Source organism: Pecten maximus, chromosome 12, assembly GCF_902652985.1.
Source record: "Pecten maximus chromosome 12, xPecMax1.1, whole genome shotgun sequence".
Lineage (NCBI taxonomy): Eukaryota > Metazoa > Mollusca > Bivalvia > Pectinida > Pectinidae > Pecten > Pecten maximus.
This window is the reverse complement of record NC_047026.1, coordinates 16,146,445-16,207,392: the sequence shown is the minus strand read 5'-3', so window position 1 is coordinate 16,207,392 and position 60,948 is coordinate 16,146,445. Positions and strand designations below refer to the sequence as shown.

The following is a 60,948-nucleotide window of genomic DNA, read 5'->3' as shown; positions in this document are numbered from 1 at the left end:
GTATAGCATTAGCTTCCCTGGACTTCGTCCGATGGGCCAAAATAGAGGGTGTGCTTATCCATCTTCAGGCTATATGCTAAATTTGGAAATGCACCAAAATTTGAGTGTGCCAAATTTAGTATGCTTCCAGTTCATGTATTTTCCAATGGTTATTAGGTGGTGCCATGGCAACAAGTACAACTTTCAACTAAGTGACAGCAGTTTGGTTGTCCAAAAGATATGGGGAGTCATCTGCCTGTCTGTGGTTTTCTCCCAGTACTCTGGTTTCCTCATACAGTAAAACCCCCTTGTATACTTCCACCTGGGCCAACAAAAGTGATTAGTGTAAGTAAAAATAAAGCTTATACTGTAGTTGTAACATCTGGCATTAAATAACCCAGAGACTTGTGCTTGTTCTGTACCTTTATTTACTTTCGTAAGCATGGTATTGGACAAGAGGGTGACATACCTTAAATTTGCTTCACAGGAATACATCTATATGTTATAATGAAAGCTTAGTACATATACTCCCCAAAATATCGGACAATAGGCAAGAAAAAAATAAACTCACCAAATAACCTCCGACACTCTCCCTCATCCTCCCGCCACTCGGACTCATACCACACATTACTGCATCTAAATGCAACAAGACTAACGGAAACTTCTTAATGTAAAGGAATTATTTTCTTGATTTGACAGAATCACAAAGCAGTTTTATGTATTAAAACAATCTTGAAAGTTGTGTAAAAAGCAATCGATCAGTGTGAGAAATACATTCACATTTAATTCATAAAGCAGGCCTGCTATTGCATTGCAATTTTTTTGGAGAACTTTAAGGAGAAAGCAAGTTCTTCTTGTACATAATTCTAATTACAGCTGCAGAAAAAAAGATGTATTGGGCGGCCAATGTGTCAAATTTCTTCCACACACCATGTTAAGGATAGAGATACCCAATACAATAGCTCTACACATGATCTTGCATTCTCCAGACTATAGAATGGCGTCATCTACAGGACAAATTAATCAAATAACAACCACAACTTGTACTCAATTTATTTATCTACTCAACCTCAAATTTCACCAACAGAGCTTTATACATTTTTCCGTGAATGTTTATTAGTATAAAATACATTTTGCATTTTACATATCATAAAAAATATCTCGTCATGATTATAATCATTATGATTATAGGAGTATTTATGACCGATATTAAAATTCAACTTCAAATTGACAAATATTTAAACAAATATACACACATCGTGTATTTAAAACTATTTTCTTTAACAGAACATATATTTTGAATTTCAAATTTTTCTGATTATTCTTGATTAAATGATGATCTTTGGAGATTTATCATAATTTATCACTTTAATTGTTCGGCTATAGGCATACCTTAGAAGTTCTCCAGTGTTAGTGCTAAGTATTGCAGATTAGACTAATTTACGCTCCATGTAATCTCTTGCATACTAACTCACATCCGTCAAAAACCATGGCAACGCACAGTAATTATGACATATGCAATACAGAGGTCCAGGTTGAGAGCTGAATTTCTCGATAATAAAAGGTTCAAGCTTAAAAAATTCAAAGAGTTTAATTCTACCTTAATTATAAGTTGATAGCATATCTTTTTTAGAGTTAATCAATGAAGCACTTTCAAAAAATTTCAAATGCAAAATCCAACTTTTCTCTCTCTTGTATACGGTAATGTAATATCACTTTAAGGTGTTAAATATTGTACTTATATCAATAATACTCGGTAAACGTATGATCAACAGTACTTCAGATCTTATTTCTGTACTTATTTATCAGGAGAGAAATTAAAAACCGTCCAATAAAAAGCAAACGAAAAGTTTACTGACAATATACAGGATTAGGATCTGAAGAAGTCTATAAATACTATAAATATTGAAGTGAAAGAGACGTTTTTAGAGGAAAAAATGAATTTGCTGTTTAATATTTTTTTTATCGAGAAATACGGACCCAGTCTGGGAAGTCTAGCCACAATGTCTACACAGAGAATATATTTATATGTTACATATATATACACATATATACAACTGTCATTATATAAATTTTGAAACAAAACGGCACAAATCAAAGCTTGACTGTTTCTGAAAGTTGCATGTATTGCCATTTCCATTTTAACCCGGCAGCCGAAAGTGTCACTCTACTGAAACACATAAAATAAGAATAATGAAGAAATGAATTCAACATTGTTTGAAAGTTACCCTTACCCCTGTGTGCATTATTACAGAAAAGCGGGTTATACAAAGATAATTGTTTCAGAATAAGTGATTGTCTTTTAATTTAATTTTTTCAAACTTCCTTTCATATCATTTGCATGCTAGTTCCAAAACATGTTTGAGCATTTCACAGATTTTGTGATAGTTTGTATATAAGAGATGGGATGACTGCAAGGGACAGATAAAAGAATTTTTAGAAATATTTAACAACATAATGGGGTTTGTTAAATGAATGAAAATCTAAGAGAATCTTCTGACAAGAGCGATGATACCCATCCATCTATTGTAAGAGTCTTATTCTACAGACTGATTTGTTGACATGGCAGCTTGAAGCAGATTGAAGTGTACAAATCAATTTGTTAGAGCTAACTGGAAAAATTTGTGCCCGTGTCAATTCTAATGTCAGACGATAATTGAAGAAATACTACACAGTAATCAAACATGCACCATATATACCAAGGGAAAACATTGTTATGCTTAAAACTAACAAATGATTCAGGCCGATGTTGCACAAGTATAATTCGTCACATGATGCATAATAAATAATGTTAAAGACATAGAAATGTAGAAGTTGTACTTTCTACATCATCCAAGGTTTCATCTCCAGTGAAAAAACACAAGATTTTCAAGTGTCAACATTGCAGCAATGGCCTCCATATTGTCACCATACCTTCTTTCAGGCCAAAATCTATCATCACCTTTGTTCCAATTTCGCACTTATCAGGGTATCGACCCATTCCGAGGAAACAAGATTAATTCAGACTAAAACAGCATTCCTCTGAAAAAGAAATTATGGGAAAAATATCCTGCAGCGTGTTTGTCAAACAACCATCTCGGAAAACAGTTTAGCATCAACATTAGTGTTTATGATCACAGACATGGATCGTGTCTGGTTACTGCGCACATTGCTGTTCCTCATCTTGATTATCCATGTGAGGCATTTTTGTGAGGTCCATTTCATTACCAGTCGCTCTTCTATAAATGTTGATGACATCTTCGCAAGTTGTTTGGAAATGTGAAGTAGAATCATACGATGTTGACACATATATCTGAAGAAAGAAATCAAAACCATCTGAAGCAACAATTAGCGTATAACAACAAGACATCTCAAACAATACAAATCGCCTTGCATACCAAAAAGCAAGAGTTGACGTATTCTCTAACTGGAGTTTTAACAAAATTTGTTCAGAAATTCTGTTGCTAGAACGAAAAAACAAAATTTTTCTACAAATGGTGACTTTGATTTGACTGTGGCACCCTGAAACACAAAACTCATTTGAGGTATTCTCATACTTGGCAAATATATAACTGAGAATACCTGGCAAATATATGACTGAGAATACCTGGCAAATATATGACTGAGAATACCTGGCAAACATATGACTGAGAATACCTGGCAAACATATGACTGAGAATACCTGGCAAACATATGACTGAGAATACCTGGCAAACATATGACTGAGAATACCTGGCAAACATATGACTGAGAATACCTGGCAAACATATGACTGAGAATACCTGGCAAACATATGACTGAGAATACCTGGCAAACATATGACTGAGAATACCTGGCAAATATATGACTGAGAATACCTGGCAAACATATGACTGAGAATACCTGGCAAATATATGACTGAGAATACCTGGAAAATATATGACTGAGAATACCTGGCAAGTATATGACTGAGAATACCTGGCAAATATATGACCGAATATCTGGCAAATATATGACTGAGAATACCTGGCAAATATATGAAATTCGACCAAGTCCCTATAGTAATGACAATTAGTCATGGAGACAAAAATTTGATAAAAGCTTGCAATTTGTTATTCCTGATATTAACAGAAGAACAATTTCTAAAACTGCTTATTTCCTCTCAGGCTCCAGGGGACATGAACCAAATTTTTTATTAGGAATAATTTTTGGAAGAAAATACCAACAATTTTGTGGTAATTCTTGACAGAATATACTGTATCACATCAGATCCCTACAAAGTTCTATACATTTTGCAAATCAAAACCAAAGATTTCCAAAATGACCAACTTACATTATCTGCTTTTCCATCATCCATTGGTTCTTGCATGTCAGCTACAGCAATAAATCTGAAATATTCAAAGGTGAATTTTATAGAACCAAAACAGACAAACAGACAAACCATGGAAAATAAACTATCCCAAATCTGTGAGCATTTAATTCAATGGTACCAATACATGCATAACAAATCCTCTTGCCTATAAATTGTCAATAAAACTTAAGTTTCTTGTCTCTCCAGCAATATCAAACATATAAATCTGACAAAACTTGTGTGCATTTTCAAGTAAACACATAATCTTTCGCAAAATATAGATCAAAAAGCTTTCGTAGGAAATACAATTTTTTCACGAAATAATAGCTGGCTGTTGTGAGCTTGTGACAGGATTCAATAAAATCCTTCTCTGTCTCATACTTGAAAGGCGTTATCACGATCAGAAAAGAAGTCATTCGGCAGGACGACAACGGTTGTTAAGAATAAGAAAATATTAGAAAGACATCAACATACTTGCTCCCATGCAAATAAGTCTAGTTGTTTCTATAAATTAGACATTTAAACATTCAAACTCTGAAAAGCAAAGTAACAGGAGGAATTGCCATACTTTAAAACTTTGATAAAAATTACATACTTGTCTTCAATATTGTTTCTGTCTTTGCCATTGAGAATATCAATGCCAATCTGTAACTCTGCCTCCGGATTACTGGTCTCCACGGTGGTACTGACGATTCCAAGGTAGTGAGTCTTACTAGTCACACACTGCTGATGGGACAGCACACAGATGTAGATATCTAAAACAGCAATTCAATTAAAGTCATTAACTCTTTGTCACCTAATGACTACATATGACGCCCCTGCTATTTCCCCAAAAGCTATACTTGGGGAAGCCCTAGAATGATTAATAGCTAACTGAAATTTAAATAAATTAATGATTTAAAACACCCGAGAAGAAAATAATTTATTGTTGAAGATATGATTGTCATACACCAAAGTAATCATGAGAGTCTCCAGAATTGAATTTTAGTTTGCAAATCCAAAAATAAAGTTTCACTTCAACTCATATTTACAGGTAAGTCTGCGAGCCAGGTAAAAATCACTAGGATGTTATTTACAGGCAAATTACCAGTACCTATGAGTGATTTTTCCTAAAGCACTGCTTGAAAAATCATGACCCAGTTCAAAACCACTAAACTCTCCATCATCAGAATTAAAAATGTCTGCAATAATCTCTTGAATTGAGTCAGAATTAGACACTTCTTCTAAATCTCTAAAATATTTCCCGTTCTCTGATTGGTCTACTATGGGATACCACTTGCTGAGAATAGATAATTTATTCAAAAAGACTAGGGCAAAATTTTTTGTGGCAAATTTGAAAAGTCGTCGTATGTCGTCATTAGGGATACAGGTAGGGGCGTCAGATGTCGTCATTAGGGATACAGGTAGGGGCGTCAGATGTCGTCATTAGGGATACAGGTAGGGCGTCATATGTCGTCATTAGGGATACAGGTAGGGGCGTCATATGTCGTCATTAGGGATACAGGTAGGGGCGTCATATGTCGTCATTAGGGATACAGGTAGGGGCGTCATATGTCGTCATTAGGTGGTAAAGTATAGGGAGTGCTAATTATAAGTGGTAAAGAGTTAAAGCAAAATAATCACAAAATTTCCTCCAGCTACCACAGGACATTGACACAAATGTACTGGGTTATCATTTGTATATATAACACACATACAATGTACCATATTTATCATGTAATACACCCAATGGCAAACACATACATTTTGATTCAAAGTATAGTGCTGGCATATATATCTAGACAATTAAACAGCATCTGTTATAATAACCATTATTTGCCAGGCATGTGTTCATTATTGGACAAACGTCATCATATAATTGATGAAAATAGACTTGCTTTTAGATTAATATTCAATTGGTTTGGTTTGTTTTTGTTTAATGTCCTATTAACAGCCAGGGTAATTTAAGGACGTGCCAGGTTTTGGAGGTGGAGGAAAGCTGGAGTACCCGGAGAAAAACCACCGGCCTACGGTCAGTACCTGGCAACTGCTCCACGTAGGTTTCGAACTCGCAACTCAGAGGTGAAGGCTAGTGATAAAGTGTCGGGACACCTTAACCACTCTGCCACTGAGGTCCCATTTTTAATATTCAAATTAGCGAACTAGAAACATGTCGGTAAAACATGAATGCCCCAGTGTTCGAAAGTTAAGGTGGTCTGATGGCCCGAAGCTATAGAAAACCTAGTCAGTCTACGTAAAATGTCTACCTGTTGGCCCGATTGGCTTTAAAAAGTTTGAGTCCTGAAATACATTACAACTCATGTAATATATATAAATATTTAAGCGAGTATGAACGGGATGATGCAAGCGTTTGCATGACACAGCTATGTTATTTTCAACAGTATGTGTTTACAAAATGTGTCTATGAAAAAATGACTTGTGCCATGGGGCATGGGATTTCAATTTTCTGTAGACCAATTGTCTAAGGAATTTTCATTCATACTTTCATACACTGATGCCACTGTTCCTCACTCTATTTGAACCCCCCACCCCCCAACTTGCTAAAACACTTTTAGACTATATACATATACAATGTATCTGTATATTGCGGCAGAAGATGGAATCTGGGTAAAACAGTATGCTCCTGACTAAGTTAAGATATATGGGGGCATGAAAGTTTTCTGGACTATTTATTAAATAATGTAAATATTACCAAATTTTTATTTATATGTGCTATATCACTCAGGAATTGTGTACATGAATTTGAGCCCAATGAAATGATTATTTTTATCCACTGACTAAATAAACATTGTCAGTCCCTTATCATGTATGTAATTATCATGTACCACGTACAATTAGTGAGATAAGGACTGATATTTAAACAATAGCTAGTCAGTATAGCGCAGATAAGTGTACACTACTAATACACACAATACATATACACAACACATTTACAATCTGTGTATAAAAATATTCTATCACATATAACATCGCAGCAAAATATTGTGTATAATGCATTATTCATAGGAAGTTCTCATTTCTACTTAACCATAAACATATATTCTTAGTCAAATATTTGCCTTTCTCGGGTAAAATTTACATAAGTCAAGCTCAATTTCACACCCACAGTTGAAGCACTGGAAGGTCAACGGGAAATCAATATTTGCCCATTTTGCTGACATTGATGAAGGCTTGTCATGGTGTCATTTAAATTGAAAGTTTGTTTAAAGTAATGTGCAATATCTTTCAACCATATACTTATAAATAACCCCATCTAGTGTTCTGTTTAAATAAATTTAATCAGTATGTCGTTTTACCTCTGACAATATGACTAATCCATCATAATTTTTTGTGATTGATCACCGTTTTGCTAAATAACATGGAATTGGAGTTATTGTGAATTACAACAGACTTCAAATGTTATTAAATGAACAAAGTCACAGATGAATTTACATCAAAACTCATTGAAGGAATATTTTAAAAACATAGCTAACTACGTATACGTATCCCTTAAAAACTTATCCACTATAGTTTCCCCAATTTTGCAACATCTTTTTGTAGATATTTCCCTTTCTGTTCGCGATTGATAATTGACCAGCAATTGTGTTGAATTTCAAAGTACTAATTCTAATGACATTATTGATTTTTGTAATTGGTACTACTTGTGGCAATATTAATCTATTTGGTTGTCCTACTAACCATTTCTCCTGTTGAGTTGGTTCTGGGGAATAATGATCTGGAGTGATTCGCTGTTGTTAACTCCGTCCAGCTTTCCATTCAGAATACAGATAGCTCTCACGACCTGTAGCATGTAAAAGATGATTGTTATTTTTGCTTTTCAATTTTCTTTTTTTACTCAAATATTTATAATGTAGCGATATATATATACACAGGATCTTAACTGAGTTTTCATTGTGATGTTATTTCTTGTAAATCTCTGAGACATTGATCATAACGTCATGTAAGAAATGAAAACAATTTAAGATATTTGGATCACATACTCCAGAAAACTTATATCTGACAGGTTTTAAAGAAATGTGGAGGACAAAATCAAATGGAGGATGCTTTTTTTCAATTGATGCTGCAACAACCTTGTCCATATTAAAACAATTTCTGACTGATGCAGTCAATGAAAAAAGCTTCAGGGTATATAATTCTATGACACATACAACAATATTACATGTAATTATTCACTGGATAATACATTCTCAAAAATCTAGACATTTACTGTAAATTCATGCCACTTAAGCAATTAACAAATTCTTAATCTAGCAAAATCTAGACACTTCCTCTGACAAAATCTGGATAACTGGATATCCTTTTTTTTCAAATGAAGGTTCTACTGTAGTAAATAAAGAATTCTGAGTGAAATAATAGGAAAATAATTCAGGCGAATGCAGTAAGATTGAAAGATATATAAGTTAGCATCAAATGTTTTGAAAGAAATTTATCAGTGACCTACAACATCTACCATCACCTTACCTTGCCAGTCTTCTGGACTTTGTGTGGTACATATGATGGATCACAGATGATCATCTTGGTCTTTGCCACCTCGTCACCGCTCCGAACTCCTACCACTTTCCCATCCTCCATTACTATCTCATCCACTGTCTTTGCAAGCATGTAAGTTCCCCCGTAAATAGCACTCAATCTGAAAAAGAGTGTCAGTTAGATGAAATCATCATATGACAAAATGATAATTAACTGAAACTTCACCCCAATTGATCTGGATGGCACCTGTATGTTCAGTGAGGTAGTCACCAACTACTACAAGGAGATCCTGCCTCAAAATGACCCTGGCTGTTCACGAGGTGATAAATCCAGAAAACAAACTGAAGGTACATCAGGGCTACATATTAACTGTTAGAACATCAGGGCTCCATTAGATATTATGTCATTAGCGATGATATTAATTACTTCTCAAGTTACTCAGTAAAACCACTCTTTATTTGAAGCAGGTTTGGTCGAGTATAGTTTAACATCCTATCAATATCTTAAGTCATTTAAGGACAGTGTGAGCCCCTGTGTCGAAGACGCATGTATGTGGTGAACGTGTATGTGTTTCGGTGGGCTGCAGTACATTTGTCTCCTTGTGATAGCACAGAACTAATGCCGACTTTATAGTGCTATCTCACTAAAGCATACTGCCGATGACAATCAGCAGGACACCCCACCCAATCACATCATACTGACAACCGTTAAACCACACAAATGCTGAGTACTAAGTAGAGTAGCAACAACTATCTTTATAGACTCTGGGATGTCTCTGCCAAGGTACAGACCCAAAGTCTTCAACTAAAGACCAAAAGTGAGGAAGTATCTAGGGAGTCTCTAGGAAAAAGATAGTTCTCTAGTAAGAGAAAGATAAAATAATCCCAAAATAAGTCGCCTCTAAACAATCGTGCGATGACAGCAGCAGGTGCAATTCTTACATTGTACCTGCAGGGCACTCTTTAGCAGGTAAAAAAACTTATAACCAAATACTGTCAGCAACATTTAAGTGATATCATCTACAACATTCATGTGAAAAATAAATGTCCAGTTCTCAGGGAATTATTCTGTAGGAGGAAAACTTATTAAGAAAATATCTTACATTGTTTCAATTTTACTATTATAATTGTAATTAATAAGGAGAAATTGAAAATTGCTTTTCCACAAACTTTTTATTATCGTACCAATGATAATTAACAATTAAACATACCATACAAAATTTGCATTTGTCATGTCAACATATTCAAGGTAAAACGTTTTTGTAAGGAAATATCATAGATACTATGATTTTAAATTACACAAAGATTCATTTGAATTTCATCTACTCCTCACCTGGCAAATCCTTGGGGAAGTTCTCCAAGTCCGTACAGTGGATATAGATAAGGAGATTTGCCATATCTGGTCAAAGACTGGGAGTACAGCTTTATGCGCTTGATCAGCTCCTTGCAGTTTTTCTCAAGATAACTAAAAATTAAAGTGCACAAAGACATTTTTATATACACAAAAGGTTAATAAATTCATATGCATGAAAAGTCCTCTTAAAAATACAGAATTTTTATTAATAAGTATATTTTGATATCAAAATTTGACAACGATGGTTGATTTCAAGAATACAGTCGAATCTGTCCGAACGACCATCTCTATAATGCGACTCTCTGTTCTAAACAACCATTTCAATTCCTCCCGACGCGCTATACAGTATATTTTAACATTAATATAAGCGACCCTAGGTTTACTGTGACCAGCGACTGCAATTTTTCATTCATGTGATAACAATAAATCTCAAATAAGTGACAAGAAGTCTCCAAAATGCCTTCCATTACCATTTTTGCCTTGATAACACCCAAGTAGTTTTACTTTTCATGAATAATGACGGAAGAGGAGGCGAAGAGACGGTCCAGAATTCTGACGACTTTCAGACTTTTTGACTCATAAACTAAATAATGCATGAGATACAGATATATAATTAAGGAATGCATAAACACTCAACTTACAGTTAAATCCTGATTTGTTATCTTTTTTGAGACATTAAAACAGATATTTGTCAGTGAAAAAGTCGCCATTTATCAAGTAGGAAATGCAGTAACATAACTAATAATGGGGGCAGATGTCTGCACCAAGATTTCAGGAATTGAAAAAAATATATATACAGGCATTGGAAAATAATCTATTAAACCAATAAAATATATTTCTAATGTTAAATTGATGTGTTTTGCTATGCAAAAGAATTTTAGAAAATATATATAATGAAAAAAATTAGTATAATGATAATAATAAAAAATGAAAAAAAAGTTTTTGTTTTGTTCAAATGGATGGTTTATTCTTCCTATGTACATTATTAATCATTATTGCCAATTAATAAAGTTAATAAAAAGCTTAGGAACATTTATTCAATCTAACATACAATCTCTATTAAGAGACCACTCTCCATTAAGAGATTGTTTTTCAACTTCCCTTGAGTGGTCGCTTAATACAAATTTGACTGCAATAATAACAAATAATTGATTTCTTCAAAATTGTCTTAAGGAATTTTATAGAGAGAAGCTGTATTTAATGAAATAGCTACTTGAAATCTGAAACCTATATACCAAAGTTACTTCTAAAGAACATATCTTTCTTTTCTTAAAAGTTCAACATTTTTTTCTGACCCAAATTTGAAATCAGGTGGATGTACCAAATCGGAATTTTCTGAATGATGTACCAAATCGGGATTAAGGGGAAATTTTTTATGATTTTCTAGGGCAATCCTGCATAATCTGGTGCGGTTGATTGCTATGCAACTATCTGCCAAATGCAATGAAAAATATAGTCTGTATAACTCTCGGATATCACAACTGAAGTAAGATCACAAAATATGAATTAAAACTGAATCAAAATCTGCAAAATATAAATCGAGATTTAAGCGTGATTAATTATTTCACTACTATGGTAAAAAGACTTACTCATCATTCAAGTAAAGAGCAATGGCATGTCCTGTAAAGTCCTGTGTGTTTTTGTCGACACCAAAATGACCATAAAATTGTGACGAAGTCCAATTGTCTAAGTCCACTTTTTTGTTTTTGTTAGCAGAAGGGTTGTCTACATCGGCTTCCTGAGCATACACAAGCATCTGCTTGAAACGACGTTTTTCAAACAATCCCATTAATGCTACAAAACAAAAAGAAAAGGTCAGTTACCTTTCTAATAATAAAAAAGTACAAAAGGCCCATGAGCCTTAATGTTCACCTGAGTCTTCAACGCATAACTATCTTCTACGTATTTCTAAACAGTTCCTGTATAAATACAGTGGAACATCATTAACTGAAACTCAAAAACTTGAATACCCTGCTTAACTCAAAGAACTTTGTCAGTCCCCACCAAATTATCTCTTTATCTTTGTAAAAAAAACTCAAATTTTTCTCATGGTCCCCTTGAGTTGAAGTTAATTAAGTTCCACTGTAATAGTAAAGTTTCTCCCCTCCCCATAATTCTAGTCAATTTTCTTAAGTAAAGTTTAGCCCCTCACCAGAAATGTGAAACCAAGGGGCCATGCAATTTCCAATTTTGATAAAACACCTTATAATTAATTAAAGACCCTTTCATCTACAAAAGAGTATTTGATTCTGCCAAATCTGGATCTTGAGTAGAGGTGCGCGATAATATCGAAATACCGGTATACCGCGAATTTGGCAGGTCGATACGATATACCGGTACACAAACCCTGGAAACCGGTATATCGCGATGGTTAACAAAAAGGCATATTAATCACTGATTTAACATTATGTGTTGGCACCAATAGAAAATGAACTGAGATACGTTCTCGATCTGACAATCAGTTTTATACCTTTTACCTATTCTTTCCCTTCCTTTTCTCTTTACTTCCATTTGATTAGTGTGAACTTGAACTATGAGAACTATATAGATTTCAGGAACCCGACCCCTACAAGGCTTATAATTACATAGACTTCAGGAACTCAACCCCTACAAGGCTAACACAGACTTCAGGAACCCAACCCCTACAAGGCTTACACAGACTTCAGGAACCCAACCCCTACAGGGCTAACACAGACTTCAGGAACCCAGCCCTTACAAGGCTTACATAGACTTCAGGAACCCAACCCTTACAAGGCTTACATAGACTTCAGAAACCCAACCCCTACAGGGCTTACATAGACTTCAGGAACCCAGCCCCTATAAGGCTAACACAGACTTCAGGAACCCAACCCCTACAGGGCTAACACAGACTTCAGGAACCCAGCCCTTACAAGGCTTACATAGACTTCAGGAACCCGACCCCTACAGGGCTTACATAGACTTCAGGAACCCAGCCCCTACAAGGCTTACATAGACTTCAGGAAACCGACCCCTACAAGGCTTACATAGACTTCAGGAACCCGGCCCCTACAAGGCTTACATAGACTTCAGGAACCCAGCCCTTACAAGGCTTACATAGACTTCAGGAACCCGACCCCTACAGGGCTTACATAGACTTCAGGAACCCAGCCCCTACAAGGCTTACATAGACTTCAGGAAACCGACCCCTACAAGGCTTACATAGACTTCAGGAACCCGGCCCCTACAAGGCTTACATAGACTTCAGGAAACCGACCCCTACAGGGCTAACACAGACTTCAGGAACCCAACCCCTACAAGGCTTTACATAGACTTCAGGAACCCAACCCTTACAAGGCTTACATAGACTTCAGGAACCCAGCCCCTACAAGGCTTACATAGACTTCAGGAACCAAGCCCCTACAAGGCTTACATAGACTTCAGGAACCCAGCCCCTACAAGGCTTACATAGACTTCAGGAGCCCAACCCCTACAAGGCTTACATAGACTTCAGGAACCCAACCCCTACAAGGCTTACATAGACTTCAGGAACCTGACCCCTACAAGGCTTACACAGACTTCAGGAACCCAACCCCTACAAGGCTTACACAGACTTCAGGAACCCAGCCCCTAAGGACTTACATAGACTTCAGGAACCCGGCCCCTACAAGGCTTACATAGACTTCAGGAACCCGACCCCTACAGGGCTTACATATATAGACTTCAGGAACCCAACCCCTACAAGGCTAACATAGACTTCAGGAACCCAACCCCTACAGGGCTTACATAGACTTCAGGAGCCCAACCCTACAAGGCTTACATATATAGACTTCAGGAGCCCAACCCTACAAGGCTTACATATATAGACTTCAGGAGCCCAACCCCTACAGGGCTAACACAGACTTCAGGAACCTGACCCCTACAAGGCTTACATAGACTTCAGGAACCCAACCCCTACAAGGCTTACATAGACTTCAGGAACCTGACCCCTACAAGGCTTACACAGACTTCAGGAACCCAGCCCTTACAAGGCTTACATAGACTTCAGGAACCCGACCCCTACAGGGCTTACATAGACTTCAGGAACCCAGCCCCTACAAGGCTTACATAGACTTCAGGAAACCGACCCCTACAAGGCTTACATAGACTTCAGGAACCCGGCCCCTACAAGGCTTACATAGACTTCAGGAAACCGACCCCTACAGGGCTAACACAGACTTCAGGAACCCAACCCCTACAAGGCTTTACATAGACTTCAGGAACCCAACCCTTACAAGGCTTACATAGACTTCAGGAACCCAGCCCCTACAAGGCTTACATAGACTTCAGGAACCCAGCCCCTACAAGGCTTACATAGACTTCAGGAACCCAGCCCCTACAAGGCTTACATAGACTTCAGGAGCCCAACCCCTACAAGGCTTACATAGACTTCAGGAACCCAACCCCTACAAGGCTTACATAGACTTCAGGAACCTGACCCCTACAAGGCTTACACAGACTTCAGGAACCCAACCCCTACAAGGCTTACACAGACTTCAGGAACCCAGCCCCTAAGGACTTACATAGACTTCAGGAACCCGGCCCCTACAAGGCTTACATAGACTTCAGGAACCCGACCCCTACAGGGCTTACATATATAGACTTCAGGAACCCAACCCCTACAAGGCTAACATAGACTTCAGGAACCCAACCCCTACAGGGCTTACATAGACTTCAGGAGCCCAACCCTACAAGGCTTACATATATAGACTTCAGGAGCCCAACCCTACAAGGCTTACATATATAGACTTCAGGAGCCCAACCCCTACAGGGCTAACACAGACTTCAGGAACCTGACCCCTAAAAGGCTTACATAGACTTCAGGAACCCAACCCCTACAAGGCTTACATAGACTTCAGGAACCTGACCCCTACAAGGCTTACACAGACTTCAGGAACCCAACCCCTACAGGACTTACACAGACTTCAGGAACCCGGCCCCTACAAGGCTTACATAGACTTCAGGAACCCAACCCCTACAGGGCTAACACAGACTTCAGGAACCCAGCCCCTACAGGGCTAACATAGACTTCAGGAACCCAACCCCTACAAGACTTACATAGACTTCAGGAACCCAACCCCTACAAGACTTACATAGACTTCAGGAACCCAGCCCCTACAAGGCTTACATAGACTTCAGGAAACCGACCCCTACAGGGCTAACACAGACTTCAGGAACCCAGCCCCTACAAGGCTTACATAGACTTCAGGAACCTGACCCCTACAAGGCTTACATAGAATTCAGGAACCTGACCCCTACAGGGCTAACACAGACTTCAGGAACCCAGCCCCTACAGGGCTTACATAGACTTCAGGAACCCAACCCCTACAGGGCTTACATAGACTTCAGGAACCCGACCCCTACAAGGCTTACATAGAATTCAGGAACCTGACCCCTACAGGGCTAACACAGACTTCAGGAACCCGACCCCTACAAGGCTTACATAGAATTCAGGAACCTGACCCCTACAAGGCTTACATAAGACTTCAGGAACCTGACCCCTACAAGGCTTACATAGAATTCAGGAACCTGACCCCTACAAGCTTAAGGCTTACATAGACTTCAGGAACCCGACCCCTACAAGGTTTACATATATATAGACTTCAGGAACTGACCCCTACAAGGCTTACATAGACTTCAGGAGCCCGACCCCTACAAGGCTTACATAGACTTTCGTAACCCGACCCCTACAAGGCTTACATTTACATAGACTTCAGGAACCCGACTCCTACAAGGCTTACATAGACTTCAGGAACCCGACCCCTACAAGGCTTACATAGACTTCAGGAACCCGACCCCTACAAGGCTTACATTTACATAGACTTTAGGAACCTGACCACAGGGTTTAAATGATTTCACTTACATGAAGCTAAAGCCTCTTTCTCATCAGCTGGTACTTTGGCAAGTTTGCCATCGCTCTTCCTCACGTAGCTTCCATCCAAGCTTTTGAACTCTAGGTATTTAGTCACACCAGTATACACCAGAAGCTGGACTAGCTTTCCTGTTGAACGAGCAATTTAATCATTAATGACTATACCTTTTGTAGTTAAAGTATTTAAGTCTGAAAACTATTGGTTCAAAACTGAGAGAGAGAATCTGAAAGATCAATAGGATTAAAATACTGAAATAAACAAAGGGCTATCATAATAAAATTTTGCAGCTGAATCAAATTCAGGAAACTACATATTATCATAAATTAAAGCCTTCCAAGTTTCAAAGAGATCAATTGAAAAATGTAGGAAAAAATCACCAGACAAAAATTAAACACTGAAATAATCAAAGGGCAATAATCTAAAAAAAAAAAAAAAGATTGTGAAATCAAAAGCTGTTCAAGGAATTTGAAACAACTATGCATCATGATAAAACCTATCAAGTTCTAAAGAGATTGGCTGACAAATGTAGGAAGAGATCTCTGACCAGACAAAAGTTTACGATGATACAGAGTCATTTATTAGTATAAATATTTATTTTGAGAAGACACTGGGCTCATATGTACAACTATTTCCATCCATGTAAATGGAAGTTTGTCATAAGATTAAGCTTGGTTCCTGGACACACAAGAACTCATATACAGACAATCTGGCAAAGTTGACCAATTTTGTTTGCCAATTTGACAGGCAAGCAAAATTGTTTGCCAATTTTGTTTAGATAAATGTGTTAAAATACTGAACACATATATATGGCACTTGTTGATGGAACTTATGTAAAAGTAGAAAACATCTTGGCTCTCGAACCAGTTTGTCTGCATTTATATCTAGAATATATATATAGTATAAAATAATAATACTGACCATTAGCCATTAGAAACTTTGGGATGAGGTCAACATTCCAGTCACGTTGTCGACCATACTTTTCAGCAGGTGGTACAGGTTTCTCGAAATGTTCAAACAGCTGAGAAAGAGGTGTTAGAGATGCACTTTCCCCTCCATAATATGAGTTCCTGTCCATGTGCAGCACCTTTTTCCCATCCCTGGACATCAAGCCACTGAGGATACATTCCTATAAGTGGAAATATATATATATACAGGCATATATCACTGCATGATTAATTAATATTCAGTTGAACTCTTGCTGTCTCGAAGTCAGTGGGGCCATGATCATGACCACTACATGTATATCCAAAGTATGGAGATAACCAAGTTTATTTTATAAAGAACTTTAGTGCTTTTACTTTGACCCAAGCAGAGTTTTTGACCAGACGAAGTATCAGAGTAAGAGATAACGAAGAGGATTGTAGCTAACAGTCACAAGAAGTTAACTGTAAATTGAAATATATATCTTGGGACACGTCACTGAAGCCAAAATAACCTTCTGAATGTCTTTTACATTTGATCTGAAAACAGAAATACTTGGTGTAAATATATGCTAAACTATACATGTATATGAGTTTGATTGCTTCTTTTACATTAGTATTAAGACACATAAAGAAACCAATTTGAATGTGACATAACAGCAGTCAGAGGTTTGGAATTACAGTTCTTATTAACATAACTACAGTAAACTCCACATTTCACGAAGTCGGATTTAACGATATACCGCATTTCACGAAGTCTTTAAAAATCCCCTACTGAGCCTCTATATAAACCTTTGTAAATTAATCCTGTATTCACGAAGTCGCTATGTACGAACTATCGCTTTGTGCGATATGGTCTGGGGGTCCCCACGGGATAATTTACCTGTATGTACGAACTGTGAAAACAACTCATTAACCCTACCCGATATAAATCGCTGTAAAAACAAGTCACTGTTCATTTGTTTGTCACTTTATACACGAAGGAAGGTGTCAAAATGGCTACTCCGAAAAAGAGAAAGATATTGGATCTTCAAACGAAACACCAAATTTTGATTGATGTCGACAAAGGAATTCAATCAAAAAAAAACATAGCGGAGGCTTATGGCATACCGCAAAACTCGTTGAGTACGTTGTTGAAAAATCGGGCACAAATAGAGAAAGCTTTTAATACTGGAACTTTCAGTCCAAAACGCAAGTATTTACGGACAGCAAACCACTCAGATATTGAGGAAGCGCTTTTTAAATGGTTCCACAATGTGCGTGATAAAAATATTCCCGTCAAAATTCATACTCTCGTAGAGTTCGTGGACAGTGTTGACAAAATAAAAATGTTCGTAGAGTCACGCGAGAATGTCAATGAAACAATGTTTGCGTGTATCACCAAACTTTCTGACTTTGATGACAAGTGTCATTATTCTTCAAAACAGAAACAAATGACTGACTATTTTACGAAAGTATGAAAAAAAAAGTTCGATGATCGCTCGCCGGTATATTTTCCTGTGTAACTGATACGTACACGTGTACTGTATATAAGCTAATGTACACATGATTCAATGCATGCATTTAGCTTACGTTGTGTTAATAACAATTTGTAAATAATAATTAAAATGTAACACAAGTTTAACAAAATGTCCAGTGATTGTTGTTTTTAAATACTGATCATACAGTTAGTGTTTACACATTTACGCTAGGCCTAGCTAGCCAGCTGGTGAACGGTATATATATCGAGACTAATTTTAGACAGGGAGGACTGGTCGTGTTTCACGAAGTCCGGTTTCTACGAAGTTGTTTTCATGGTCCGACTGACTTCTTGAAAACCGGAGTTTACTGTAGCTAAAATTAACCAGTGGTCCTGGTCTGGTCCCTCTGCAATTCTCATGATTGCTTGCATTGTTGCTACCATATAATGCACAGACTGCTTCTGGTTATTATTTATTGAAAAAAAATTAGCCCCTATGTATCCTATATCAACAAGGTGTAACACTCGAAAAGTCGGAAATGGGGGTGAACTTCGATTCACTTTGAATTTAAGTTAAATCAGACTCAAATATCAAACGCACACAATCTTTAGAATCCTGACATATCAATGCATGTTATTCTTTTGTCGAGTGACAATGATTTAAAGATTAGAAAATGGATCAAAAGCAACCATAATAGACGATGCTTCGACTGTGCAATGGAAGTAGTCTGTATGGACAATCTGATTGGTCGCCAGCTCTGTAAAGTGTAAACAATACTAACTATAATTGTCGACCAATCAACAGCCTACTTCCGTTCCTCAGTCAATGTATCATCTGATCTTCAAGTGTTACACCTTGTCGATATAGTAGGAGTAGGGGTTGATATTTTTTTTCTATGAATACTAACCAGAAGCCTAGGCCTGTGCATAATGATTAGCATCTGAGTGTCCTGAATGTCAACTAAACCAACATAGCCATATCCACTGCAGGCCATTCATGGCATTAAATGACATTCATGATTCAATACTTTTTTGGTAGTCGGGTGGCACAGCGTAATACATGTACACTTGCCTTTCACCTAGGCGGCCGGGATTCCCAGATCGAAAAGGCAAAGTCCCCAGCTCGACCCCGTGGGTTTTGCCCGGGTACTCTGGTTTCCTCCCACAGTAAAACCCCTTGCATACTTCCATCCGGGCAAACAAGCGTGGTTGATATAACTTGTCTCGCACTTGTTACCTACAAACTCTAGACGGACACCCTAACTATTAGAGCTACCTGACCACCAGCGTTCGGTCCGGTACAGCTCTGCTACATTCTGACTTCCCTCCTTGACAAAGTCCTCAACCAGTCATACACGAGACCCTATACCAGATCTGCAGGTACTTAGTTGGGTTGACCGTTCCAAATGTCACAGGAGAAGGGAAAATGCAGCGACCTGACCAGGAATCGAACCTGCGACCTCCAAACTCTAGACAGATGCTTCTAACAATTTGAGGTACCTCGTCACCAGTTCTGCTACATATATATATGTATGCCTGATACAGATGGTCCGTTAGAATTCTGGAGTTTACGATGGTCATTTGTAGTACAGGAGTTTGTTGGTTTTTAAAAATAATATACACAGTGTTTGAAAGTATATATGAAAATTCCTTAGACAATTGGTCTACAGAAAATTGAAATCCCATAGCCCAAGTCATTTTTCCATAGACTCATTTTGTAAACACATATTGTTTAAAGTAGCATAACTGCATCATGCAAAAGCTTGCATCATCAAGCCAATAACGTGCTATTCTCAGTAAAAACACCTCGATTGTAAGCTCTGATTTCATATAATCGTTTGTCCGAAAATATAGGAATGTTGTTTACATGAATTGAAATGTATGTCAGGACTCCAACTTTTCATAGCCAATTCGACCAACACTTAGAAATTTTACAGACCGACCAGGTTTTCTATAGCCTCTGGCTGGTGCCAGTCATACAAAAAATCTTCAGTTGACCATGTTTTCCCTAAGATTCTCTTATGTAATATAGTATCCTTTTTCAACTGTATCTTCGGATAAATTAAATAATCACACACTAATACCACTATATTATGTTCATATTCAATTTTGAGAAATAAAAGTATGCTGTCAGCTCCTTTATCAAAGGGTCGACTTTTGCACAATGACAATATACCCTACATGAAGTATCAATATCTAAATGCTTCTAGAGCATCGTTATACGGGTCAGCATTACGATACAGCTGTCGACATTGGACGTCGCAAGTAACTATATGCATCCTCATCAATCATTCTAAATTTCCGAAATTTATTGTCTAGTATCGTCATGACATACATCTATAAATAGTTCGTTTAGAGAATTGTCGATTGCAATTATTATGGGTGACTAAAAATTCAGAAATTATATCCACTGATAAAAATCGATTTTCTTCGGGAAGTTCATCATAATGAAATAAATGGTCTGTGCGGCGTATTTCAAATAAATATTATCTCTAAAACATACAGATATCATATACACAATTACCTTTAAACCTGTCCCTAAAACAATAACGTCGTATTCCTCATCCATTTTCGTAGGATTTTCTAGTAAATGCGCTTTTTGGATTCTTGAACCTCTCAGACACTGCCCCTAAACCGGCGACCGAATCACGCACAATTATGATTGCGGAGTAATATCTAATTCCAAAGACTACAGTCAGACAAATTGTAAATTAACGGTGTTGATTGCCACGTTGAAAATAATATAAATTGTTCACTTTAACACACTACTTTTATTTAAACTGTACAGATTATATCAGAAGAAAATGTATCAGACAACACGACCTAATTATTAATTCAGCGTAGTCACATCCGATGAGGTAATGAACCTGTTATGTCTCATTTCCGGTTAAATGAGTTGTCAGATTTAGTTTCGCATTCGAATGACAAATCGTTGTACACATCTTTTAGCTCACCTGCCAGGCAAGTTAACTTATGCTCTTGGGCGGCATCTGTCGTCAGTCAACCTTCCGTTAGAAATTTTCTTCTCGATAACCAAGAGGTCAAGAGACATCAATTATTAGGCCAATAGTGGCATGCTGGATGAAGAGCTATCGAATTTGTTAAAAAGAATGACCTTGACCTACTTTCAAGGCAAATGTGCTAAAACTTTAAACGAGATCTTCACAATAACCAAGAGACCTGGTAGATGGCCTGTAGCCTGCTGTCGTGAAGGGCTACTATAAGTTTGTTCAAGTCAATGACATTGACATACTTCCAATTAAAAAAGGTCACAGGGGTCAAATATGCTTTATTAGTTTACGCGACTTCTCAATAACCATGAGATCCAGATACCTAATATTGGGACTGTGGCATGCTGTGATAAAGGACTACACATTTTTCTTCAAACGAATGACCTTGATAATTTCTAAGAGAAAAGAGTTCGTCAATAAAAGTAGATTTCCTCAGGGATTGTATACAGTAAATTGAATTATAAGGATTAACTTGAATGTGCCTGTTTAGGTTATGGAGCGGAAAACCGCTTCCATTTTGTGTGTTATACGCCAAAATATACGAGGGCCGATTGATAAGTTGTGAGCCTCGTATTGAAGGAGGTACTTAACGATGTTCTTTTTAAGTTCTACTATTCTCTGACTATATAGGGCCGTGTACCCAAGGACTGGCCCCATTTAGTTTGTATACTGTCGACGAGGTGGCACTCTAACGTTAGCAAGACAAGCGGATTTTGCCAAATGGACAAAATCGGTTAATAGGGTTAGAGTCGGGGTGAAAGAGGGTTGCCATTGCCATGGCTGCCATTCACGATTGTGGCTTTAAATTGATTGAGCATCCGCCTTATTCACCTGACCTCGCTCCATCAGACTTTCATCTATTTCCAAAACTGAAAACAGCTATTTCAGGCAAACCTAATACTAACCCTAACTTGCAGTGGATGGCTTTCTGAACAGCCAAGAAAAGAAGTTCTGTAAAAGTGACATTGTGGCCCCTAAACACCGCTGGCGAAATTGCATGGATACTGAAGGGGAATATGTTGAAAAATAATACAATATGTCCGACATTCAAATCCTTCAATATGACGCCACACGATTTTCTTTTCAGATCAAAATCAACATATCGTCTGAGTCGAAATGCTCTTTTCTTATACATGTCTTACATTTCTTGTCGTCAGTCCCGTAAATGTTACGCTTTGCATATACGTAATTCTTATATATTAGAGGTTTTCAAGGTCGGACAAAGGGTTTTTAATGTTGCAATATACTAAACCATCAATACTTGTAGAGGGCGGCACGTGAGAGTTATGTGATAAACGGAATCTTACTATCGTGTCTATATGTTAGATTGAATTCACAAACTCGATCAAAAATTGATAAATCCTATATGACATAGCCATTAACTAGACTGGCCCCCTGTCTCTAGATTACAAAATTATAAATATAATTGAGCTTCATGATTTTGTGGTCCCTAGGATATGTCTGAATATAGAGAGTGGTCAAATCCGGATGAGGTTTGTTATTTGATACTCAGGTCTGGCTGCCTAAGTTTCAAACTAGGGGCAGCTAATCTAGTATCAGAATTCAGCTATAATAATAATAATAATAATAATAATAAAAAACAAAACCCTAGGGTCTGGTGGCCAGTCTAAGCCATTAATATATAAGATCCTCTATATACCATGTAAATATATTACGGAATGGACGTTAAAAATGTTCAGATGTCTGTTGAGATATCCAATCAAATATTATTTTGCTAATTACTGGATCAACATAATGTACAATGCTCCATGAATAAATGACAACTTGGCTTGTCATTATTATATGTAAGACATTTCATAAAGATATAAGATATCTTATGTAATATACAAGTATCATATAATATATATCTAATTTATTGTTTATTTCATGAGATTAATAATTGGTTGTATACTTGATTGCCTTCTTTTGGGACCATAAATTCTTCAGATTCCTATCATAACAGCCAGGGTCATTTAAGGACGTGTCTGGTTTTGGAGGTGGAGGAAAGTCGGAGTACCCGGAGAAAATCCACTCGGCCACCGCGGATTATAGGTCCAACCGTTATTTTTAGGTATTTTTCATCACATATAGTTTTGATATTTTTCATATATATGATTTTTACATTTTGATATAGGAAATTGTGAGACTTTTTACAAAGATTTGTAGCCGATAACAGAGACATATATAGAGAAAAGAAATAAGAAAGAAAGAAAGATCCATGGCGATTTCATGTTATCTCAAATCATGGAAACAAATGTAATTAGATTATGATAATCACATAGATGTACAATAAATGTACAATATACGTTTGCAATGAATTATATATATACATTACTGCCGAAACATAATGTGTACCGAAAAATATATCCAAGAAGACAAAAGGGCCGTTTTCGTTTTTAACAAACGGTTAGATCACTTCGATCGGTATTGTTCGTTTATGAAATAAAGCCGGACCTGGTGATTTTATGTTGTTTTCAGACGAGCCTTGACAAGGACTTCTAATGCCTGTATTAATATTTGCAGGTCCGTCAAGATATATGTTTGAAATATTACATTAAAAACTGACGAACCGGTTTGTCCGCATTATTAAACGAACAGGCCCCTACATGTATGTTTCCCTCTGTAAATTGTTATCACCTTAGTTGGGGAAACTATGGCGCACTGTTTTCCTATTGATTTCATTAATTAAGGTGATATAATCTATTTTCTACATATTGGCGTTACGTATGTCTCTGGTGATATATTATTTCTGTAGTGGTATTGCCAGTTTGTAATATTTAATGACATATATAGGCTAATATGTTTTGATATCTTCATTAATGTGATATCCCAAAAAAAAAAAAAAAGAAAGACAATCAAATCTGTAGTTTTATTCTTTATTAATTTAGATTGTCATTTTCACTAATAATGACTTCATCACTAGGCGGGTATCACATAAGACAAACAAACAAGAGTTGCCTCCCTTCTTCCAAAAAATGGCGCAGGCTTGTAGCCTCTTGTCCCGTTTCCGTGGTTGCCTTGCTGGTGCCGTTATAGGAGACTGTGTCGGATCTGTTTTTGAGGGACTGTGGGCCGATTCAATCGAACTCACGAAAATTCTCAAAGAAGATCAAAAGATTTTTGAAGGTATTGACCATAGATTCTACTAAACTTAAATATCATTGTACGAAGTTAACAGCAAGGAAAACGAAAGTAGAGATAAGTTTAGCCCTAGTTAGTAATTATTTTTAGTAATCCTACATTGTAGATATATCTGTATCGTCTTATTTAGCCATTTAGACTACTTTAAAAGAAAGATACCTGTATCAACACAGTCGGTATATCGATATATCTATATTATTAACCTTCCCAAGAATTTATTAATGGATACATTGTTAGATATACAATGTACAGGTAGGTAGTCTTGGCCTAACAGTTATAGGTCTGACGGTTGTATGATAAATAGAGGATATTAAATGGTTTCCCGTTTAATATAACATATATTTCACGAGTATGACAGAATATCAATATTTTCATGAGTGCGAAGCATGAGTTAAAAATATTAAAATATTCTGTCATATGTGTGAAGTATATATGTTATATTTAACAGGAAACCATGCAGTTTTCTTTTTATTGCATTTCATATAGAGCATCTACTTAAAAACAAAATTGAAAAATCTAAAAATTAAAAGTGACAAAAAGTGCGGGAATCAGTAATGACATCATCTAGCTCTTTGTGACGTTGCTCCACGTCAACTTGACGGCGCCATGACTGAGATGTACGAATGAATTGATATTAACTGTATTGTTTGTAGCGGCAGAAAAAAGAAAAGAAACCAATCAGAATGCTGAGAAGGAGGTTTCAGATGAGAAATTATGGACATATACAGATGATACAGCCATGGCACGAAGTGTTGCGAAGTCGCTGATTGAGAACAATGGATTTAATGCCAATGACATGGCATCCAGGTAAAAACACAGGGGTTTGACACCTTCCTATGACCCAGAATGAAAAATTAACCCCGGGGTCCCACCTCTTCCCCAAAGGATGTTTCTGACCAAATTGGGTTCAAATCCATTCATAACTTTATGACTAGTAGCAATTTAAAGAAATTACCTCTATTTACCCTATTTGACCCGCCCCTCTGGCCCCTTGGGGGTCAGAATCACCATTTATGCAAAATCTGTTCCCTTTCCCCCAAGGATGTTTCTGGCCAAATTAAGTTCAAATCCATTCATTAACTTTATGACTAGTAGGGATTTAAAGGAATTGCCTCAATTTCCCCTATTTGGCCCCGCTCCTCTGACCCCTTGGGACAGGGTCCCACCTCTAGATCACTTATCTTAAATATTAATTTACAGGGTTAATTTTACACATAAGTCGTTCGAACATGGGGGTTACATGACAGTACAATATTTGTAACACTTTTGTGTTTTGCCAGAAAAATGTTTCTGCTTTTATATTCGGGTGATTGATCTTAAAATAGATTTCTTTCATTAATTTAATGTGTTGGAGAAAAATATACATATTATGTGTTGGAGAAAAATATCCATATTAACCTGAAATATTTCATGAGTATGTAAAATTTTAGATTTTCACAGGAATATTTCGAGAATCCCTGGCGTGGATATGGTAGATCAGTAACAACAGTTTTCCAGAAACTACAAGAAACTGAATGTAAAGACCCATTTGGACCAGCGGAGGAACAGTTTGAGGGGAACGGTTCCTATGGAAACGGAGGAGCCATGAGAATAGCTCCTGCTGGTTTATTTGGATATAAAGACAACGACTATCATAAATTACGGGTAAATATATGTGGTTAGCTCTTTCTTATTAAAGTCATGTACACATATTGTGACAGTGTTGGAAATAGGAATTCAACATAAAATATAATCATATTAAGGGAAATGTGTTATGGAAGGGAATGTGATATAAAGGGAATGATGTAAAAGGTCTGTGTGTTAAAGAGAAAAAAAAAATGATATATCAAATGGAATGAAAAAAGGGAATGTGTTATAAGGGGGAATATTTATATTATATAAAATGAAATGGAATGAAAGCAATTGTGTTATAACGAGGGTAAAATATGAAATGGAATTATATAAAGGGAAATGAGTTAAGATGTGGAATGTGATACATAAGGGAATGATATAAAGGGAATGTTATACAGTCAAACTTCGATGTTTCGAAGTTCAAGGGACTAACAGAAAAACTTCGAAACAGCGGGACTTCGAATTATTCATAGTTGACAATAGATCGATGTTTTCTCGATAATGACCATATCTGTTAACGTTATATGTCCTCGGTGTCTTCGTGTTAATCGTCGCCTGTCCGGCTCACATCAAAATGTTTAGTTAATTTACCCCAAACCCAACAAAATAAAAATACTATTCATCAATTATACCTTAGCATTTTTTAATTAAACAAACTATGTATATGTTACAAAGCACTTATATCCCGGATTATAGATAAAACAAAAGTACATTGCACACTTACGTTGACGTTGATCTGCTAAAGGCACATGTGTTTACGTTATGTGCATATACAATACGGAATGCCGATCAGTTGGAGAATGCATGCTTGAATGACAAATAACCGATTTACATGGATATTTATGTATAAGTTTGAAACGTGACACTTTGAATATGAGTGAAGACATCGCTAATTGTTTGTGTTTAAAATTGGTCCACTTGTTTTACTGTTCCGTAAAATTTACTCACCGACCGCTGATTTCAATGGCGGCGGAGACGACTACCGGTATGGTTTACCGGAGTGATTAAATGCCATGGCTTCTAAATATACCATTTATCTATCAATTTAGTCTGATTATTAATTAACCCCATGATCGGGAGTGACAACGCACGCTATCGTTATCCCTATTGTCAGTCAGGGCATTTTTGGGAGGGGTGTGAACTCTTGCCGCGGGGGTCACGACAAACACCTGTCCAGTGGTCAGTACAGGTAAACTTTTTGTTGGAATAATGAGATATCAATTACCTATAATATCATAGCTAACGGGCCATGAAAAAAGTTTGATACATCGAAAACTTCGATTTATAAAAATTCGAATCATACGTAGGTTTGTTAGTAGCGTTATATAGTGAGGAAATTCGGGACCAAGCAAAAAGTTCAATACAGCGAGACATTCGAATCAACGAAGTTCAAATCATCGAGGTTTGACTGTACTTAAGGGGATGATATCAAGGGAAATGTGTAATAAGGGAAATATGATACACAAGGGAATGATATAAAGGAGAATGTGCTATAAAGGGAAATGTGTTATAAAGGGGAATGTGATACATAAGGGAATGATATAAAGTGAAATGTGTTATAAAAGGGAATGATATAAAGGGAAATGTGTTATAAAGGGGAATGATATACATAAGGGAATGATATAAAGGGAAATGTGTTATAAAAAGGAATGCTATACATAAGGGAATGCTATAAAGGGAATGTGTTATAAAGGGGAATGTGATACATAAGGGAATGATATAAAGTGAAATGTGTTATAAAAGGGAATGATATAAAGGGAAATGTGTTATAAAGGGGAATGTGATACATAAGGGAATGATATAAAGTGAAATGTGTTATAAAAGGGAATGATATAAAGGGGAATGTGTTATAAAAAGGAATGCTATACATAAGGGAATGATATTAAGGAAAATGTGTTATAAAAAGGGAATGTGTTATAAAGGGGAATAAAGGGAAATGTGTTATAAAGGGGAATGTGATACATAAGGGAATGATATAAAAGGAAATGTGTTATAAAAAGGAATATGATACAAAATGGAATGATATAAAGGGAAATATATTATAAAGGGGAATGTGTTACAAAGGGGAATGTTATACTTAAGGGGAGGATATTGGGGGAAATGTGTTATAAGGTAAATGTGATACATAAGTGAATGATATAAAGTGAAATGTGGTATAAAGGTAAATGTGTTATAAATGGGAATGCGATACATAAGGGAATGATATAAAGGGAGATGTGATACAAAAGGGAATGATATAAAGGGGAATGTGTAATAAAGGGAAATAAGTTTTGATGGGGAATGTTATACATAAGGGAATCATATAAAGGGAAATGTGTTATAAAAAGAAATGTGATACATAAGGGAATGATATCAAGGGAAACGTGTTAGTTATGGGAATATGATACATAAGGGAATGATATAAAGGGGAATGTGTTATAAAGGGGAATGTTATACATAAGGAAATGATATAAAGGGGAATGTGTTATAAAGGGGAATGTTATACATAAGGGAATGATGTACAGGGACATGTGTTATAAAGGGGAATGCTATACATAAGGGAATGATATACAGGGAAATGTGTTATAAAGGGGAATGCTATACATAAGGAAATGATATAAAAGGGAATGTGTTATAAAGGGGAATGTGTTATAAAGGGGAATGCTATACATAAGGGAATGATATATACAGGGACATGTTTTATAAAGGGGAATGCTATACATAAGGAAATGATATAAAGGGAAATGTGTTATAAAGGGGAATGTGATACATAGGAGAATGATATAAAGGATTATAATATAGAAGGGAATGGAATTTAAGGGGATTGTGAAATTAGCAGGAAAGATGTTTTTGTGAAAGTTAATGTTTGTACATTCATGCATGCTTATGTATATATGATAATTTTCAGATCAAATTGTATTTATCATTAATTTGTAATAGGTGATATGTCATGTACATATTGGAGTTGGAGAATGAATCATTCATATAATGCATGATATTGTATTATAAGTACTATTTATTGATCTATAAGTTGATGATTGTCATTTGTAATTTGAATACTGTATCATTTTTAATTTAATGATTTTATCATCAAGTAAATGCGAAACATTAGATATCGTTCATTTATGTTTTGTTTCTGTTGATGGGGTTAGGACCTTACAAAGAAAACTACCAGCATCACACATTCCCACTACCAGGCAATACAGGGTGCAATCCTTCAGGCTTACGCCGTCGACCTTGCACTTAGAGTTCAAGGTCATGTGGACAGTGATAAATTTCTAGACGATCTCATCAAACAAATGAAAATTATGGAAAAAGAAACAGAGACTTTGACTAGGAAAACCAACGAAACATTAGCTAAGGATCGAGGCGAAGAGAGGTAGTATTTCATTTGCCGAGTATTTACAATACATGGTTAAAAACATGTTTAATTAGGTGATTGGAAAATATATTTAAAATAGACTATTGAATTGAGTAGTGACAAAGTAGGTAATTGGGAAATGTTTCCTTTTCCCCCGTTTTGGGAAATCTCCACCTGGAAGAATTTGGATTTTTTTTTGCAGCAAAAGTATATAATTAGGGAAATGGTGAACATATATTCCTGGATGCTGTGTCCACACATTAAAAAAAAAACCAGCAGATTTAAAGATCTTGGAATTTTTGATGACTTGGAAAAAGTAAATAACATACACATTTGTTATTAAGGTATTCATTCAGACCCAAATATATACATATACATGCACTTATATAGGTAGAACAAACTGATACTTAAGCAGGAGATATGAAGTGAAATATCACTTTTAGGTGCCTATGCTATGCATGACCTACTTGTGGAACTTACACAGGAGGTTGTTGGGTGGCACAATGGTAACACACTTGCTTTTCATCTAGGCAGATAGGGTTCAATTCCCCTATTGGATATTGGACATGAAAAGACATGGGATCGTCTGCCTGACCACATAGGTTTTCCAGGTACACCAGTATCCTCCCACAATAAGAACCCTTGTAGAACCGATCCAGACAAACAAGCATGATTTATACAAGTTGATATAACTTGTTTTGCAATTGTTGTAAAATAACCATAGTTATATTTTTGTATAATGTACCTTTTACATCATTTATGAAGCCGCAATTCTAACTCCAAGTTGATGAAATGAGTGTAAAATATGAACAAGTGATATAGATTTGTATGGGAGACCCTTGAGAAAAATACAAGGTAAATAAGACCAGGTGTTCAGGAAGGTTAAGCATCTTCTGCTTCATCAACAATGTCTAGTGTCCATCACACAGATCTAGGTCAAATCCGGGTTAAGTCTCATTTTCATAATGAGAACTAGGGTGATGATAATGAAACCACAAGGCATGAGATAATATTTTGAGGGTTTATGGTGTTCACACATGTGCCTTGTATCAGCTTCTCTTTAATGTTCTCTCTCAAATCCCTGTTATTTCATATATTCCAGTAATTTAAAGTTTTTGTATTACCAGATCAAAAATGTAACTAAAGGAATTGTCAAACACCTCATATCACCAGTATCTAAATCTGTAAAAAGATTACTGTAACTTTTACAAGGTAACATATGTGTATATGCAAATTGCTTGTAACTTATGTTTTATCTGTTGTTGTTTTTTCAGCAAGAAATGCAACAGAGATTTTGTCCTTGTAAACAGTAAACAAAGTGTAATAATTTGGTGATGCCGCGTCTCACTGAATTGTCTATCAAAAGTAGACTTCATCTCCATGCTTGTATCTAATTAAAAAAGTATGCCAAATCTAGATAAGATGTAGATGTGTTTATGTTTATTGTTAATTTTATTTATGTTTTTGGTAATTTCATGCATGTACTGTCAGAACATGCAAGAATGGCCAGACAATTATCTAGCTATGTCTTGTACCACCATTTTAAAACACTATATTATGATCTTCTGCATATTTATTCAATGTCTGTTAAGAAATGGGAATATTCTTAATATTTCTTAAAATTGTATGGCATTTTTGTTTTGTATTTTATGAATGCATCATTGATTTTTACTTTCCTTTTCTACAGCAGCAATGCATCTGAACACCCATATTGTGATAAATTGGAAAAGATAAGGAAATTTTTAAAACAGGCTGTCCCTCCTACATCAGATGAAATAAATGAAGAATTAGGTAAATATAAATACATTAAACCTACATTTATATCAAAAATAATTCTTGGACTTCTTCCTTGGTATCATAAGATATCCTCCATACTTTGATAGAAGCCTTCTTAGATAGCATACCCCTATAGGAGCCCCCCTAGATAGCATACCCCCATAGGAGCCCCCCTAGATATCATATCCCCATAGGAGCCCCCCTAGATATCATATCCCCATAGGGGGCTCCATAGATATCCTACCCTATGGAAGGCTCCATAGAGAAGGCTTCATAGATAACCTACCCCATGGAAGGCTCCATAGATAACCTACCACATGGAAGGCTCCCTAGATAATCTACCCCATGGAAGGCTCCATAGATATCCTACCCCATGGAAGGCTCCATAGATAACCTACGCCATGGAAGGCTCCATAGATAATCTACCCCATGGAAGGCCCCATAGATATCCTACCCCATGGAAGGCCCCATAGATATCCTACCCCATGGAAGGCTCCATAGATAACCTACCCCATGGAAGGCTCCATAGATAACCTACCCCATGGAAAGCCCCATAGATAACCTACCCCATGGAAGGCTCCATAGATAACCTACCCCATGGAAGGCCCCATAGATATCCTACCCCATGGAAGGCTCCATAGATAACCTTCCCCATTGAAGGCTCCATAGATAACCTAATCAATGGAAGGCTCCATAGATATCCTACCCCATGGAAGGCTCCATAGATATCCTACCCCATGGAAGGCTCCATAGATAACCTACCCCATGGAAGGCTCCATAGATAACCTACGCCATGGAAGGCTCCATAGATAACCCACCCCATGGAAGACTCCATAGATATCCTACCCCATGGAAGGCTCCATAGATATCCTACCCCATGGAAGGCTCCATAGATAACCTACGCCATGGAAGACTCCATAGATAACCTAATCAATGGAAGGCTCCATAGATATCCTACCCCATGGAAGGCTCCATAGATATCCTACCCCATGGAAGGCTCCATAGATAACCTACGCCATGGAAGACTCCATAGATAACCTAATCAATGGAAGGTTGCATAGATTACCTACCCCATGGAAGACTCCATAGATAACCTACCCCATGGAAGGCTCCATAGATTACCTACCCCATGGAAGGCCCCATAGATTACCTACCCCATGGAAGGCTCCATAGATTACCTACCCCATGGAAGGCTCCATAGATAACCTACCCCATGGAAGGCTCCATAGATAACCTACCCCATGGAAGGCTCCATAGATAACCTACCCCATGGAAGGCTCCATAGATAACCTACCCCATGGAAGGCTCCATAGATTACCTACCCCATGGAAGGCCCCATAGATATCCTACCCCATGGAAGGCTCCATAGATAACATACCCCTTGGAAGGCTCCATAGATAACCTACCCAATGGAAGGCTTCATAGATAACCTACCCCATGGAAGGCTCCATAGATATCCTACCCCTTGGAAGGCTCCATAGATAACCTACCCAATGGAAGGCTTCATAGATAACCTACCCCATGGAAGGCTCCATAGATATCCTACCCCTTGAAAGGCTCCATAGATATCCTACCCCATGGAAGGCTCCATAGATAACATACCCCATGGAAGGCTTCATAGATAACCTATCCCATGGAAGGCTCCATAGATAACCTACCCAATGGGAGGCTCCATAGATATCCTACCCCATGGAAGGCTCCATAGATATCCTACCCCATGGAAGGCTCCATAGATAACATACCCCATGGAAGGCTCCATAGATATCCTACCCCTTGGAAGGCTCCATAGATAACCCACCCCTTGGAAGGCTCCATAGATAACCTACCCCATGGAAGGCCCCATAGATATCCTACCCCATGACAGCCTCCTTAGAAAGCACACCTTTATAGGAGTGCCCTAGATATCATACCCCAAAGGAGCCTCTCTAGATATCAAACCCCATAAGAGCCTCCCTAGATATCCTACCCCATAGGAGCCTCCCTAGATATCATACCCCAAAGGAGCCTCCCTAGATATCATACCCCATAGGAGCCTCCCTAGATATCATACCCCATAAGAGCCTCCCTAGATATCATACCCCAAAGGAGCCTCCCTAGATATCATACCCCATAGGAGCCTCCCTAGATATCCTACCCCATAAGAGCCTCCCTAGATATCATATCCCATAGGAGCCTCCCTAGATATCATACCCCATAGGAGCGTCCCTAGATACCATACCCCAAAGGAGCGTCCCTAGATATCATACCCAATAGGAGACTCCCTAGATATCATACCCCATAAGAGCCTCCCTAGTTATCATACCCCAAAGGAGCGTCCCTAGATATCATACCCCATACGAGCCTCCCTAGATATCATACCCCATAGGAGCCTCCCTAGATATCATGCCCATAGGAGCATCCCTAGATATCCTACCCCATAAGAGCCTCCCTAGATATCCTACCCCATAGGAGCCTCCCTAGATATCATACCCCATAAGAGCATCCCTAGATATCATACCCCATAAGAGCCTCCCTAGATATCATACCCCATAGGAGCCTCCCTAGATATCATACCCCATAAGAGCCTCCCTAGATATCATACCCCATAGGAGCATCCCTAGATATCATGCCCATAGGAGCATCCCTAGATATCCTACCCCATAAGAGCCTCCCTAGATATCCTACCCCATAGGAGCCTCCCTAGATATCCTACCCCATAAGAGCCTCCCCAGATATCCTACCCCATAGGAGCCTCCCTAGATATCATACCCCATAAGAGCCTCCCTAGATATCCTACCCCATAGGAGCCTTCCTAGATGTCATGCCCATAGGAGCGCCTTAGATATCATATCCCATAGGAGCCTTCCTAGATGTCATGCCCATAGGAGCCTCCTTAGATATTCTACCCCATAGGAGCCTCCTTAGATATCCTACCCCATAGGAGCCTCCCTAGATATCATACCCCATAGGAGCCTCCCTAGATATTATGCCCATAGGAGCATCCCTAGATATCCTACCCCATAAGAGCCTCCCTAGATATCCTACCCCATAGGAGCCTCCCTAGATATCATACCCCATAAGAGCATCCCTAGATATCATACCCCATAAGAGCCTCCCTAGATATCATACCCCATAGGAGCCTCCCTAGATATCATACCCCATAAGAGCCTCCCTAGATATCATACCCCATAGGAGCATCCCTAGATATCATGCCCATAGGAGCATCCCTAGATATCCTACCCCATAAGAGCCTCCCTAGATATCCTACCCCATAGGAGCCTCCCTAGATATCCTACCCCATAGGAGCCTCCCTAGATATCATACCCCATAAGAGCCTCCCTAGATATCATACCCCATAGGAGCCTTCCTAGATATCCTACCCCATAAGAGCCTCCCCAGATATCCTACCCCATAGGAGCCTCCCTAGATATCATACCCCATAAGAGCCTCCCTAGATATCATACCCCATAGGAGCCTTCCTAGATATCCTACCCCATAGGAGCCTCCCTAGATATCATACCCATAGGAACCTCCCTAGATATCATACCCCATAAGAGCCTCCCTAGATATCATACCCCATAGGAGCCTTCCTAGATATCCTACCCCATAGGAGCCTCCCTAGATATCATACCCATAGGAACCTCCCTAGATATCATACCCCATAAGAGCCTCCCTAGATATCATACCCCATAGGAGCCTTCCTAGATATCCTACCCCATAGGAGCCTTCCTAGATGTCATGCCCATAGGAGCGCCTTAGATATCATATCCCATAGGAGCCTCCATTTCTATATCATTTATTTATAAAAGCTAGTTAAAAGGTGCATCTGTTGAATGATTTGTCAACATTTTAAATATTTGGAAGCTTTACAAAATATCATGTTAATATCTTTTATTCCATTTCTTCATGTTGCATTTGGTTGATAATGACATGCTTTGAGAATAACTATTTCCTCTAAACAATGTCCAATGCTACCTTCTGATGTCTCATGATAAGGAATTATCGTTCTTACAAAATAGATGAGTTTAGTTGTGTATTTAGAGGGATTTATGACATTTCTTCCACTGTCTTCCATCAACCCTATTCTCCTTGTCTAAACTTTCTCCAGATTGTCTATTTTGAAAAATGGTCGTATTTATTACATTAAACTATTCTGTATTGTGACTATTTCTCCCCTTTAGGGACAGAGATATCAGCTTTGGAGTCGGTCCCTGCGGCCATCTTTTCCTTCCTCTATTCAACGAAAGAAATTCCACATTTAGAGGTGAGGGGTTGCATGTAAAATTCTTTGAATTCCCAAAGAGCAAGTTGAGGGAGAAGGGTTGGGGTAGCAATACTTTTATAAGTGTTGAATGTGGCATTGTATAATACATTTATGAACTGTTTGAAACTTTGTTCCAAGTCCCTGTGATTAAAGGGAAACAATATTGGTATGTTTTTTGAAAGATTTTTTCAAAAAGTAAAAACATTTGGCTGTATGGACATGATATATTAAGACATGAATCAGATAGCCCTATTAATAAAGCACTTTCAGAAAATGAAGAAATTGTGTGTTGAAAATTCTTCCTATCTTTTGCGATTTTCACCTCAGTTGTAACAATAACATATGTTTTATGACCTTCAGAACAGGAACCTGTTTGAGAAGACAGTAATGTATGCAATATCTCTTGGAGGGGATTCCGACACGATCGCCACAATGGCTGCCGCCATAGCTGGAGCATGTTATGGCGAAGAACAGCTGCCAGATCATTGGAAGCAATGTTGTGAAGGTGTGGATGATGCTCTGGAGTATGCAGAACAGCTCTACAAAATCTCACAGCTACCAGATAATGACTCACCAGAATAATATTCAAGGTCACAGGATCAAGATTCAAGGTCACAGGAACAAGATTTAAGACCGAAATAGCAAGATTCAAGATCACTGTAACAAGATTCAAAGTCACAGGATCAAGATTTCCCTAACAAGATTTAAGGTTGCAGAAAATGTTCAAAGATAACGACTGAAGTTAAGATGATAAGGAATCAAGGTCACCTGTTTATGAATAAAGGTCACAGGATACTGACAAGGTCATCATTGTATTGTTGTACAACAATTGGAGTATGAGCACTAGGCATGTCATGGAAACTAGACTCCACTTCACCACTCATCGACTTTAACTTTAACTCAGCAATCAGTTCATCAAAGAAACAAAGATCCATTATCATCAGATTATATGTTACAAACAATATCCTGGGTTGTCGGATAATGACCAATGTCCTTTGAAAAGATTTGTTTCAAACCTCGAAGGTCATGACCTTGACCTTTCAGAAATGTGATCTTGTGCATTGAAAAACTGTCCTGTTAAGAATTGACGGATACAAATTTATTTTATAGTATTTATTGTTTGATGGATACATCATATTAATTAAGATATCATATTAAAATGTAACTGGAGCACTTAACCAAAGGAAATCGAAGTACTGAATGTACTGCGGCGCTACAGGTCTAAAACTCAATACTTACCACAAGAACATTATAATGGAATTGTATCCCGAACAGCAATTACCCAATTTTCCATTTTACAGAAATATTAGCTTTAATGACTCCCACAGCTAATTCAACCAGTCAGCTGCTGTTTTAACTGAACCATTTCCTGAAAGAAAATGTATTTTTGAGGTTTTTAGCTATTTTCTTGATTGATTAATGTATGGAATAGGTACTTCCTTTATATACGAGAATAAAGAGTAATATCTTGTCTTAATGACTTTGAAAACAAAAAATATACACTACTACTGAAAGGAGAATGAGGTAGAACTACAGGTGAAAAAAGGCGGGAATTCTCCAGGTGGGGTTTCCACCTCCACTGTAAATATCATGGTAACTGTTTTCGAGTACAGGTGTGCTCTTATATGCCATTAAGCCTAACCAGTAACATCAATTCTCAGGAAGCAAATCTTTCGAGTTTAATGTGATATGAAATTCATGTCATTTGAACTTCAAATGAGCAATCGAGGGGATGGAGTCACTAGTAATAACATAGTTTTCAGTTGTCAGATATGTGATTATGGATATTACATTGGCATTTTAATAAATTATATTTTTGTATATTTATACAAGTTTGTATTTTTTTGTTATTTATACATTTCTGTTGATAAGACAGCCAAGAACCTCCCCAATATTGTTGAATTGATGTGCTCCTTAACAGACATAGGTAAATGGGTAAAGATTTTACCCTAGATGTCAAAGATTTTGAAAAAAATATCATTCAATGCATCTTCAGTACATATCATCAATACACTTACATCATCTCCATTCAATGGAAAAAACATCCTTTTCAATGTATATTCATTACCATCATCATGATCATCCCTTTACTAATTATCCATTGTATTAACTGGATATTCTGTTAATGTCTTTGTTAAATTCCCAACTTATTTAAAATTTAAATTTATTTATATTTAAGTAATGAAAAATACAAAAGCCATATCTATAAAGCTATATATAAACAATACTTTGTTTACTTTGTTTACTTGCGTTCAAATAAATTGGGAAGCAATGTCGGGTTTATGATTTTTTCAAATCGCACTTCGGCTGTGGTCTGTGGTTCATCCATCCCTCTTTAAATAATTCTTGTTATCGCTATTTCTCTGAAAGTACTGAAGGGATCATTCACAAATTTCATATTGAAGTTCCTCCTGGTCACTAGTTTTGCATATTGCATTTTGGAACCAATCGGAAATCAACATGGCCGACAGGCTGCCATCTTGGATATTTACAATTGAAGTTAATTATCGCTAATTCTCAGAAAGTATTGAAGGAATTTTTCTCAAATTTCATATGTAGGAATCCCATGGTCAATAGTTGTGCATGTTACATTTTGCGACCGATCAGAAAATAACATGGCCGACAGGCGGCCATCTTGGATTTCGACAATGGAAGTTATCGTTATTTCTCAGAAAGTACTGAAGCGACATTTCTCCTATTTCATATGTATGTTTCCCTTGGTCCCTAGTTGTGTATATTACAGTTTAGAACCGGTCAGAGAACAATATGGCTGACAGACAGCTTGGATTTTGACAAGTGAAGTTTGTTATCGCTATCTCTCAGAAAGTACTGAAGGGATCTTTCTCAAATTTCATATGTAGGTTTCCCTTGGTCCCTTGTTTCTGGCTGCACACTGCATTTCTGGGGCCAATCAGAGAACAAGATCCCCATCTTGTTTTTTATTTGAAGTTTGTTATTTCTAGTTCTTAAATTCCATATGTTGGTTCCCCTTGATCCCTAGTTATGCATATCCCTCTTTGGGTTCAACCTGACAACGACATGGCCAACTGGAAGCCATCTTGAATTTTGACAATTGAAACTTCATTAACATTTGTTTCTTGGGTCTTTCTCATTTGTATGCAGAGGTTCCCATTGGTCTCCAGTTGTGCATGCAAATCTGATTGAAAGAATTTTGTTTTGAAGGAAGAGTGAAAGAAGGGAAGAGAAAAGGTCATACTTTCATTTGACTGATACGGATCATTCAATGGCGGGCGCCGAGATCCCAGAGGATCTCATGTTCGAAAGTATAAAGATTTAAAAATTGTACATTTGTAAAATATTATTTCAAAATTAAGAGTCTGTAAAGAATAACTAACAAAACGAAACGAAAGTGTTAGGAATTGAACACGGTTTGTTCAGTTAGAATGCTTAACCACTCGCCCACGGAAGTAAATTATAATCGGAGACAAATAGGTTTCTTTGTATCTCTTATCTTTGATACATGATCTACTTCTACATGTTCCCTGGTAACAAATTATGAATATCGAAATGTAGAGTGTCGCTAAATCTCTATTAAATGTGTCGCGCATACTTCGCCGAGAGTGTGTTACAAAAAAAAAAAAAAAAAAACAACAATAAAATTCAGACACGGTATAGGAATAAAAAATGGGCAGAAGCACTAGAGTGACATTTGCAGATACCACTTATTTGTTATTCCTGATTCTCTATTTAATAAGGATTAACAGATAAGGATTCAGAAATACAACTGTAAGTGTTAACAAATAATCATTAACAAGCGTACAGCAGCCCTGCATGGATATTTTTAGTTACCACTTATTTTTTATCACTTGACGCGTTTTGTTTTAGCTATCAACTAACAAATAAGTAGTGACAAATTAGTGATAACAAATATGTAGTGACAAATAATAAATAAAAATAAATAATAAATAGTTTACAGACAATTGAACACTTGATGTAAACTTTATTTCGTTTCTTTTGGTAGAGTATATGACAACATTTTAGTAACAACAACAAACAGAAACAGGATATTGAAACAAGCTTGAAAGCTTATACTAGTCCACTTCCTTCAATTGGAATTTACATTATTGAGATGGACAGCAATAAACGAAATCTGAGAAAGAGAGAGAAGGGGGAAAAGAAAGAAGATATGATATTATCCTTAATATTTTTAACTAGAAGGGGAGGGTGTGCAGGGAGGAGGGGTTAGGTGAAATTTAACTACATCAAATCTTTCATGATTATGATTTTCTCTGAGGTAGTAATTTCCAAAGTGATGAAAGTAACGAACATATTATTTAAGAAATCAAAAGCGTTTAGTATCAATGATAAACTTTTGGATACATGTAAACAATTCCTTATTTTCTTCGAAAGAGAGGTTTTCATCTCCAAATAGTAACAACCTTTCAGTTAAATGATACTGATTGATCTGATTGAAGTATGGCGTTCGGAGATTTACGTATAGTGGGCATCGCAAAAGATAGTGGAAATTTGTTTCATTCGATAGCCCGCATGAACAGAGAGGACTATCGACTAAGCCTTTCGAGTAAAGGTGGCTATTTAGGGAGCTACATTCCATTCTTAGTCTCGCATGGAGGATCTGACCTTGTCTGCTTCCAGAGGAGAAATATAATGGTACTTTGGTGGAAGGTCCATGCAAGTGTTTCTTAAGTTTTCGCAATGACGGATTCGTTTTTACATCAGACGGAAGAGAGTTCCAACATTTTAAGACAGGGGGAATGAAAGAATTCTGAAACAAAGAAGTATGACAAAGAAGAGGACGAACATTTCCTCCGTCTCTAGTAGCGTGAGTATGCACATCGGAATTTCTATTTGGGAGGATGTCTTGTAAGAAAGGGGGAACCATACCATGAACCATTTTATGAAACTGTATAAGTTTATGAGTCTGACGTCTTTTTTCAAGAGTTTCCCACCCCGTTTCGTTGTACAACATAGATCTACTCGTAAGCTTTGTCCCTCCCGTTACAATTCTAGCGGCCTCTGGATTTAAGCTTTCTAAAATATTTGTATGGGCTACTGTAAGATTATCCCACACAATGTCGGCGTATTCTAAAACTGGACGAATGAAGGAAAAATACAGAGTTTGAAGTGATTGCCGGTCAAGAGTAAATTTGAATTTCCTTAGGAGATTAAGCTTGGAGGATGCTTTGTCAATTACATAATGACCATGGTCTTTGAATACTTGACGGTATTACACAACGGAACATAAACAACAAGATGAAAATAAAAAGAATACTTAATAAGAAATGTCAAATTAATAACTCATTATAATATAATTGATAATTAAATATTTAAATTTTGCCAGCGGCAATATGATTGGCTAATCGAAAGGTCACCTGAACGTGACACTGATTGGAGCACCTTCAATGTTCAGGCGTAGTACGTAACCAGATTGGAATTAATTGTAATTGTACAATTATATGATATCAAAATATTTATAAGCTGCACAAAATCTTATCTTCGAGTTCGTTTGATGTCTACATAATATCTAGAGCATCTACATGCTATTTTTTTATAAGCTTTCGTGACACTTTTCTGCTGGTTCCCATCTTTATTTGGAATATTAAATAAAATTCAATTTTTGGTATAAAATCCCAGCCTTACCGACAGCTCCGACATTTGGGTCCTACAAATTAGAGCACAGCTTGTTCAAGTTGTTGCAGTGTGCAGATTATACAAAAAACAAAACAATGAATGGAAATAATATGAATAAATTAACATGCGACTTTTTTTATCATTACTTATTATCAGTTGAACAATGTAAGGTATTTGCTTGTGTTTTGTTGAACAACCTGATTATCTATTTTCAAATTACATTTGTATGTCTCTTTTTTTTTAATTATCACCCGGAACAATTTTTCGCATGGATGAATTCACTTTACATCGTCGAGCACCATTTGCACATAACCGCCTTAATTTTGGAATTGAAAGTGTAGTTCGGAAAGTGAACCTATTCATCTAAAGGATAGAGACCAGACGACAGCTGGCAGCTTCTACAACTCAAATTTTAGACACTAGGTCAGGAATGAGCAAGGAATATTGAGGTTTGTAAACATTGGTGACGGGGTCGGAACACAGGGACACGGCATTAATGTTAGGCCTGTATCTTATCGTATGAATATTAGCATTATCTGTTGTCTGTTCACTTTCACTCGATGGCAAAACAATACGTTGACGTGCCCCTGTGATGATGTAGAATTTTTGTTTTTTTCTTGGGGGGGGGGGGGGGGGTTATTTGTCGCTTCTCGATTCAAACAACGATATCATTGACGTACTTATATAATTAAGATTAAAGATTCATACGCATGGCATGAAGTCAATAATTGGGTGTCAGATATGTTCTCACAGATTGGAAATCTATCTAGTTAGTATATATCGCGGTCTCACCACCCAAATGTATATGAACATCCGAGCCAAGGTGTGTTGCTTGATCCCTTCCCTGAACGATTTGCGTTTTTCATTGAGCTGAGACCATCCAGTGTCGTCATGATTGCGTTCTTGGTACTGGGCATATACAGTACTTTACCCGAAGTGTTCCTAATTCCATATGTTGTTTAATAAGGTAGCCACCAACTACTACAATGATACTCCCCGCCTTAAAATAACACTGGATGTTATCGGGCGATAGACCATGTACTATACATTTTTTTGTTTATGTTCAACTGTCGATAGCTGATGTCATTATCTTATTTCTAAAATGCAAGAAAATGAATTGCATATCTGGGGAATATACCGTAGTATTTCATGAATACGTCATATTTTTGTTATTCTTAGAAATATTCAATTAGGTTGATGTAACTTTCTGTCAACAGAATGCTATCTTACCGAGTAAAATAAATGCAATTGGTCTGCCAGTCGACAAGGAATCCGGCGCCAACTGACCTGGGTAATCTGGTTTTCAAAGTCAAGAAGTCAAGCTCATATGCTACCAACAGTAATGAATTAAGTGAAATACTTATGAGTACTCAGGTTCAGGTTACTTCCATCCAGAAAAAAAACTCGTCAGTCTTGTAATAACAAATAACATGTCCAGTTATTATTCTATATGTTATAAAATCTTCGTCTCGAGAATTTTCTTTGGGTCTGTGATAAGTCGGTAGGGATTCAACTACAGGCGAGGATTCGAAGTGTGAGGATTAATTTCGACCTGTGTTGACGGTCAATGTTGCGTTTTGCATATAAAATATATAATTATCATAAGACCTCTGCACATATTAACCTACATATCATGTATATATTCAAATGAATATTCGTTTATATATACATTTGTTTATCCTCGTCTTCTTTTGAGTTTCGTCTGAAAATTGACAACTCCATTTTGTGAAACTATATCACAATTATACACTTCAGCGAAATGAAGTCTGTAATTTAATGTAAACTTTATTTTATTCATTCATTGGTAACACATGAAAAGTAGACACAATCAGAAAAAAATATACAGCATGAAATGGATTCAGAAACAAGTTTTTTAAAAACTTATATTAATCCGTCTCCGTTATTGACTCATCAATTTAGCATGGTAACAAAGTGGGAGAATGAATATGAATATTGAAATAACTCTATATTGGAAAGAGACAGGTAGTGGGAAATGATAAGATGAGAAGGGAAAGAGAAAGAGGGAGACTGCCGATACCATTGTTCATTTAAAAAGAACTGCATGCTGATACAACTGTGAAAACGATAAATACAGAGTTGAAACGTGGAATTAATCGAATCTCTTGGAGCTGATAATGAATTGTTGCACACATTTAAAAATCAAGGAATTTTCGTCAAAAGTTAAGTTGTTGCTGCCAAAAAGTAATATTTCTGTCGAAATAGGATGATTTAGGGCAAAGACGGAACGATTTCGAAGGTCGGAAAAAAGTCTACAATGTAATAAAAAATGTTCGTTAGTTTCATCAACTTTACAGTAGGAGCAAAGTGGACTATTTACCAGATTCCTACGAAACAAATAATATTTTAGTGAACTGCACTCCATCCTCAATCTTGCATGGTGAATCTGACCCAATCTACTGCCGATAAGAAAATATGGTGGGACTTTAAGATTTTGTGCGTTTAGATGATATTTTAGTTTTGTTATTGAGGGACTGGTTTTTATTCCATCAGGAAGTGCATTCCAAAGACTAATTACAGATGGCAGAAAGGATTTCATGAAAAGGCTTGTGCGACCGGAAGGTGGACGGAAATTATTACCTAATCTAGTGTTATGATCATGAATATTATTATTTCGATGAGGAAGTAATTCTTGAAGATACTGGGGAAGGAAACCATGAACTATTTTATGAAAGTGGATAATCTTGTGATGTTTGCGTCTTTGTTCTAGTGGAAGCCAGCCTGTTTCAAGATAAAGTTTTACCCTACTAGTAAGTCTAGTTCCACCAGTAACAATCCTTGCTGCTTCTAATTGAAGATCTTCTAATATGTCTGATTGGGCTTTGGAGAGATTGTCCCAGATTATGTCTCCATATTCAAAAATTGGACGAATCATAGAAAAATACAGAGTTTGAAGTGATGCACGATCTAAAGTAAACTTAAATCTACGTAGCATATTTAATTTGGGTGAAATTTTAGATTTTAGAAAATTTATGTGAACCGTCCACCCACCATTTTCCGAAAGAAATAAACCAAGATGTTTATGTGAGGTAACAGCAGTAAGTAAGGTATTAGTCATAGTTAATGGAGGATGTAGTGGGTTATTTGTCTTTTTAGATATTAATAAGGTTTCAGTTTTTGCAGGATTAAATTTAACCAACCACTTAGATGACCATTCATGAATCTTATTTAAATCGTGATTTAAAATATCTGTAGTGTTTCTAACTGTATCGACAATGACGTATAAGGATGTATCGTCTGCAAATAACTTTATATTAGCTCTTATGTCTTCCACAATATCGTTAATGAATATTAAAAACAACAACGGGCCAAGAATTGAACCTTGGGGAACTCCGGCTTTTACATTTGACCAATTAGAGAATTTACCATTAATTACTACTCTTTGTTTTCGATGAAGAAGATAATTTTTGAACCAATTTAGTAGAGAACCCCTTATCCCAATACATGACAATTTACATAAAAGTCCCTTATGCCAAACACGATCGAATGCTTTACTAACATCAAAAAATACCATTCTTATTTCTTTACCATTATCTAAAGCAGAGTAAATATCATGAGTGATAGCAAGTAGTTGATTAATGGGTGAATCGCAACGCCTGAATCCAGATTGGAAAGGGGAGAGTAGAGAGTGAGTATGTAAGAAATTGTAAACATATTTATAAACACATCTTTCCATGAGTTTACCAATAATGGAAAGTAATGAAATAGGTCTATAATTAGTTAAGATGGATTTACATTCTTTTTTGTGCACAGGCGTGACATTAGCTGACTTCCATTCTGTAGGAAAGATACCAGATTCGAGAGATTTGTTAAATAAAGAACAAAGAGGTTTACATATAATATCAGCAGATTCCTTGAGTAATCTAGCATTTACAAGATCAGGACCAATGGCTTTAGAACAATCAAGATTCAGTATTGCATCCTTAACATCAGTAGCAGTTATGTTAATATTAGATAGATTATAGTTATGTCCATAGTCAATGTTAGGCAAAGCAGTGTTAGTATCATCAATATTAGATTGGGAACAGAAAAAATCGTTGAATAAACAAGCTTTTTCGAAATCGTCAGAGATGCAAGTGTCATTATGAAGAAGTGGGGGTATTGAAGAGTTTTTACGATTAGGAAATAATGAGTATATTTGTTGGGTATGGGTACATTTGGACCATCCCCGCTGTACCGACGACTAGTTTGGAGGAGGAGCGGAACACTCAGTCCTTTGATCGAATCGATGAGGCGAGACAACTGAGATCGTCCGTGTTGTTCGAACCAGGAATTTTCAGTCCTAGCTACTCACCGCGACAGGTACATCAAAGTTCATTTCCAAAAAAAAAACGAATTTCATTATTTCAAATCTGATTGATTGAATTGGTGATTGATTACTTTTTTTATATTCGTGTTAGGTAATATTCATCTGTTTCAATACCACTTTTAAAGTTAACCAAGTGGTTTTGATTTCTTCACAAAGAAGACTTGTCTATTTAGTATTTACTTCATAATCATACCACATTACCATGATATAAAGTTATTAGATTTTGGTGGTCATCGGTCAGGTTTTTTTGTTTAGTCTGAAGGGACTGGTTACACCTTTCATTCTTCAGGTGATAACGACCTCAGAATCCTCAGCCTTGAACAACCCCGCCATTGGGTTATTTGACGCCGTTAGTATTCCATCCGTGGACGCGTGCCTTTTCCCTGTTGTGCAAAAGACAGCACCTAATGTCGTCGCTTTATCAAATGTGCCACCTACCACTTTATCATCCACACAAAGTCTAGTTGCTGCCTCGCACAATTCGGTATGTTAAATGAATCATTGTTTACGTGTAAAGCACACCCTGGTGAAATCCATCTTAATACCGATTGATTGTTGGCGTGTGAGGTTCAATACAAAAAATTTTATCTATCTATGGCAAGCCAAGTTGTCATTTATTCGCGGAGCAATGTTGATCCAGTATTTTACCAAATTATACAAGATATCTTAAGATATCTTATAAACCTGACGACATCTGCTCCGTGCCTAGCCGATCGTGGTCGCGACAGAGGGTTGATTGTGTATGTTCCGCGTGCCTTCCAACAAAACGGAAGTTACCTCAAAGAGGGAGTAGTCATTTTCGATTTTTCAGGTTTTGCGGTCTCACTAGAGTCTCGTTCTTTATAAGATATTTTATAAACTTGTCTTTATAAGATATGTTATATATTATATAAGATATCTTATATCTTTTATGAGATACCAACAGTTGTAATGTTCTTCACCTAAATTTCCTTAACAAACTGTAAAACACGAAAATCGTGAATATTTTCACACAACAAATACTTCATAGTATACAGTATATTTGAGTGTTTCTCTTGTACTATTACTAAAACATATTGTCTGTGTATTTTCAGAAGAAGTGGTTTATGTATACGAAGAGTCCCATTACAATTTCCGTGTCAGAGGACAAAAAATAGAAACGGTTGATGCTGCTGTAGACATTCTGTCTATCGCAGACTTCCTTTTCCAAATAAATCAAGACACGGGAATCATCAACGTGATTGGATCCGGGATGTACGATGCGGTGAGTAGAAATGCTACTTACCCGTAGGTGAACATTGCTCCTCTCTCTACAACACACATTCCAGTTTACTTATGTTAGAACTTAGAAGATGCGTATCAATTAGAAATAGTTTTATGAGTTAACAGTCTTAAAATGTTACCTTTTAAGGTCAATTTGGTATTTTTGATGACTAAGAAGAATTATTAAGATTCTACTGCATAGTCCATAGGAAGTTTATGGAATATCCAATTTAACATAATGATAATGTTTCTAGAGTAATACGTTAATACATGCTATATTTTCAGATTTCCATGGCAACACACCTTCCTTCTGGTAACACTGTTGCAATCAAGTCACCTTTTATTCCAATAGAAGAAACAGAAAGAATCATTGCAGAAGCCAGAATTATCGGACTTTTGGAAAGCACAAATTGATTTGTGTCAAAGTTCTACGGCGTACTACCAAACCCATTGGATGTCCAGAAGCTTTGTGCTGGAAATGGCATGACCCTTCGAAGCAAACTTGTTGAAAATACCCTCAATGAAAGACAAAAGTTGTCCATCGCACTTCGTCTCGCCATTGGTCTCTACAGTATCCACCTTAAACAAGTCCTATTAAAGGATATGAGGGATGACAATATTATTGTGTATGGATAGGAACCACAGGCAAAGTTAGTACACTTTTAATCAATTGAATTGCTTTAAAACTGTTTAAAGTGATAGCGAAAAGTATAATTAGAAAACAATGAAAAGGAAAAACATGAAATAATAAAAACACTTAAAACACAGAAAACAAGCATCACGATAAATAAGACATCGTGTATATGTTCATTGTCTTCGCCCGAAAAATGACTATTTCTTTGGAATTTATCTTATTAATATATTTAATTGATGAAAATCATTTCAAAGATCCATATTAATGATATCTGATTTTAGAACATGTTTTAATAATCCTCGTTGTTTGTGCTACACTGTATATGTATATATCACTTTAGAAATACACAATAGTTCCTGACAAAACACATAATACGTACTTTCCGTTGACCTAAGAATTGTTATAGATATTGCAAACTGATCAAATACTGATATGTAGTGCTGAACTATACTGAGACTTTTATGCTAAAGATGCTTCCGTTCTGATAACTTATTAAATACGTATTCAAACTACAATTACAAATTATTCAGTTGCAAACGTTTACCCAAACTAAACTGATTCATTTAGTGGCCTGTAATATACGTACATGTATATATATACCTTATTTCTGCCACTTTTCATTTTTCCTATACATGTATATTGTATTATAGATTAATCAGTCACGCCTCCTGCGGATTTGAAAAAAGCCGGGCACACAGGCGATACATCAAGAATTACTCATTTGGCACCCGAGGTCAGAGAAGGCGAGGGCTCAGTGGTACCATGGTAAACATCGTTTTGGGGCGTCCCATTGTTTTAAAGAAGGGTCAACGGCAGAATGTGACATTGGAATATCCCCAAAGGAGATATCAGTGGTCAAATTGTGAACAACATTTCGAGGACATTCTAATACTGAAAATGGAAAGATCGATATCACAGCCATTAAGAGGCATTAAGGGAACATTTGATAACTTAAAAAGATTGATCAGTGACATATCATGAACAGCTCTTGGGGAACAGTCTGATACTGAAAAGAAAGGATCGGTTTCAAATTAGTCCTAGGGAATGTTTCTATAGGGACCAACCAACCGATTGTTTCCCATAGACTTTAGTGTTAACGTTTTGGAGCATTTCATTCAAATTCTTGAATTCAGTATGACAATTATGGTTTAGAACAAAAGTTTAGGGTCTGATATAACACATAATCAACAAAACAAGTTGGGTCCTTCAGCTCAAATTTTCTCCAGGGTAGCCATTTTTAAAAATGAGTGAATTTCGCAGTAAAAATTCACAAAAATCTAAAATGTTTACCTGTTAATTATCATTACCTGAACTTTTGGAAAAAAATTCAATCGGACTTACAGAATTTACATAAATATTTCTTATGGATAGTTACCTATCAGGCTACATATCTATTTTCTTACTTCACAACATACTGGCCAATCAGTGGCTGTCAGACATTCTATACACAGGGGATGTTTCAAGTTTCAAAAATCTATTTTTTCAATTGGTTGGTTGTTCCCTATAGCGGAAATAAAGGGGTTTGCAACCTACGCCGAGTAGCAGTCCTTCGGGAACATTATGTACTGGAAGATGAAGAGATCAGTAGATTGATAATGAAAAGCCTATCTGGGAACATTCCGGTAATGGAAAAGCAACCGCGATACCCAAAATATTTTGTATCATTAAGAAATTGCCCAGCACATTGATGTGCAATCGTTTACATGTTGTACAAACCGTTGTTAACATACAAAAAAAAATGTGTATGCATATATAAACAGTTACATTGGATCTCATCCGTACATTTTATAAACATGCTTTTCTAATGTTAATACTTTCAAACTTTGATTTGACACCGAGAACCGAGAAGTGAGCTGATTGTACATGCTTAAGCCAAAAATAAGGTTAACTGCTCTGTATTTTCAACATGTGATATACATAAATTTTAGTAGCGTTTTCTCACATTCATTCACATTGATAAATACATTTGTATACACTGGATGGAAATAATTTAATAAAAACGAGAGATGTTTTTGTCTTTTAATTTATTTTCTACAACTCTCACACTTGCTACAGATAGACCCATATATTTGCTAAATGTGGTCGAGATTGCCCTGTACATTTGCTACGAGATGGGCCGAGATAGCCCTATATATTTGGTACAGAGATGGAACCGAGATAACCCTGTACATTTGCAACAGAGATGGGACCGAGATAGCACTATTCATTTGCAACAGAGTTGGGGCCGATATAGCCCTATATATTTGCTTCAAAGATGGGCCTAGATAGCCCTATACATTTACTAAAGAGATGCGGCCGAGATAGCCCTATACATTTACTAAAGAGATGGGGCCGAGATAGCCCTGTATATATTGCTACAGAGATGGGACCGATATAGCACTATTCATTTGCAACAGACATGGGGGTCGAGATAGCCCTGTGTATATTGCTACAGAGATGGAACCGAAATAGCATTATATACATTTGCTACAGACATGGGGGTCGAGATAGCCCTGTATATATTGCTACAGAGATGGAACCGAAATAGCATTATATACATTTGCTACAGACATGGGGGTCGATATAGCCCTGTGTATATTGCTACAGAGATTGGACTGAGATAACATTCTAAATTGTTACTTGCTTCAAAAACGGGCCGATATGTTCCTATTCATTTGCTACAGAGATAGTACCGAGCCTACTACAGAGATAGGACTGCGTCTACTACAGAGAGGGGACTGAGCCTACTACAGAGAAGGGACTGAGCCTACTACAGAGATAGGACTGATCCTACTACAGAGATAGGACTGAGCCTACTACAGAGATAGGACTGCGTCTACTACAGAGATAGGACTGATCCTACTACAGAGATAGGACTGAGCCTACTACAGAGATAGGACTGATCCTACTACAGAGATAGGACTGAGCCTACTACAGAGAGGGGACTGAGCCTACTACAGAGAAGGGACTGATCCTACTACAGAGATAGGACTGATCCTACTACAGAGATAGGACTGAGTCTACTACAGAGATAGGACTGAGTCTACTACAGAGAAGGGACTGATCCTACTACAGAGATAGGAATGATCCTACTACAGAGATAGGACTGAGCCTACTACAGAGATAGGACTGAGCCTACTTTAGCGATAGGACTGAGCCTACTTTAGCGATAGGACTGAGCCTACTACAGAGATAGGACTGAGCCTACTTTAGCGATAGGACTGAGCCTACTACAGAGATAGGACTGCGTCTACTACAGAGATAGGACTGATCCTACTACAGAGATAGGACTGAGCCTACTACAGAGATAGGACTGATCCTACTACAGAGATAGGACTGAGCCTACTACAGAGATAGGACTGAGCCTACTACAGAGATAGGACTGAGTCTACTACAGAGATAGGACTGAGTCTACTACAGAGAAAGGACTGATCCTACTACAGAGATAGGAATGATCCTACTATAGAGAGGGGACTGAGTCTACTACAGAGATAGGACTGAGCCTACTACAGAGATAGGACTGAGTCTAATACAGAGATAGGACTGAGTCTACTACAGAGAGGGGACTGAGCCTACTACAGAGATAGGACTGAGTCTACTACAGAGATAGGACTGAGCCTACTACAGAGATAGGACTAAGTCTACTACAGAGATAGGACTGAGTCTACTATAGAGATAGGCCTGAGTCTACTACAGAGATAGAACTGAGCCTACTACAGAGATAGGACTGAGTCTAATACAGAGATAGGACTGAGTCTACTACAGAGAGGGGACTGAGCCTACTACAGAGATAGGACTGAGTCTACTACAGAGATAGGACTAAGTCTACTACAGAGATAGGACTAAGTCTACTACAGAGATAGGACTGAGTCTACTACAGAGATAGGACTGAGTCTACTATAGAGATAGGAATGATCCTACTACACAGATAGGACTGAGCCTACTACAGAGATAGGACTGAGTCTACTACAGAGATAGGACTGAGTCTACAACAGAGAGGGGACTGAGTCTACTACAGATAAAGGACTGAGTCTACTACAGAGATAGCTCTGAGTCTACTACAGAGAGGGGATTGAGCCTACTACAGAGATAGGACTGAGTCTACTACAGAAGAGGGGACTGAGTCTACTACAAAGATAGCTCTGAGTCTACTACAGAGAGAGGATTGAGTCTACTACAGAGATAGCTCTGAGTCTACTACAGAGATACGACTGAGTCTACTACAGAGATAGGACTGAGTCTACTACAGAGATACGACTGAGTCTACTACAGAGATAGGACTGAGTCTACTACAGAGAGGGGACTGAGTCTACTACAGAGATAGCTCTGAGTCTACTACAGAGATAGGACTGAGTCTACTACAGAGATACGACTGAGTCTACTACAGAGATAGGACTGAGTCTACTACAGAGATAGTGCTGAGTCTACTACAGAGAGAGGACTGAGCCTACTACAGAGATAGGACTGAGTCTACTACAGAGAGGGGACTGAGTCTACTACAGATATAGGACTGAGTCTACTACAGAGATAGGACTGAACCTACAGCAAAGATAGGACTGAGTCTACTACAGAGATAGGACTGAGTCTACTACAGAGATATGACTGAGTCTACTACAGAGATAGGACTAAGCCTACTACAGAGATAGGACTGAGCCTACTACAGAGATAGGACTGAGTCTACTACAGAGATACGACTGAGTCTACTACAGAGATAGCTCTGAGTCTACTACAGAGATAGCTCTGAGTCTACTACAGAGATAGGACTGAGTCTACTACAGAGATAGGACTGAACCTACAATAGAGATAGGACTGAGTCTACTACAGAGATAGGACTGAGTCTACTACAGAGATAGGACTGAGCCTACTACAGAGATAGGACTGAGCCTACTACAGAGATACGACTGAGTCTACTACAGAGATACGACTGAGTCTACTACAGAGATAGGACTGATTCTACTACAGAGATAGGACTGAGTCTACTACAGAGATAGGACTGAGTCTACTACAGAGATAGGACTGAGTCTACTACAGAGATAGGACTGCGTCTACTACAGAGATACGACTGAGTCTACTACAGAGATAGGACTGGGCCTACTACAGAGATAGGACTCTAACCTACTACAGAGATAGGACTGAGTCTACTACAGAGATAGGACTGAGCCTACTACAGAGATATGACTGAGTCTACTACAGAGATAGGACTGAGCCTACTACAGAGATAGGACTGAGTCTACTACAGAGATAGGACTGAACCTACAATAGAGATAGGACTGAGTCTACTACAGAGATAGGACTGAGTCTACTACAGAGATAGGACTGAGCCTACTACAGAGATACGACTGAGCCTACTACAGAGATACGACTGAGTCTACTACAGAGATACGACTGAGTCTACTACAGAGATAGGACTGATTCTACTACAGAGATAGGACTGAGTCTACTACAGAGATAGGACTGAGTCTACTACAGAGATAGGACTGAGTCTACTACAGAGATAGGACTGCGTCTACTACAGAGATACGACTGAGTCTACTACAGAGATAGGACTGGGCCTACTACAGAGATAGGACTCTAACCTACTACAGAGATAGGACTGAGTCTACTACAGAGATAGGACTGAGCCTACTACAGAGATATGACTGAGTCTACTACAGAGATAGGACTGAGCCTACTACAGAGATAGGACTGGGCCTACTACAGAGATAGGACTGAGTCTAATACAGAGATACGACTGAGTCTACTACAGAGATAGGACTGAGCCTACTACAGAGATAGGACTGAGCCTACTACAGAGATAGGACTGAGTCTACTACAGAGATAGGACTGAGTCTACTACAGAGATAGGACTGAGTCTACTACAGAGATTTGACTGAGTCTACTACAGAGATAGGACTGAGCCTACTGCAGAGATAGGACTGATTTACTACAGAGATAGGACTGAGCATACTACAAAGAGGGGAATAAGCCTACTACAGAGATGGGACCAAAACAACCATATTCATTTGCTACAGAGATAGGGCCTGAGATAACCTGCTATAGAGATCAGGCAGAGATATCCCTATACAGCTCGGGAAAAATTAAGTTCTGTGTCTAACATAATATATTAGAAGTCGTAAATCGTAAGTTCGAGGCCAGGTCAGGGCACGTGTCAAAAAAAATGTCTTCCTTCGACATTTGTGTTAGAACACAAAGTAACAACCCAAATTTGTATTATATGACGTTGCATCAAGGCTTGTAAATCCCCAAGAAGAGAAACTAGTTTAAAAAGGTCCTTTTACAATTGACATTTTTAGGTCATCTGACCCAAAGGGTCAGGATGACCTATAGTCATCGTGCTTCGTCCGTCGTCGTCCGCCGTGCGCCGTGCGCCGTCCGTAAACTTTTTCTTTCAAAACGCTACTCCTCCTTAACGCTTGGGTGGATTACTTCCAAATTTGGTTTGAAGCATCATTGGGGGAGGGCAATCATATTTTATATAGATGAGGCTTGTTTGACCCCTGGGACCAGAAGGGCGGGGCCCCAAAAAGGGAACTTAGGTGAATATTGCTATAAAATCCTACTCCTCCTTTACCCTTGGGTGGATTACAACTAAATTTGGTGTGAAACATCATTGGGGGAGGGCGGTCATATTTTATATAAATGAAGTTGGTGTGACCCCTGGGGCCTGAGGGGCGGGGCCCCAAAAGGGGAACTTTGATGAAATTTTGCTATAAAATCCTACTCCTCCTTAACCCTTTAGAGGATTTCAACCAGATATGTTGTGAAACATCATTTGGGGAGGGCGGTCATATTTTATATAAATGAGGCTGGTGTGACCACTAGGGCCTGAGGGGCGGGGCCCCAAATGGGGAACTTTGATGAAATTTTGCTATAAAATCCTACTCCTCCTTAACCCTTTAGTGGATTTCAACCAGATATGTTGTGAAACATCATTTGGGGAGGGCGGTCATATTTTATATAAATGAGGCTAGTGCAACCCCTGGGGCCTGAGGGATGGGGCCCCAAAAAGGGAACTTAGGTGAATATTGCTATAAAATCCTACTCCTCCTTTACCCTTGGGTGGATTACAACTAAATTTGGTGTGAAACATCATTGGGGGAGGGCGGTCATATTTTATATAAATGAAGTTGGTGTGACCCCTGGGGCCTGAGGGGCGGGGCCCCAAAAGGGGAACTTTGATGAAATTTTGCTATAAAATCCTACTCCTCCTTAACCCTTTAGAGGATTTCAACCAGATATGTTGTGAAACATCATTTGGGGAGGGCGGTCATATTTTATATAAATGAGGCTGGTGTGACCACTAGGGCCTGAGGGGCGGGGCCCCAAATGGGGAACTTTGATGAAATTTTGCTATAAAATCCTACTCCTCCTTAACCCTTTAGTGGATTTCAACCAGATATGTTGTGAAACATCATTTGGGGAGGGCGGTCATATTTTATATAAATGAGGCTAGTGCAACCCCTGGGGCCTGAGGGATGGGGCCCCAAATGGGAAACTTTGATGAAATTTTGCTATAAAATCCTACTCCTCCTTAACCCTTTAGTAGATTTCAACCAGATATGTTGTGAAACATCATTGGGGGAGGGTGGTCATATTTTATATAAATGAGGCTGGTGTGAGCCCTGGGGCCATAGTGACGGGCCCAAAAAAGGGAACTTTGATGAAATTTTGCTATAAAATCCTACTCCTCCTTAACCCTTTAGTAGATTTCAACCAGATATGTTGTGAAACATCATTGGGGGAGGGTGGTCATATTTTATATAAATGAGGCTGGTGTGAGCCCTGGGGCCATAGTGACGGGCCCAAAAAACGGAACTTTGATGAAATTTTGCTATAAAATCCTACTCGTCCTTAACCCTTTGGTGGATTTCAACCAGATATTGTGTGAAACATCATTGGTGGTGGGTGGTCATATTTTATATAAATGAGGCTGGTCTGGCCCCTGGGGCCAGAGGGGCGGGGCCCCAAAAGGGGAACTTTGATGAAATTTTGCTATAAAATCCTACTCCTCCTAACACCCATAGTGAATTATTACCAAATTTGGTGTGAAACATCATTGGAGGAGGACAATCATATTTTATATAAATGAGGCTGGTTTGACCCCTAGGGCCAGAGGGGCGGGGCCCCAAAAGGGGAACTTTGGTGAATTTTTGCTATAAATCCTACTTCTCTCTAACCCTTGGGTGGATTAATACGAAATATGGTGTGAAACATCCTTTGGGAAGGGTGGTCATATTCTATATAAACGAGGCTAGTGTGACCCCATGGGGCCTGAGGGGCATGGCCCCAAAAGGGGAACTTTGGTGAATATTTGCTGTTAAATCCTATAATCCTCCCTAACCTTTTGGTGGATTACAACCAAATTTGATGTGAAACATAAGGTGACGGCAATCATATTTTTTAATGAGACAGGTTTGACCCCTGGGGAAAAAAAGATGGGGCAAAAGGAGCGCTTAGGTTAAACATTTCTTAAAAATGCAATTCCTCCTTAATGCCTTAATTGATTACAACCATATTTAGTATGAAACATCATTGGGGAAAGGCAATCCTAATTGATATAAATGAGTCTTGTCTGACCCATTGGGACAGAGGAGCATGCCCCAAAAATGGGAACTTGGCTAAAATTTTGCTTTATGATGCTGCTCTTCCTGGACAAGCTAAATGGATAAAAACCAAATTTGATCTAAAACATAACTGGCTGCGATAAATAATTTATGGTAATAATGCTGGATTGGGGTGTGTGTTCCTGCTGTAAGTGTAAGTGTTTGTCAGATGACCGTTAAGGCCCATGGGCCTCTTGTTAAAAATGAAATTGTTTTTATAAATAAATTCTTATTATGTTACAGGCTATCAAACCCAATTAATAATATTTCAAATTCTACTAAAATTAGACTCAAATAGCAAAACCCCCTAATTCTATCTGTTTCATTTGTCCATGAATTTGACCAGATCAACATCAATCTATTTGTATGAAAAAATCATAGTGTACAAGCCGTCCCCTAGGCCTAACCGATATATACCTGACGACCGCTGAAAATTAATTCATTTTTCGAACAGTTCAAAATTTTATTCAATTTAGTGACCGTTTCTAAATTCATGCATTCGTGTGAACAGCTATATCTCTATGTTTATTCTAACTTTAACCTATGTCTTACTTAGAATATGTAATTTGATAATGTTTATATTGTAATATGTTCATATGATGATATGTTAATTCACCAGTATAATTAATTTCGAATACGTGGTACACGGACAAGAAACCTAGGAAGGAAAAGCTTGACATAAGAGAATGTTCCATGGATTGTGTTTACTACGAACAATTGATAAGTGACCTGTTTTGAATGTGTAGCTAGATAGTGCCACGTATTATTATTTATTATTACTCTGGCCTAACAATTAATAATTTGTGCACATTATTCATGAACAATTCACTTAGTAAATTTATTAAAAAATATCAATTTTCATCTTCTCATCCTGATTTCTCTACATCTGTCCCTTTTCCTTCCAACAATTTGCTATCTTTCTATATAAATCAATGTAATCATTTTGTGTCGTTATCACACTTTCTGTAACATATATTTGTGGAGAGGGCTTTTCTAAGTTGTAATAACTTGTGCCCGATCCTTTTGTTTATAACAATAAAATATTTTCAAATAAAAAAACCCCGATATATGTGGGGGGGAATCTCAATAGGCTTATTTTGCATGAAGTGGTCTGGGTCAGAAATAACAAATATGTTCATGTTCATTAAGATTTTGAGAATTTAAATGAGATTTTCAACAAAAACACGAATAAAAATGTATAATTCCCGCTCATGGTGATTTGTATATGTTCAAAGTTAGCCCATGGTGCTTAAATATGCCCATTTATAATCAAAATATGAACATCACTTAATCGGTCCGTTTCTGTAGATCGTCCGAGCGGGCAGTAGACTAGGAATCAAGTATTCGTGTCAAGTCCCTGTGTGTCAGGCGGTCGGGATGCCTCCAGTAGAATCAATGTGTACAAGGAAGTTCGATCAAAAGAACTATCAGTAAACATACAATAAATAAAACTCCATCTTTAAATCAGCTGTAGAGTTCGTGTCAAGGTCACAACCAACTCACAAACTCGTATCACAGATTAATAGATCATCTAATTCCAAATTCAGCCTGTTCCTGTGGTTATTATTCTGAGGATCTAGAGCATTACTTCTTCTACTGTCCAAATTACAACCATATAAGGCACTTTATACATGACATATTTATACAAGTTGGTTTTATAAATATTAACTTATTAACATGTGGTAACTATGAACTTTCACTTGATCTTAATAAATTTGTATTAAGTAATGTAGAAAGATTTATAACTAATTCGAGAAGGTTTTAATCCTCTTTTATTTCTCTTTGAATCAATTAAGTATATAATATTTCATTGATATGTATGTATATCATTATAATTGTTCAATAAAATACTCTTCTTTCTCACCGTCAGGTAGGTGAAGCGCTTTTGCTTTACAAAGTCTTGTATAATTATCTATTTTCTATATATAATGTATATAAATAAAAATATTTCCTGAACTTTCGATACTTTTTAACTATAAATTATTCCATTAAACTATGAATGACTACTTAAATTATTACAATGATGTGTGTATGAGTGTATGAGTGTATGTGCAAGTGTTACAAATAACCCTAATTATATAGTTCTATTGTTCAATTTGTCAAGAAAAATTCTATCAATATTATTTTATCAAAATGTCAATTATGTGGGAGAAGACTGATAGAGGCAAAGCCTGTTGTCAAATCCCTTTGTACTATAACATCTTGTATAATAAAATTTGTTGAACTGAAAAACTCCGTAACATATTTCGTAAAGACGGCTGTTGAGTTCGAACCGGAGAAAACATTACTCTTCCGCGCAGCTGGTAGAGCGTTTTTACAATATTTTTTTAAAATTCAATGGAAAAAATAATATTTCAACTAAATCACGCTATTTCAAATATTGTTATTTAGTAAATGTGTTGCATAATCATAGTTTTGTCTTCATAATGCTGTTTGTCGTCATCTAATGACAGACTATTTCTTTTTAACACAATTGAGTTGCTCTGGAGACAAATTCAACATGCTTAGAAACCTGCTCAATCTATCGCCACAATCTAAAGCAACATTCAATCTTTAACTAAGCCAGTTATGACATAAAAAATCGAACATTTACCTGTCCAATTAAATAAGAGCCAGGACGCTAATTTAGGGCAAAATTAACTGATGTCGTACAATATAGAATTACTCAAAATCTCGAAACGAGCCCCTGTGATCTATAATTTGGGAGGCATTGTCTCTTCGCTGGGACAAAGGCGATTATCTTTTTTCGTCGCATTAATAACACATTCGTTATGAGATACTGTTATGTATGACCGTCTGAGATCCTTTTCGTTTTGTATAAAATGAAGTTTATTAAAATAATAACGTAGAATGACTGCTGATATAAAGTGGAGAATAAAAAAAAACGTTTTTTTTTTAATTATTGAAAAATAAATTACGTCACTTTGTATTTGTTCTGCCCTTTGTGCATACGTAATTGAAGATTTTGCAAATCGATCTTAAACGGCTTTACCAGCTTTGTCCTTATAAAGATATGTTTTAAGTACATTAACTGGCATATTTATACGGTAGTTGATTCCAGAGGCAAATTGAAGAAGCTGAAAATGATTCATTATACATGTAACTTTTTTGTGCATAATGATCAGCTTATATTGTGTGTACGAATGCCAGAAATTCTTGTAGAGACTAGATATGATAAATAGTTAGGCGGTCTTTTGTAGACAATTTTAGGATAAATGTTTTAATCTGTGTGTTTTACGATGATCTGGCCCCGAAAAACATCCGAGTAAAGGAACCTTCTTTGAATTCTGTATTGCTTTCCTATGGAAAATTTTAAGTGAATATTGATGAAATTGGCCTCTATTAGTTTTCCCATTTGATGTCTCTATATAGAACTTCAATATTTGCTACTTTGGTAACCCTGTAACTACTTGGTACTCCCTGTAACTACTTGGTACTCCCTGTAACTACTTGGTACTCCCTGTAACTACTTAGTACTCCCTGTAACTACTTGGTACTCCCTGTAACTACTTGGTACTCCCTGTAACTACTTGGTACTCCCTGTAACTACTTTGTACTCCCTGTAACTAGTTGATACTCCCTGTAACTACTTAGTACCCCCTGTAACAACTTGGTACGTCTGTAACTACTTGGTACTCCCTGTAACTACTTGGTACTAACTACTTGGTACTCCCTGTAACTACTTGGTACGCCCTCTAACTACTCGATACTCCCTGTAACTACTTTGTACTCCCTGTAACTACTTGGTATTCTCTGTAACTACTTGGTACTCCCTGTAACCATTTGGTACTCCCTGTAACTACTTGGTACTCCCTGTAACTACTTGGTACGCCCTCTTAACTACTTGATACTCCCTGTAACTACTTGGTACTCCCTGTAACTACTTTGTACTCCCTGTAACTACTTGGTATTCTCTGTAACTACTTGGTACTCCCTGTAACTACTTGGTACTCTCTGTAACTACTTTGTACTCCCTGTAACTACTTGGTATTCTCTGTAACTACTTGGTACTCCCTGTAACTACTTGGTACGCCCTGTAACTACTTGGTACTCCCTGTAACTACTTTGTACTCCCTGTAACTACTTGGTATTCTCTGTAACTACTTGGTACTCCCTGTAACCATTTGGTACTCCCTGTAACCATTTGGTACTCCCTGTAACAATTTGGTACTTTCTATAACAATCTGGTACTTCCTGTAACAATCTGGTACCCCCTGTAACAATGCGGTACCCCCTGTAACAATTTGGTACTTCCTATAACAATCTGGTACTTCCTGTAACAATGTGGTACTCCCTGTAACAATTTGGTACTCCCTGAAACAATGCGGTACCCCCTGTAACAATTTGGTACTTCCTATAACAATTTGGTACTCCCTGTAACAATGTGGTACTCCCTGTAACAATCTGGTACTCCCTGTAACCATTTGGTACTCCCTGTTACAATGTGGTACCCCCTGTAACAATGTGTTACTCCCTGTAACAATCTGGTACTCCCTGTAACCATTTGGTACTCCCTGTAACAATTTGGTACTCCCTGTAACAATATGGTACCCCCTGTAACCATTCGCTACTCCCTGTAACAATGTGGTACTCCCTGTAGCAATGTGGTACTCCCTGTAACCATTTGGTATCCCAACCTATGGTGTTAAATTGTTAACCAAATTGTTACAGTGGACAATACACAAACAAAAGCTCATTTTCATTCACGTGAACAAATGTTAATATACAAACATACGTAGGCAGATATATAACAATTAACATTTAGCTACTTATATTTCCGATAACTTATTTATAAGTTAGAAATACTTTTGGTTTCGTTAAGTAGGTACTTGCATGATATAAAATGGTTTTATTAATTTTATTTGACGTTTCAACAGAACCATATGTTATAGATATCTAGTGAAACCTAGGAGATTAAGTACTGAGTATTATGACATCTGAAAATAAGAGTAAAGAGGATGCTCCAGAAAAAAAAGTGTTAAGCATTTTCAACTAGTGCACCACATTCTCAGGAACCATCATCAGTCAAATGATCTATTAATTTATCATAATTTAAGTCACTTAATTA

The 60,948-nt window shown here is 37.3% G+C and overlaps 2 protein-coding genes across 3 annotated transcripts; one reads left to right on the top strand and one right to left on the bottom strand.

The window, feature by feature from the left end:
- Positions 1–384: 384 nt before the first annotated feature.
- Positions 385–21,023, bottom strand: LOC117339354 (rab GDP dissociation inhibitor alpha-like). The gene is made up of 10 exons (XM_033900894.1): positions 20,885–21,023; positions 16,900–17,107; positions 15,972–16,109; positions 11,701–11,905; positions 10,091–10,222; positions 8,750–8,918; positions 7,967–8,069; positions 4,884–5,043; positions 4,271–4,325; positions 385–3,271 (listed from the first exon to the last, which is right to left on the bottom strand). Exons 1-10 carry the CDS (start codon positions 20,927–20,929, stop codon positions 3,116–3,118), a joined length of 1,371 nt encoding a protein of 456 aa, XP_033756785.1. The 5' UTR covers positions 20,930–21,023; the 3' UTR covers positions 385–3,115.
- A 3,312-nt stretch (positions 21,024–24,335) lies between these two features.
- LOC117339380 (ADP-ribose glycohydrolase ARH3-like) lies at positions 24,336–37,314 on the top strand. Of its 2 annotated transcripts, none has more exons than XM_033900942.1 (7): positions 24,336–24,497; positions 25,166–25,319; positions 25,943–26,156; positions 29,255–29,481; positions 31,154–31,254; positions 35,400–35,482; positions 35,843–37,314. In XM_033900942.1, the coding sequence occupies exons 1-7, from the start codon at positions 24,347–24,349 to the stop codon at positions 36,062–36,064; spliced, it is 1,152 nt and encodes a 383-aa protein (XP_033756833.1). In that variant the 5' UTR covers positions 24,336–24,346; the 3' UTR covers positions 36,065–37,314. The 2 variants fall into 2 exon arrangements, with proteins under 2 accessions (XP_033756833.1, XP_033756832.1); XM_033900941.1 differs by having other exon boundaries at positions 31,151–31,254.
- The last annotated feature ends 23,634 nt before the right edge of the window (positions 37,315–60,948 follow it).

Bases quoted from the DNA above. Each gene is read 5' to 3' on its own strand.
- LOC117339380 (XM_033900941.1), top strand. From the start codon at position 24,347: ATGGCGCAGGCTTGTAGCCTCTTGTCCCGTTTCCGTGGTTGCCTTGCT. The intron at 25,320-25,942 runs GTAAAAACACAG...GTAAAATTTTAG, and splicing joins GCCAATGACATGGCATCCAG to ATTTTCACAGGAATATTTCG. The intron at 29,482-31,150 runs GTAGTATTTCAT...CCTTTTCTACAG, and splicing joins AAGGATCGAGGCGAAGAGAG to CAGCAATGCATCTGAACACC.
- LOC117339354 (XM_033900894.1), bottom strand. From the start codon at position 20,929: ATGGATGAGGAATACGACGTTATTGTTTTAGGGACAGGTTTAAAG. The intron at 10,223-11,700 runs GTAAGTCTTTTT...TTTAATTTTTAG, and splicing joins GCTCTTTACTTGAATGATGA to TTATCTTGAGAAAAACTGCA. The intron at 8,070-8,749 runs GTAAGGTGATGG...TACATGCTACAG, and splicing joins AAGTCCAGAAGACTGGCAAG to GTCGTGAGAGCTATCTGTAT.